Below are 72,089 nucleotides of genomic sequence, written 5' to 3' on the forward strand. Positions count from 1 at the left end.
CGGAGGGGCAAATGCCCACCCTGGCCCCTCCGTAGACACGCCTATGTTACTATTACCAAGTCATAGGTCAATTACGTGTAACACAACGAAAAATTTGCTATTTTGTAATTCACACTACAAATTGGACTAATATTCAAGAAATAAAATATGAAGAAGAGTTTTTGATTAATAAAATGGTAGAAAAACTTAAACTGTAACTATTATTTCTATTATTATTAAATCCATATTTGTAAAAGTATATCTCAAAAAACATTTTACTTATATTTTTACAGATTTTATTTAGAGTTTATGTTACAGGAAATTGTTAATCCACTTTTCAAATTAAGACTTCTCGTAACCGATATCAGAGAGCCAATACACATAATACATGCCCAAAAAAATATGAAGTCAATGGTTAAAAAAAAAGAAATAATATTGAATGAAAATATAATTATTTAAGTATAAGAAAACAACTTAAAAAATTGAAATGCGTATATTGCATACATTATAATATAAACCATGTAGCTAAAATAATAGTGATCTAATATGGATCGCACTCAAATAATATATACGAGTATAAAGTATAAACTATTGTTTTTTGTTTCAAATATAATATTTAGATTTGGTTTTATAGAAAATCATAAAACAGCTGTACTTATGCATTTTTATTTAGTAGTATAATTTACGAAAAATCATAATTTTTCGCTTATCATTATATAATCGGTATATTATAAATATACCTACATATTTAAGTAAACAGGACTTTAATAAAGAAATGGTGGTAACTTGCGTTAGAAACGATCGCGCCGCGTGTTAGTAAGTAAAAATGTATGTTATTTTATCATTCACATTTCACACTGAATCATGGACTCGCATTTGAATATAAAATATGATGAATTATTTTGGAACAATAAAATGGAAAACTAATTAAAATTGTAAGCATATAAGTGCAACAAGATTTAAAAATTACCGATGTTGAAGTGTTTATAAAATCATTTTTTATTAGGTTTTATTTAAAACGAAAAAGAAATAATTTTTTTTACTATTTTTTATAATTAAATATTAGATTATAAAATGATTAAATTATATATTCTTAAGTGTGTTTAAGTAGGATCAGGTTATTATGCTCAATATTATATTTTTCTTTGAATTACCTAAAAAATATGTAAGTGGTAGTAGGTAAGCGTATAAAAGTATAACGTAAAATGTAGGCAATATATTACCTACTAAAAAACTAATACTTAGATATTAACGTAATATTAGTTTTGGTTATTGTTATAAATTATATACTGTATTATAAATATTTTATGAAGTATCTTATAATGTAATAAATACAAATCGTATAATGTACCTGCGGATATTAAATATATTACAGTTGCATTTACATTTTACGTGTATATTTACGCGATCCTTCAGAGTTAAAGGTTCAGATAATAATAAACATCGCTCTCGTATAAACACAATCGTCGGCCGGACGCCGGCTACTAGTAGTGGGCGTGGCTTAAATGCCGCGCGCTTGCGGATCGCGAAATCACCTAAAAGCGCGTTCTATCGACCGTTGCATACGTTTTACTTTCAGTGTGGCGTCCTCTTAAAGATGCATTAAGATCAAACTTCAAGTTGGAACTGATAAATCATGTGACTTACCCAAAACTATTATAGCTATAATTATTGTAAAGTTATTGTAGATTTTACTAATTTAGGGGTGAAACTAAGCAAATTTTGAAATTGATGCAAAATAAAGCATTTTTTTGGGAGCGGGAGGAATAAAATAGTTTAATTTGGGGTTCATGGTATGGTTTGTTTCATATTTCCTGGGCCGAAAATAATTGTCAATCCGTCCCTGGTCACTGATAATATCATAGATTGTGCAAACGTCCTAAATATTACTCTTTAAAATACACTATATTTCAGTCTATTAATATACCTGTTATAAATTAAAAAACAATTTCGAGGACAAATTGTAGCTTTTTTTGAAAAAAAAACTTTATTTTTAAGAGTTACACGAGTTTAAAAATGTAAAAAATTGTATTTTTTAAAACGAATTAATGAAGATCTTGGGCGGTACTCTTTTCACCCAAAAATTACCTTATCTCTTTTGCCTAAGAATATTTTTACTCTTTTGGCTACCATTTTCATAATCAACACTTTGGGAAGAATTTATTTTAAATTTTTATAAAATGTATAGGCCAATGCGTGGTCATTCTGAGTGATTTTTATTAATTTATCTACAAAATGTTAGGAATAACCAGTAGCGGCTCGTGAGTAAATATTCTGGGGAGACTTAAATTATATAACATAAATTTCAAATAACAACGAACAAGAAAAACCTTTTTATTGAAAAAATGAATTATTTTAAATATTATTATTTCATTTAATATTTAGTTAATATTTTTAACTTAATTTAATACTAAATTTGTTTATAAACTAATTCAATTCTTCTATCTTTTTTATCTGCAAACTCATCAATAACATTGTCTACAAAAGTTGGATCCTTTGCCATATCACCCAGTAGATTTTTTTCAATCGCCAAGGATGATAAACTTGAAAGCCGATCATTGGTCATTGTGTTTCTAAGAAAAGTCTTGATACGTTTTAATGTACTCATAGACCGTTCACTAGAAGCTGTCGTAGATGGAATAGTTAATACTAACTGACAAAGTTTAGTCACCTGAGGATAAATATCTTGATGTAAATCACCTGTAAATTTCAAAGGAAAAATTAAATATAATATGAAAATTAATGATATTTAGTTTGAATGAATTTATTATTATCACTTACTTTTTATCATAAAATCTAGGAGTTCATGAGGAGGCAAATGTTTTTTATCATCCACATAAATTACAGCCAATTCATTGCGTAAACGATCTGCATCAAAAGTATTAGGGTACTGCTGTAATAACTTGATGAACTTTGCCTCAGGAAATTGAGTGTAGTAGCTTATAAACATTTTTTCATTTACAATTTCTACAAACTCTAGTTTTGGAAAGTCTTCATATCGTATGTTAATTTGGACGATTAATGAATCTAGAATATCATATGTAATTTTACGTAATTCGTTTCGTTTTTTGTCTTCGTACTCTAAATTGTTGTTTAATAGTATTGCTTCGTCACAACAGTTATTCACATTTGTATCATTTCTTAAATCGGTCAAATTTTTTTTTAAATTTTGAATTTCAGGAATGCAAGATTTTATATTCGAAAGTGATTTTAATTGGAGAAAGTTAAATACATGATCTGTGTATAAAAAAACTTTGCCAAACAAAATCAAGAAATATACGAAGTTCGCATCATTTAGCTTATCATAAAGACCAGATGCTGTACAAACGGATATAAGGTCCCAAACTGGTTCTTCAGTTACATTTAAAACAGCATTTTTGAGGTCTAAAAATGTTTTTTTATTGTAAAAGCAGTTCTTGAATGATAATTCCATCTAGTGTCAAATTGATTTGAAAGTTTAAAACCTTGTTCTCTTAACAACTCACTTCTTTTTGTAGACCGACTAAAAAACGTATGGAACATAGTTAGATTGCAAATAAAGAGTTTGACTGATTTTATTGTCTTCGCTCCGTGTAACAATACCAAGTTTAACTGATGTGCGTAACAATGAATAAATAATGTATTTGGATAAATTTGCCTTATAAGAAATTGTACACCACTTTTTTCTCCCGACATAATCGATGCACCATCATAGGTCTGACATATAATTTTATTTCCAATTTTCCATTTATTAATTTCAGATAAAATTATATCTGCTAATCCAGAGGCTGTTTTATTCTTTGAAACGTCAAAATAACCAATAAATCGTTCTACAATTTTTTGTTCTACAACATACCGAAAAATTATGCTCATTTGGGATCGGCACGATACATCAGTCGTTTCATCTGCTTGAATAGATACGTAATTAACTCTTGTATTTCATTAAAAATTTTTGAATTTAAAACGGAAGTAACGCATTCAATCAAATTATTTTGTATCATCTTAGATGTCCCTTTAAATATTGCCGATGACAATAAGTGCTCTTTAAGCAACTGCTCTTCTTGAGCCAGTAGCTCGAGTAATTCAAGATAATTCCCCTTATTTAAAGATTCATTATTTTCCCGGTGGCCACGAAAAGCAAGTTCTTGTTTGCCCAAAAAACAAACAACATGTATCATACGTGCTATTAAACGTCTATTTATACCGACCTGTTCGTTATGTTTTACAGCAGCAAGTCGTCGACCTTCTGAAATCACGTGTTCAATTCGGACTTTACCCAATAGATGAAATTTTTCTTGAATAGTTAAATGTTTTTGGGAAATGGCGTGTTTTTCTGATTTCCTTAAAAAATTTTTTATTGATGACAATCCATTAACACTCCATTCCTTTTCCCCTCCAAATATTACACAAGTAAAACAAAACGCTTTCTTTCGTTTATCACAACCAGTAAGCCATGGAAATTTATTATACCAATTCTTTTGAAATGTTCTAATATATTTACCGTCTTGACATGTTAATAATAAATGAGGAGTTGGGCGATTAAGTTTAATTTGATTTTTTTGTTCGTATGTTAAAGCATTAAAACCACTGGTTAGTAAAAATTCTATTATATTTTCTTTTTGCATTTTAAAATATGAACAAATGCTGAAATGCTTATATAAATGTAAAATTTAATAATAAATGTTAGACGGATATACGTATAATAATTATTAAATAATTAATAAACCGTGAATAAAACGTCTGAAGCTAGTAAAAATAATTAAACACGAGCTACACGGAGCAGCGGCACGGCAATTACTGTCGTGAACCCAGGTTCAAAAGCGTCTATGATACGCAGCTTATTCACCTCGGCTCCCTCCGACCAACTAGCCATGTCATTACATGTTACGTTTGCAACTGACGGGCTTCAGTTTCATTGAACTGGGACTGTCGTTATGAGCCGTAATTACCCGCAGAATGACTAAAATAGTATTTCTATCGAAATAGCTATTAATAGGTTTTCGATTTTGTGACTTTCAATTTAATATAATAATAAACAATGAAAACGATATAATAATATATTTTAAATACAAATGAAAATATTTCTATACATTATTATTTTTAATTAATTATATTATTTACAAGTAGCTAGTTTATTTTTAAGGGGAGACGCAGTCTCAAAGTCTCCCCTGACGAGCCGCCCCTGGGAATAACTTAATATAAATTAAGTCTTAAATATATACGTATCGAGTATGGAGTCAAATAAAATGTTATACCTATATGTTATTGGTCCCCAAAGATAAAGATAAATGATAAATTATTTGTCTGATTTTACAGTGCATGTGTAAATTGTAAGACCATAATTTATAGTAATAAGGATTATGTTATAGTTTATAGGTACCATTTTCAAATGCCTATTAAAATAAAATAATTAATTAATTAATTTATGAATTAATTGATACATTGATATAATTTTATATATTAATATGCCAATTAGTGAAAATTATATTGATGCTAATAAGATACCAACATGGTTATTTGATTTTCCACTAGGAGAAATTTTTAGTGTGCCTACAACTAGTTTTACTTATTCTATTTATACTGCATACCTAAGTTATACATTTTTTGAACATCATTCTCAATAAGTATACAATATTGTTAAGAACCATTGTTTATTATATTAGTTGGTATTATTATATCTAAGCTTATAAATATGAATATAATTATGTATTAAGTAGTAGATACTCGTAATAAGTAGTTATGAATATAAGTGTTTATCGTTTTGAAATAATGAGACATACTATAAATTGATACGTGTGTGATTAAAGGCCAGTGAGACTCCCAACCCATACGATTTGTCTAAGGAATCCGGTGAATAAATCCTTTTGGCCGAATGACCAGCTCGAATTTGAAGCTCACACACGTAGCAGGGTAAAGTTCCGTTATTTCTTAAAGCATTAAAATCCCAGCCATAGTTATATTTTATTGGAAACTGAACTACTTGATACGTCGAACAATTTTTGTTTTTATTAAATATTTGAATAACTAAGTTAAAATTATGTTATTTGTATTTATTTCTGTGTAATAAAAAAAAAAAGTTACAGAAACATATTTAATCCAAAAGATAATTTAAAAACAATTATTATTTGTAAATACAGTATTATTTAAATGGTTTTATAAAAACATTTTTTGTTATGGTTGCTTAAAGTATAACACTGTTTAGTCTAAATTCAGTCATTTTAGAACGCATAGAATTTTTTAACCATCTTAAAGGTCGAAAATGACTTTTCAATGGTTGCGGTAGAAACTGGAAATGTAGCAAATATTTTTAAGAATGTGTGGTGTTTTCTAAGTTTAAAGTTGGGCGTTAAAAAATTAACTTAACATATATTAAACTTTATTATATTTTAATTACTATACAAAATACATATATTCATACTCTAATTCCATTCTTCTTTCTTCATCATAGATTTATTTTTAACATTCTCGTGAAAAATATCCACTAATCCAATCTGTAATTTTGTACAGTGTCTTTTATTATATTGGTTAATACGGGTGTTAAGTAGTCAAGGAAAAATATTATTTTTCATCGGTGGAGGGTGGTGGGGAGGATGAGCCCCCATCCACTAATGAAATATTTATATTTTTTGTTACCTGTCTATGTAATAAAATATCAATTTCTTATACAACTGTGCAACAGTTTTTTAAACCAAACTATCATTATGTTAATTTCAAGCAATGGTGTAACTACGATTTAGTCTCGGTGAAAAGGGGCTTATTTTATATGTGTATGAAGCTTATAAATTATAATATCTATTAAAATTAAAAATACTAACACTATGTCCTACTCCTTGTTAATTCGGGCATATCGCATGTGACAAAAACAAACTATTTTGTATTCTGCGTTTGTTTGTGGCATAGGTGGAAATCGGGGGGGCGTGAGGGGATTAAGCCTCCCCAGAAATATAAAGTATAGGTCTTAGCCCCCCTAGCCCTAAAAATTGTTAAGTAACTTAAAATACAATAATTATTATAATTGTAAAATGCATTTTTATTAACTGAATTAAAAAAAAATATTCTGTGACAAAAATTAAATCAAATTCGTAAGATTTTATAAACTTCTTGTCATGACTTGGAACGATCGCAACTAATGTAATATTAATAATATGTAATAATACCCGTATAGATTGTTTAATTTAATTAATTAATAATTTCTGTTTCGAATACCTACTCCAAAAATGTTTAAGATAAGGCACCTAATTGTTTTTTTGTTTAAATTGTTGATTAAAAATGTCAAATTGTCAAACTTCGTAAATTGCCTATAGGGGTAATAAGCAAATAATGCTCAGCCCCCCACAAATTTCACCGAATTTCCTCTTATGGTTTGTGGTGCGTGCACACACTAAAAACGCACTAGCTAGGACAAAGCGTAAAACAAAAATAATAATAATTTATACTTATGAATGTTACGGTGAAATTATAACACCAACAAAAATTGACAATTCACGCCACAGACATATGTAGTACACGCCATACACTGAACAAATACGAATAATAACGCGAACAATTTAGGTAATAATACGCAAGACATCAATTCTATTTTAGACTTACAATATTGTAATAAATAACGACTCGGTGATTCGTAGAAGACCTATTACCTATTAAATTATAATAATACGACGTATCCGCTTGGGATAATTTTAAAAATAGTATCCTAGTTGTTTTCACTTGACTATTCAACATATCATACCATTCATGCACACCTGTCAATATGATATATTGCTATTGTCTTTATTTAGATAAATTTAGATTAATTAACAATTTTGTACATTATTTGTAAAATTATTCCTGTGAATAATAATTTTAGTATTAAACTAATGACAAAATTGAAATAACCACAAAAAATACATACAAAGTGATATGACACATAAAGATTGTAAAATAAAAAATTATTCGGGTTTCGGGTTAAAACCAATATTTTATTCGGGTTTTGGTTAATTCGGGTGTTTAAAAAAAAAAAAAATCATTTGGTTTATATGAGTTTTGGGTGTTTGATTTTTTAAGGATTTTTAGGGGTGTTATACGGGTTCTGGTTAATTCGGGTGCATTTATTTAAATATTTTAATCAGGTGAATCCTTAATATTTGTGTTTTTTTATTTTTTAATCTTATGCCGGATCCACTTAGAATCGACTTTTGTGTAGTTCTTTTTTAACACCTGTCTGTGTTTTGAAAGTTACGCTTTTTTATTAAGTATGGACCCGACAAAAAGCCCAACTCAGTACTCGCAGCCATTTGTTTTCGTTATAAAATAATGCACATTAAAAAAATTTGAAATGTGTGTCTCGCATATAATAAATTCCTTAAATACGGATTCAGGGCGATCGCCCTCCTCCTAAAATACCCCCATGATCTCCAGTCGATATTACCTTTATTGTAGTTGTAAGGCTATTTCCGAACGGGCCGGCGGGCGAAACCGTCAAAATTTCCAATTCCGACTCGACACCCCGTGATCGGACGGGTGTACGCAACGTTATCGACGGACGGAGGGGCCGGAAATTCACGCGGACGGTTTCCGCGTACTCGCCCGTTTTAAAAATACCCGTTGGACGCGTGGATTTCCCGTGCCGCGCTTGCGATCGGTGTTTCGCGTCGTCACCGGTACCGCACAATACATGTATTTCGTGTATTCTGTGCCCGTACTGCTGCGAACGTTGTGCGCGTCTCCGGTACCAAACGGTTATTCGCGTCAATCGTGTTCGCCCGCGCGTTTTCCAATCGTTTTTTATTTATTTTTCCGACGACGTTCGCCTCGTTGCGACACGCATCGAACCGCGGTTCCGCTGCACCTGGCTCGACGTGACCATCCCCGGCGAATTTTTTAACTAAAATTTTAACTTTTTCCACCGCGACGGGAACCAGCACTGGAACCGAAAAGTTAAACAGGTACCGTTATTAATTGTTTAACTCGAACGACATCTAACCGGTAGTTCGTGCAGGCTAATAACATATTTGTGTATTATATAATATATAATATAATATTTACTAGTGATGAGAACAATCGAGTGGTTAGTAATCGATTTAACAATCGAGAGATTCACTCGAAAAAAATCTCTCGGTCAGTACTTAGTTGATAGTAACTATTTACTGATTACTGAATAAAAATTTAAAATTCTAGTAGATAGTACCTAGTGTAATATTATATTATGAAATCGCTCGTTCGCTTGAATAATAATTAAACTAATAAGTACGTTGTATTACTTATAATAAATACATTAACCATAATACATTTTAATTATATACTATATATTAATGAACCATAAAATTAAACATGTATTTTTTTGGGAATATTTTAGTTTATTATTAACTTTATTTAAATAAAATAAAACTACATCATTGTTTAAAACAATAAAAATTGATACTTATTAAATTACAAATCAATATGTAGTAGGTAAATAAAAAAAAAACGTTATAAAGTTAAAAAAAAGTTAAAAAATGTTTAACACGTCCACAGCCAAGTGTCAACTATAGTTGACATAGGGTTCTCTTTAGATAAATCCATGTCAAGTATAGTTGACATAGTGTCCATTCATTTGTGTACATAATTATTTGACTCTGGCTTATTCTTATAAATATTATGATAACATGGTTTTTTTTAAACAGTTTTCTGTGTATCGATGGGTGTACTTGGTTTTAAAATCCAACAGCTGGATAGCGATATTATAGTAGTGTTTATTGTAAGCATAATATTTTTTTTTTTAAAGTAACACTGTGTGATTCTTGCATATGTTTGCAGTTTGATTTTTGACAATTTGTAATTGGATGGAGTAAATTCAAACCCTCCATAGTTCTTGACTATAATAATAATATGTCAAGTATAGACCAAGCAGACCAGAGGATAAGATAATACCAGACTCCAATGAAATGGTTACGTTGGTATATTAATGATTTTTTTTACACTATGGACACATGCTTATGGAATGCTAATTATTTGAATAACAAGTAAAAAACAAGTATGCCACATTCAGATTTTAGAAGAAATGTTACTTTAGTTGGTGTTATGTGTATTTACTTGGTATATAATTCCATATTTGTATTTAATCCATAGATTGTTTATATTTCCAAAGATAATAAATAATTCCATAGATTGTATATAACACCATAGATATAATATAATTCCATAGAATGTATAAAATTCCATATATATATAATCTATAGAATGTATATAGTTCCATAGGTTGTATATAATACCATAGATATAATATAATCAATATAATCCATAGATTGGATTATATAAAATCTATGGAATTATATAATATCTATGGAATTTTATGTTGTGATTTTTGTATACGACTTTTCAAATTATGGGGTGGCTGTGAATGTGTTAAATTACTGTTTAAAAATATTATTGTGACTAAAAATGGATAAAAAATAAAATAAAATTTAATATCACAATACCATACCATTAAAATTTGTCAATTTTAAACTATTACATTTGTAATATTTAATTTAATGAATGCAGTGATTAAGAATTTGAATTGTTGGATTCAACGATAAAATACCTAAAAAAATTTTTAAACTTTAAAATATGTTATGTATTATAATTTCAAATAATCAAAACTGGGTATTGGGAGTTAGAATACCTATATCTAATTATTATTGCTGGTATGGCAATAATAAATTAGTACCATTTTATTTGCTCATAAACGTGTTTCGAATGTTTAGAAAAGAAGCGAAGAAACAGGAAAAAATACAAATATCAAAATGTTTTACAATTTTTCATTTTTATTTTTGTCATAATTCGATTACAAATATTTTGGGTATGATGAGCGAAGAATACGAACAAAAAATAATCTACTACTGACTACCTATTAGTTAAATGTTATGTTATCTTAGACCTTATCTAACCTAACCAACACTTTTTGCTCGATTACTTCAACTGATATAGGATTTTATTACCGAGAGAATAACTCGGAACTAAACGAGTGTATGAGTAACCGAGCATTTTTCACTCAATTATTTCAAATGATTTTGATACCGAGAGAATCACTCGATGATTTCCAAAACAATCAAGAACAATTGAACAATCGAGTATTTCGAGTATTTTCTCTCGATTGTTCCCATCAATAATATTTACCTCAATAACCATTATTTATTAGTTCTGCTGGGATTTTATCCGTATCACATGCTTTATTGCTTTTGAAATTTTCTATAGTGAAATTAACTTCTGATCAAAGGATATAACCTCCTTGATTTTCACATATTTACACATAATAATAATAATTTTAATTGTATTCATTGTCTTTTACAAATATGTAAAATAAAAATAAATTAAAAACCTAAATTGCATGAAAATAGAATTTTTTCTTAGTATATACCTGCTTAGTTCTTAACAAGTATCATAATACTTCAGACTAAGCATTTATATATATATATATATATATATTGCTTATTTTTAAACTTTCTAAAAAAAAAAAAATCTTGTCTTATTTAGTATTAAATATTGCTTAAGCTTAAATAATTTTAAAGAATGATAGATGATAAATAAAATAAGTATTTTTTATTTTATGACAATATAGGATTTTAGAGAAAGAAGATAACAATTATTGATATTTTTTTTTTTGTTTCTATCAACCATAAATAAAATAAAAGCATTGGTCTACATCTACTAATTAATTTTTTATTCATGTTTATACAATGGTATACAATTTGAATTTAAGTACAATTTTACTTTTATTATTGTTAACTTATAACTGTTAATCGTGAACTATTTTTCTGAATAAACTTATAATTAAATAACGAACAAAATTTAATAGTAATAATTTATGTAGAGTTAAATGTTTTAAATAGTTGAACAGCTATGTTGAAATATTTAAATAGTTTTAGAACAATTGAAACATAATAAGACTTACCTAAATATGAACATTTTTATCATAGATAATTCAAAATGTCTACAACACATAGTAAGTTGGATGTGCAAAGATCAACTATTCAGAATTATGTGTTACCTCTTACACTCATGCAAGTATTTTCTGTTGATGAAGAACATGCCAAGTGTATTAAATGTAGTTTTCTGTGTAAACATACCACCTACAACACTCTTTTCCATTTAACGGTATGTAATGGGTCACTGGTAGATGAAAACATTCAAAATGATTTTAAATTGAATTGCTTGATGTGTAATTTTTCAACCAAAAATATTGATGTTTGGAAAAATCATTTATTCCATTTTCAACATATTTCGAAACTGAATCCTTATTTGTATACAACTAAATATTCTTATGATTGCAACTTGTGTAAGAATCATTTTTATGGCAGTGAGGATGAAATACTGAAACACCCATGTAAACCTAAAAAATTATCCATGTTATCTAAGTTCATGGCCTATGTTTATCACAATTTTGATGTTCAAAACAAACGCATGCTGTATTATTGTGCAGATTGTATGCATTACTCTTATACTCTAGCTGATTTGCATACAAAGAAATGCTGTAAAACCATCAATAATCAAGATAATTTTGTGTGCAATTCATGTCTAATAACCTATTACGGTTGTTGCAAAGATACATTTGCCAACCATAAAGTCTCATTTCAGCACTTAGCGCTGTGGTTTTTAAATGGCAACAGGAGTGAGCTGAAAACACTTGCCTCTATGCATTGGAAACTGCCATCATATATGTCTAATTTTTTTATTGTGAGCACAGCACTGCAAAAAGTTAGCTGTACTGTATGCGATAAAGTGATTTCACTAAACTATGATTGTATTTACAATCATTTTATTGAATGTATTTCTTCCAAAGATGTTTCTGAAAATGACAGTAATACACCGTTGCATATACTGATTTGTAATCTGTGTGCATACCAATATGCATCATATGAAGAAGACTTGTACAAGGTTTGGGTACAGCATGTAATAAGTTTGAACCATTTAAAAAAAACAAAACTAAAGAGTAACCGAAATAATCTATTAACGTATTATTGTTACGTTAGTGAAACTGTGTACTGTGGAACAGATAGTTTTATCATCCAACAAATATTAAAAAATAATGAAGATATTGGACGTTTATTATTTGTGTCTGAGGTAATGGCTCTTGTGTATGAACTTTCTGATACCTACTCATATAAAACTTTATACGTTTGTGGATTTTGTGAAAATTCTCCAAATTATCAATTTTATTATTGTGAACATGCAAACATCGAATCCAATAAAATATTTAATTGTTCTAGTTGTTCAGTAGTATTCAATATTAAGTCTGATTATGTTGAACATCTTATCAGCAGTGAGCATATTATTCTACAATATTTTAAACCCAATCAACTAAGCAAATTCGAAATACTTGAATATTCTATGAACACATTCAAAATGAATAAAAGTAATCTGATTGTTAGTGACAATGATTTGAGTTTGTCATTCTCCGATAAAAATAGTCTTGATTCCATGGAACTTGACTGCCAAGACCAATCTAATACAACTATTAAAAAAAATATAAAAATGGATATTTCAAATTTCATTGAAAAACTTGATGTGCAATCAAAATATTCTGCTTTTAACAATCATTTAAGGATGAATTTTGGAGGATTAAATCAAATGGCTTTGTCGTTAAATGTTTTTGTTGAATTAAAATCATTTTTCTGCTCATTTTGTGACATTATTTATAGTGATTTGCTTAGTTGGACCCAACATATCATTGAGTTTCATAGACAGTTTGATGTTTCAGTATTTTACTGTGCTATTTGTCAAATTTACCAAGTCGGCACTTCCTTTAGAAATAGCAAACACTTCAAAACTGTAGAACACAGTGTGATGTCAGAGTTTCAAGAATATATAAAAAAGAATAAACATTTAATAATCAATAATGGCACTCTAGACAACAATTCAATTGGTGCTAATAATGATGCAATAGACATTAAAGAATGCAAATATAATGATAGCAATAATATTTCCTTTGATAACAGCAAACTAATAAAAAATTTTAAACACGGCATGGTGTCCAGATCTCAAGAGTACCCTAAATATTTTAAAAAGAAATCTTTGATAAACACTAATATCAGTCATGGTGTTTCAACTGCTGATGGTGATAATCCAATAAATACTGAAGTAGACAAAGGTCAAATGAACAATACCATTTATATTGAATTCAAAGGTAAAAATAATAATTTCTATTTAAATTATATAAATTTAAATAATCTATTTTGTGTGGATAATTATTCTATATTGACATTGAAACTGGTCTACCATTCACATGACTGTGAGAGATTGATAGTCATGGTGTTATTCTTGCGTAGCATATACTGTAGCAATGGTCAGTAACCGGCAGCTCCCATATGGCCCACACGTCTCTTTTATGTGGCCCTCTTTAAATTCCAAATCTAGGAAATTTCATTGAGTATCATATCAATTTTTTGCATTTTTTTGGCCCATGTAAACCTTTTTAGAGTCTAAAAAATATTACTGACCACTGTACTATAAAATTCTTTTTTAGAAAATATATTTATGTCTGTAAGAGAAATTATTCGTACTTCTGAAGTAAGAATTATTAAGTGTTATTTTGGTGTATAAACTAAATTTTCACATTCATATTTTTCATTTATTAACATTTCTTATTTCAACTGAGTTGCAAAAATATAAAAACAAATAATATATTAAAATATATAATAAATTCATTATACAAGTAAAAAATATAATGAAATATAAATTCAAGTGTATGAATCTATGCATTCAAATATTTTCTCCGGCTGTAATTAAAATTAAAACACTAAAAATTTTGAATTTTGAATGTCGTCAGAGAGTTTGAAAATTGCTTGGTCGACATCAATAGTTTATTTTAATTTTATATTAAGAGTAGTTTTGTTTTTTTGATATGAGATCTTTGAATTTGTTCCAGTTTGTAATACCCGGAGTAATGGTTGATCTATTTTTCTTCAAAGAGGGATGAGCTCCGATTTGTAACAAGACAGGTGTATGATCAGAAGCTGGGTCATTTAGATTTATAATTTCAGTGGTAAAGCGATTTGGAAGATTGTTGATAAAGAATTCAAGAGTGTCAGGATGACGGTTTCTATGTGATGGCCAATAGGTTGGAGAAAGGGACGCTATTACCTTAACATGATTGAGCGAGATGAAATTTTGTAGGTAAATTTTGTATTTAATTTCTGGTGTTTGTTGACCGGCTTCAAGTTGGATATTTAGCATTGAAGACAGCGCCAATAATATAGGTGAAGCTTAGAGATTGAGAAAGATTACAAAATTCTGCCGAAGGAAAAGGTCTTCCTGGCGGAAAATAGCATGGAGAGATGGAAATAATTACAGAGTTTATTGTTATTGAAGTGCTTGCTGCTTGAATTTTTGTTGAAAGATATGGTAGAAGAGGTGCATAATCAATTTTATTGGAGATAAGGAGAACAGCGCCTCCGTATGCAGTACCATCTGGATGGTCAGCTTTGATAATATCAAATCTAAATATCTTGAATGTAGAGTTTTTAGTTAGGTGAGTTTCAGAAAAAAGAGCTATTAAAACTTATTTTTCATTAAAAACTACTTGAAGTTCATTTATAAATGTTGTAGGATGTCGTTAGCATTCCATTAAAATGTGGAGAATGGTTAGTTATTTGCTGACATTATTTATAAGTTTGTCAATGACTGTGGTGAGAAGTGATATTATAAGTGGGTTTATTAAAGCTTTAAATTCATTAATAAATGAGGAGAGATGTGCAGTGATATTTTGGTTTTGGCTTAAATTGGTGTCTTGAGTGTGAGAAGATGAGTCTAGATTTAATTGTGGGAAATGTATGTAAGCTTGATGCAGGGGTTCGTAGGCACTCACTCCAAGGGTTGACGAGGAGGAGAACTTTTATTTAAGATATTCTTTGAAGGGTTCGGTAGTAATCTTTTTTAAGATCCAGGTGGGATTTACAATCCCGAAAGTTAGCCGGGTGATTTCCACAACTTGGAGCGCATTTAGCCGGGGAGTTGCGATCCTTGTTCATGTTGTTAACTCATGGTGCTCACCACAGCTAACACATCGAGGAGAGTGATTGCAATAGCTACGAGTGTGGCCATAAGTCTGATAGCGCGATGGCATTGTGGAATTACTTTTTTAGGGTGTGGAATTTCATCTTTAATTTTTGTATAGAACAATGAGTTAGGTTTGAAAATATCAGAATTTGTAGGACTTGGTTCAATATCAATAGAGTAGATCGGTTGGGGAGTATTGATTAACTTATGAGTTACAGGCATTATGTTTCTAGCGACAAATCCTTTATTTAAGAGTTCCTGCTTAATAAAAGAGGTATCTGTGGAATGACACATGTTTCTAATTACAACGCAATAAGGTCTTTCCTCTTTTGATTGGTATGAGTGAAATGAGACGTTATTATTCTTGAGGTATTTGATAACTGATCGGTATGAGTCAGGGCTGTATGTTTGCAGTTAAAACCTTTGGTAGAGCTCTTGCAATCAAATCCAGAGGTATCAGTTAATTCATTAATTTTTTGGCAGAAGTCGTAATTTATTTGTTCTTGAATAAAAATAGGAGGTGGTGGTTTTGAAGTTTTATTTTCATTGTTTACAGATTGAGTCTTAACTGTATCCATCCGTGGAACTTCGTTGTAGGAGCAATGAAACGGTTTGCAGAAATAAAAATATTTGTGTCCTGTTTTTTTTTTTTTTTTTTTATTGTGGTAGGTGAAGTGTAGTTTGGAGAACTATTTCGTTTAATAGAATTTAATGGAACTGTTTTCCAATCGGATTCGTTGCCCGATAAGTCAGAAGGACTGTTTTCACCCGTTTTAATCAATTAATGTGTTGGAGATAATAAGCGGTGGTGGGAAAGTTTTAATAGTTGAATTCTTAGATCATATGGTACCTATAATGATCTAAGGTTGAATTTTTATTTATTGGTGATTTGGGAATTTTGGTGGGCGATTAGGCTTCATAATTATATAGATAATTTATAGGTTGGTCTTTTGTGGAATGTTTAAATAGTTTATACATTACCGACCGTACGAGTACCGCGACGAGCGCTGGACACGAAGAACAATACACACGCTATCGAAAGCTGATAAAAGCGGAGCACTTAACAATTAACGTGTGTACTGTACGATGTTTAAACACGAACTGGTCTATCATTATAAGACGTTTCTAAATGTCAAATAACTATAAAATTTCAAAGATATAACAAAACAGAAAAAAACAAATAATTTTACAATCGCATTAAGTGTTTTAGACTTTGAGATTTAATTTTTTATATCAAAACTTGTAAATCTTAAGTGCTCTATATGAATAAGGTGACAAGTAAAATTATCTAGAATTATATTTTTGTAAAAATGTATTAAACTGAAGTTTACTTAGTGACACGTCCTACTAATTTTACTATTTTATACTTCTAGGTATAAGCAAAAAATTGAGAGAAAAAAATTTTTGTCTATTAAGAAAATTGCTTAGGGATAAGTATGGCAAATTCAAAAGGATTCCAACCACAAAAAAATCGTTCATTATACTATTCAATAGAATGTAAGCTGTACTCTTTTTAATTATAACTAAATGTTATGTTGTTATTGCTCATTTTAGAAAGGATGTTAACCGTTTTATCAAGGACCAAAAAGATTTAACAAATGAACATGGGTTTGAAGTCATAAGCCACATTAATGGTATGATTGACATTATTGTATTATTTTAAAATAAAAATGAATAATAATTTTATCTAATTAATGATTGTTTTTTTAATAGATAAGTTCAAAAAAATTAATTTTATGACCGATTGGTGTATATGTATTCAAAATTCGGATCAATTGGATAAAATAAATGAACACAAATCGCAAACTAAGATCAACAAATTGTACAAATCTATACATAACTTAAATATTGACTTTGATTTATTCAATATTTACGTGTTTAATTCTGAATATTTTGGATTAATAACTGATAAAAGTGATGTGTGTCTATATTTGGAAAAAGGTAAAAGACAATTGAATCCCTCAATTACTATTCAATAGTTTTTTTAAGTACTAATGAATATCAATGTTTTTGCAAATTTATTTTCTCTATAATTAAAAACTAAAATTGATTTGAATACATATATAATACTTTGATTAAGTGTATTTAAGTATGAACTGATTAACTAGTTTGATAAGTGTGCAAAAGAAATTTCGGTTTTGATATACTGTCTATCCATTAAAAATCACCATAGAAATAAATTTACCTATTTCTAATAGAAAATCTGCAGTGGCGGCTCGTGTATATGTGCACAAGTGTACGTGCACTACCTACACAAACTCAAAAAAATTGAAAACGTAAACCATAATAATACAACTAAATACCTGTAGTGTTATTAAGATTATTTTTCAAAATATAAAAATATAAATTCAGAATATTATGTAAATAATATAATATTTAGATGGGGTTTCCGAAGGCCAATCGGGCAGGTGGTTGTCCGCGACGGAACGGTATCGGTGAATTTGTTATAGTGGTGCAGTAGTGCACACTATTAGTGTGCACATTTGTACAATGTAAAAATTAAAACAAGTCGAAACACGCAACATGCGTTAATGGATTGATGTGCACATTCGTTTCTGTGCACATAACTAATTAAATTGTTTTCAGTGAATTATTTTCTGTCGGCACGCCGTTGCGCGTTGGTTGGCATCGGCATTATGATTTATTTTTACTCGCATTTGTTTATTATATTCCGATTATTAGCTGATAATGTTAGTCATTATCTTAAATTCAAAACAAGAATCATGTTTCTGTTTACTATCGACCGACCACCGACGTTAACGTATATTATTCGTGTAACTAACGAACAGCAATTCATTTGTATATATATATATATATATATAGATAATTATGTTACATGTACCTATACCTATGTTAAAATTAATATTTTTTTTACCAACCTACGTATCTTACAAATTATTTGTGTACCACTTTATGTGAACCTCATGAGCCGCCACTGAAAATCTGTAAATAATTTATGGTTATTATTCGCAGATGATAAATATGACTGGGACATTCATAGAGTAGTTAGTCTGATGAGAGAGTTTGCTCAGCAGTTGGAATTAAAACCGGAAGAATTTAAAGACATAATGAAAATCCGTAACGTGCATGAATCTATTATAAAATGCTATCACATCCCAACTAGCTTCAGCTGTAACATTTATTTTAATAGCAGTTTAACTTGGTACAACATTAAATTGATCGAGTATGTGCTACTACTGTGCATTTTTTTTAACAAATTTTTTAAATAATTCTTGTCTGACTGCCCTCATTGTATTAGGTCTTATTTGTCAATGGACCCTACTGTGAAGTGGCTAGTATATGTAATTGTTCAGAATTGGGCGGTGAAAAATAATTTAATCAACACAAATATGTTTTCCAGCTATCAAATAATATGGCTTGTATTATTTTACTTGATGGACAAAAAAGTAGTTCCGTCATTATTTAGACTTATTAAGAACACTCCAATCAAAGATTATAAAATAGTCGAAGGTATTTCGATAATAATACATAATACATTTGAAGTTTTTTTTAATTTATTGTATACTGTATTTTTACTTTACCAATTTCCATTGTAGGATGGAATTGTACTTTTGTAGAATGGTCTGGCACGATCAAATATCAATATCGTCCAAAATTGTTGTTGGGCTTCTTCTATTATTATACCAATAGAGTAAAATTAAGGCACTATGTTCTGAGCATATTTACGGGGAAATGTTTGAAAAAGGAAAATTTTTTCGGAACATTTAGTCAGTTGCCCGAGCTCAACAAAACCCAGTCTACTATGTTCAGATCTCATCGTTCAAGTATTTTATCCAACTTGCAAAATATACATTGTTTGACTGTACAAGATCCATTCAAATTGTCTAACAACTTAACTGAAAACATTTCTTATGATACTTTAACCAACTTCAGTGATATATGTGATAAAACGATAGTGCTCTTAAGAAATACTAAGTGTTTCAAAACATGTTAAAAAAAAAAGGGAACAAATTATATTATTTTAGTTTTATTAATATATTTATTATGATTTTATTTTCCTGTTTATTGAATATTTAAAGTATTTGACTTTAGTGGTATGTATACACTTTATTTTATTATAATTCTTGTTTTTTTTTATACATATATTAAACAATATACAATTTTAAAAGTAGTTTATTATAACTTTATACGCAGAAATTTAAATAAATTAAAAATGTTAATTTATTAATAAGGTACATTTTTTTTTTTTTATATATATATATAAATATTAGTGCGAATTCTACTATATTAAATACTTATATTTTGATATTTTTGAATGATTATAATTTTATATCTTAATATAAACAATAACAACAAATGAACGGTGATAGGTTAAGTTGTAACTAATATACATTTTATAAAAACCAGATTCATTTATTCATAACTCCTTTGATAAGTTAGTCAGCAGGATTTGCTCTTTTGTATGTTAACAATTACCCCTCTATTTTGAGCTCAATAACAAACAATTTTTGTTGGTAAAATATTATTTATTTACATTAATACAAGCAAGTGCAATGGACAAAAGTATTTGAAATGCATATATATAAGTTAAACTATTGAAAATCTCCAGGAAAACAACTTCTAACTTCTTCTAAACAATGAAAATGGTAGGTACTACTGTACAAATGGACATAACAAATCAATAATATAAAATTCAGTGCATTAATTATGTTATTTAATTGTAAAAAAAATCCAAAATATTGTATCAATTAATTAATTGACTCTTTAAGGGGCGGTGGTTAGCTAACTAACCACATACTTCATAACACTTAAGGGACAGTAGTAGTAACCACTTATATAAATATTTTTATTATTTTTTTTGATGGTGGTTAGCAGCTATGACCACATAAATACATGTTGTATAAATAAAATACTAGATAGCGCTGTTTGATTTATTTTTTATTTTTGAACAGTTATTATTCTGAATGTAGTGATAAGCGTTTTTATTTTTACACTTTTATAAATTATTGTAAATATGGTTTTTCTATTATTATTTTTTTGTTTCTATTCACATTAATTATTATATATTATACTTGTTATCATAATCGATTTTAGTTTTAATTCATAATTGAATAAATATTATTGTTTTGTAAGTGGTCCATAGCAGTAACCACCACGCACCTTAAAACAATTTTATTTTGTACCTATCAAGTATTTATTGATTATTCCTATAATATGGTCTCTTATACTCATAACTTGTAAGTGTCTAACTTATTATATAAGTAAAAGTTCCCTATTTGTTATGTATGTTCCTATAAAATTTGTTATATAAACCAGAAAGTTTAAATATTTTATTTTAAAATAAGAAAATGTAAGTAAAAAATTGTATTACTATTTATATACGAGACTTAAAAGACTTTATTAGTTTTAAAATATAATATGATGTTTGTATTAAAAATTTGTTTTTAAAACATATTGTATTATCAAGTAAGCAAATGTAGGTAAAATTTTTAATTCTTAACTATTTTATGATAAAAAAAATGTTTTGTTTTACTTGATTAATATTATGATACATAAATCTGTGATTTAAAATATGTTATTAATAATATTTAAAATTACCTAATATGAAAGAATTTATTAGTTTCTAGAGTATAATATTATGATGTATGTTATACAAATTCGTTGAACATTTTTAGCGGTAGTTAGTACGGGTAACCACCTTGTTCCAGACTTCTGGAAAATTCTTATTTTTAAAATATTTTTTTAGTAGTTTTGACTTAAGGTAGTTAATAAGAAACAGTTTTTACAAAAAAAAAAAAAAAAAATGTTATTATATCATATACTGCGTTTAAGGGTTTTATTTCATAGATAGTGTCTGCTCCACAAAAAGTCTCAATTAAATATTATATGGTACCTTTACTTACTAATTTCCTTTATAAAACTATGATTATTACAAAGGCATTAATATTCAAAAGTATAAACTCAAAAGTAAACAGATAAATACAATAATAATGATTATGAACAATGAATAAGTTTTAAGAAATAAAGTAAATAAGAACAATTCATTGTTGGAAATTGATCTTCAATCCTTGTCTAAATGACAAGTCTAAGTAACTCGATCTCCATCTGGAGGACTGCTATAACTAATAGATCAATAAAACTCAATCGGTTAAAAGTAGAAATACTCTCCGCGAGATAAAACAATTTAAAACATTAAGTTTGCATAATTATCAAATAGATAATTGACCTAATAATTGTGTTACTCTGTTGCCCTGAACCCTTGACAGGTGTACTTCACAAGTGACTCTGAATGCAAATTATATTGTATACACATGAATTAAAGAATGACACTACTCCCGGTAATCAAAGACGACAATACTAGAGGGACAACACATAAAGTAGTATCATTATTCATCCTCATATAGTTGTTAAGATTACAAGAATTATAATATGCATTGGACTTTTGGACTTACAAATAGATAAAATTAAATTCCTTTTCACGAAAAACCTCATCTTATTACTTGTTAAACACTCCTATCAATCATCATACAACAAAGGAATATCAATTGATACGCAATTTAGTACTTTAAATTCTTTTTAAATCAATGTCAACTGTAGGATGAGACTATATTTAAAGAATGATGCAACAGTCAAAGATCAGAATCATCCAAAATAGTTATTCAAACTTTTTTCAGTACTATACTAATAATGTAATATGCACATTCACAGAATAATGTATAAAAAAGAATAGTTCTTGGCACAAAATTCAGGAAATTGTTCAAAATCAATGGAACCTATTGTGTTATATTTGGACCTTATCAATGGATTATAAGTTGCATTTCCATTGTTATATTTTATTTCGAAATTATCATGGATTGACTTTGCAATATCTTGTATCTTAAAATATTTATGGCAATAATTTTAAAAATTGTTGTTTTTATGATAAAAAACTATAATGCTTTAAAGAAATATTTTGCTTTATAAAGGGTTATTAAAGGGAACTGTATTTAATATTAGTTTATTTTGCTGAATAATAAGAATAAACATGTATTATAATTTATTTGAAAAGTAATTATACCCCATACCCATCAATGTTAACATTTATTTTTTGAATTCAGGCAATGGCACCTAAGAATTAGGATACAAAAATCTCTAAATTAGATCAGAATTTAAAAAATGAATGATAATTCATGGTCAAGCACAAATCTCTTCTAAAAATAAAATTGCTTATTTCCAGGAATATAATACATTAATATAACAAAAAAAAAAATAAAAATAATTGTTAAGTCTAAAATATTTTTGTATTTTTTTTTTTTAAATTAAAAAAAACTATAAAAATAAAATGAATAAATATATATTAAGATTAATGTTTGAAGCATATTTAAATATAATCTTGCTATTAAAAAATGTAATTTTAAACATTATTAAAACTCAATTGAGGAACTATGGTTCATTGTTAGAGAACATTTTAATTAGTTAAAATAAAAGTTAAATTTGCTTGAACAATTATAATCATTAAAATAATACAATTACAAATAAAAGCTTGATTGAAATTAATATTTTATATTAATGGCATTAAATAGGATAATGGAATATTATTGATATACACCAGCTGTTTCCAAACTGTTAGGTCTCCTTTAAAAGTTTATATCGGAAAAGACATGGAGTGAAAATATCACTTTACTTTCATACTAATTTGATGTACAAGTCAAATTATTTGGTATATTTAAACAGTTAAGAGTCAAATAATTATTGTAATCTGTATCTTATTTAATTTATTCATGGGAGACTCAAATTTTAATTTTGGGGAATCTTGAATGAAAAGTTTGGAAACTGGTGGTATACACAATTAGTTTTTGATTCACCATAAAGAATTGTGATGAAATTTAAGATCTCGTTTCACAGAATTTCCATCCCTGTCAGTTTGAAATGCACCAAGATTTTCAGGATGTGGGTTTTCCTCTTTGAATTGATTATTAACGCTAAAATATTATAAATAAAATCATTCAGTTAAGTTAAATATTTTTAAATATTAATACTTACAATTCAGTGTCAGGATTGTACTTATGCTTTACAAATGCAGCATCACCTTCACCTTGAACAATCTATGGAGATTAAAATTAAGGAATTATTATTTATATAACAATTAAGATTTTAAAATTAACACTTACTTCGCCCATAGAATCATGATGTTTGTGGGCTCCGTGCCTTCCAAACTTAGGCTGTCGCTGATAAGCTGATGCTCTATAAAAAAAAAAAAAAAATGTTGTATAATACCTACAGAATGTTCATAAATTCACAATTAAAATGTTTTTACCTATGCCCTGAATTATCATGATTCTTTTCATCCACTACAATTTAACATAGTTCATTAACAATTTTATAAGCTTAAGTATATTAAGTCAAGATCTTACAAGATTCATCGAAAAATTCTTCAAAAATCACAAAATTGTTTCCTTGGTTTACTAATTTAGATAGTTGGAAATGCTTCCACATGAACTGCATTAGCTTTTTAGTAGGCTTGTCAATGGCTAAATGTTTGGCTTCTAAATCAATATCCTTTAAATATTTAAATAATATTATTACTTAATATTTTTATTAAGAAACAAAACTGTTTTTACAGTACCTGTAACATATATTCGATCAAACGTTTTCCATAGCCTTTACGCTGTTTGGACTCGTGAATGTAAAAATCCAATAAACAGTACACCAAGGCTTCGGATCGGGAACCTGCTTTATCGTAGAGAAACAACTTTTTCCATCCCATCTTCAAAATTCCGACAACAGTAAAATGCCTAGATAAAAATATTAACAGAACGGTTATTAATAGTGATAACTTAAAGAACATTTTACATTTATGACATATTTGGAACACATACCCTGGCTTATCATGTTCAGTCATCAAGTAGACTATGTGATCTGAGTTGACAAGCTTGTCAGCACTGGTAACAGGCGTTTTTAACTCTTGCGCCACTGCTGATGCTTTGCCCATCTCATCAATGATCTTGGCCATACAATTTTTTAAACTGTAAAATTAGCACAGATATATTACATTATTTAGACCAATAATAGTAGTCCAGATGGAGATTTTGGCTGTTATATTTTTTAATGGTAAAGCAGAGTGATGGTTTAATTTTTTTTTATTCCATCCAAGCAAAGTACGTAACTAAGCAGTGACAATTAGTACAAATATCACACGAATCTTAATAGTATCAATGCAATTGCAGGTACTTGATAAAAAAAACTAGAAGAGGCACTCCCTTCAACTTATCGTAAGTACAGTCAAAACTCCGGAAAATTACAACGTGCATGCACTCACTCTGAGTTTTCTTCGTGTCCAACTGCCATCAACGTGTTGTCGACTTTAAGCATCTCCTCAGTGGCTACATTCTTGATATTGAACTGGAACTCCATGACGTATAAGGTTAGTTGAATTCAAGCCGTCGATACTGGATATACGTATCGTTTAGGATTACCTTGATGAAAAGGAAAACGAAAAACGTTAAAATAAAATAGTTCGATTAAGTAGGTGGTGAATGACGTTGCTGTTACAATAACGAGTTCAGATTGCAGATGGTCGATAGAAATTTTACCGTGTGTAATGGTGGTCGGTGTGCGAGTACCAATATAATATTCTTAACACGACGGGAAAAGTGAAAAGGGAAAAAAACGACTTTTGCCCGCTGGACTATTTTCCATGAAATGAACGGACACACCTGAATCGAAGACCGCTCACGCACCGAAGCGTAAACAACGCGTGTACGCAAAACGACATAACAACGTAACGACCGGAATTGTTTGTTAATGTTTCGTCGTTAACCTAACCGTCGACAGTTCCCCGCAAGATGTCGACGTTCCGTCCGAGATTAGCGTTAAATCGAAGGCCGATAGGTCTTTAACTTTTAAGTCGTAAACAAGTAGCTGGTCTTTCGAAATCAAATAAAATAAAATTCCCCAGTTGATTTTATACCGCAGGTTATCTTGTAAATTAGTAAATTAAAATAATTGTCTTTCTATTCGCTCGAATGATAAAAACATACATTAAAATACGTCTACACTAGTAGCGTGGCTGGGATTCGGGAAAACCTTAATAATTGTATATTATATAGTTCCACAACATAGCCGCTTAGATATGCGGTAAAAAAGTTTAAATCAGATTCGCAGAGAAATGGACGGATTAATAGTTAAGAGATACAAATGACAAATCACCGTGTTTGATTTTATGTCTTGGGTTATGATACCTAACAGTATTAAAATTTAAAAGCAATTATAAATTATTAAAATATTTTATAAATCTGGCGATTGTGGCCCACATTGGCGCACATAAAGGGGTGCTTAGCACCCCCAAGTCCAAAATTTGTACCTCTAGTTTATTTTAATTAAAGAATATTATTTAATGAGGAATATATAAGAATTTTATAATTTGGACGTTGTATGTGCGTTGAAGAGAAAATGCGTCGACCAAATTTGACGTGGGTATCAATGTGCGTTATTATTCAATGCGTGTGTGCTCCTGTAACTTATAATGTATCTACTTTTACGACGGACTTTATAAGGACACGCGTATTGATGCACTTTGAACGCTCGCGTAGCCACGGACTATGAGATTTATAATGATTTCATAGAAATAGGAGTTTCTTGTATTAGGTATTACAACTTAGGTTTATCCAATTACCTATTTATACCGCATGTGATAAAGATCTTTGGTTGTTAGGGTGTTTCAAAACAAAATTTATTTTTAGCACTTAAGGCGCGTTCTCATGAGTCAAGTTTAGTTGACCGATTAAGGTCGATTCACACTATACGGAATGTCAACGTCACGTCAAAATATGTTACTATGTGTTTATATCGCAATGTTCACATACACCGTCATCAATACGTAACGTCACCGTCACGAAGCGGCAACGTTTATCGAAAACTATATTTTGACGTGACGCAACCGGTCCGTTCTTGTCCGTTCGGATAGTATGAATGTGACAACTGAACGTTTCCGTCAAATTTAATAGAAAAAATTCGTTTATATGATGAACTTTACAATATGACACATAAAAAGTACAGTGATAATCATCATAAAGATGTAATATGGACGAAAATAGGGAAAGAATTGAATCTCAGGGGATAAATTTATGCTTCTAAAATAAGTTCTAAATTTTTGTACCAAATTTCCAAAAGCATTTTCACGACGAGCTCGAGACAATCTATAATTGAATACTTGTTTTTCGATGTCCCCGTTTATCGTTGAGCCTGGATATGGTCTAAGCAACCTCAGTAAACTGCAATGATTCCTACAATTTGACGCTTACGTTTGACGTTTTGATGTGAATGTATAACATATTTAACGTGACGTTGCCGGTCTGTGACGTGACGTTGACGTTCCGTATAGTGTGAATCGACCTTTATAGTTGATCAACAAGAATTGAATATAATTTGAATCAGTTTTTATTCACACACTTCAACAGAACATGTTTCAATTTTATTTTGAACTCAGTTGAAAAGTCGCGGTCGACACGTAATTGACACTGTTATGCTTATGATAAAGTTCTAAGAATTTTAGCATTACACTTTCGACCACTAGAGGCTCATTTTTAAAATTAAAAATATTTAATACGTTAAAAATTAAAAAAATAAACACAACCGACAAAATAAAACATAAAATGCACGTGTGACTGCCCACTGGTTGAAAATAAACTGAAGTTCAACTTGATCAACTGTAGTGTAGTTTTAAAATTAATTAAATTTTTTAAAATATATAGAACTTATAAAATTATGAAATATATTGACGAATAGTTTGTGCGACGACTGCAAAGCTTAATCGTCATTTTCATATCTGGTATCTAAGTTTTTATTAACATCCAGCTAATCCGATAAAAGTTCGATAGATATCAACAGATTATTGTGATCATAATATTATTATCGATCGATTACATTTGGCAACGTTGGAAAAAAAAATCGAGCGTTCTCAATCGTGTTACCAAAAATAACTTTCTCAACCGTATTTTACCTAAGAGAGCATTTCAAACAAGATTATACAAAGGATTATTAAGTTCAGAATAATTAAAACAAAGGACTTAGTTGGCTCGAAGTTAGGTTTTTTTGGGGTAGGTTTACCTGACGAAGGGGCTGGAAATATATTCGAGATACCACATGTCCTTACATGGCCCGAGACCGAAGAGTGGAGGTCAACACGTGACGTTCGTACGGTTTGCGGTGAGATTTCAAACGCAGACAACCGGTATATTTTAGGCAACGGATCCGGTCATCGCTTATAAAAAACGTCGAAAACCCGTTGTCTGATGGGGCGGGGGGGATAAATAAATGTGCCCGATTAGCCCTTCCGCGGAACGGTACACATTCTCGGCGGAGACGCGAGTGTTTCAGCATTCGAACCGACACGAACGCGTTTACCGGTAACACCTACATGAGTGTGCGACAATGGCTGCAGCGGTTGTGCGTCTGGATCGAGGTTCGCGGTGTTCTCGCGCGCGATAAGAATTGAAGGTGTCGCGAGAGAGATAAATACGAAACGAAAGCCAGTTGAAACGATACTGCGGAAGAAACGCGTCCGACGCGGGTGTGGTAAAGTTGTGCAACGTACACCGGCCCCGCGACCACTGCGCACGCGCGCCACGCGGTTCTCTCCAACCCCCGCGGACTAGGTTCGAACCTTCGTGGCGGCTGGTGGGCCGGCGCGGGGGTAACGCTCGGCCGCGTATGCACTCGGCGGCTGGACTTCCGGTGAAATTGTAATTCCGATGACGAGTCCCTCTCGCCGAACACGAAAATGTCAGGGCTGGTACCGAATTGGTTCCCGTCTGAAAAAGGTATTTTATTAGGTATAGCCGAATTGGTTCCCGTTTAATTACGCACATTTCTCTTCTCAATTTTACAGGCTGTCAACTTTAAAGTATAGCTCGGTTAACAAAGTGCGTTAAGTTAATGTGTGTTAAAAAAAAAAATTATAAAATATACACAATTTTAAATCGTTGATTTGGAAGTCAACTAGTCATCACTTAGGTGTATGAAATACAAGTAATAAAATATAATAAATACAATTAAAAACCACCTATTTGCAAATTTGAAGCTAGGTAACTTTAAATATTCAATTCTCGTAGTTTTCTAATTAATGTACTCAGTTATACAATTTTCCAAGTATTCTATAATCAATACTAGTAGTATAAAACATAAAGCACTATCGATTTCGGACAAACTTAACATTTTAAAGAAGTACAATGAAGGACTGGTTGAGAAAAAAAACAAAAGGATATTGCTAATGAACTGGGGATACCTCCTTCTACTTTAATTTTTACATAGAAACAAGGATTTTTTTTTGTCTCACTTAAACTTTATTTCTTTGAGGGCAAGGGGGGAGGTAAACATTATTTACTCCAGGACGGCATCGGCCCTTAATCCGGCACTGGATTTGTACTGAATCAGGACTTTTGCATAGTAATGTCTCGGAAATTAAAATCGTCAATATAATTTTATTCTTTTACTTGGTTATCGATTTTATTTTGAACAAATCCTAATGACTTACGAGTAGTCGTAAATTATTTTGATAACAAACGTCGAAATGTACGAACATCACAGTTATAATCGCTTTCTAAATTTAGCCAACCTACTGCCTTTAACCATATTCATTTTCAATCGGAAAAAACTTTGTTATGGTTCTAAATTTTGAATACTGTGATTATAAAAAATAATATGTAAATTTATAAGGCAAAACCGGGACAAAACAAACAAATTATTGAGTAGTATACTTTTTATATAACTTTTAATATATTGAGAGAACCAGTGACGTATGCAAGGGGGGATGTGGGGGTCTGATTGCCCCTAGGCCTATTTTTAAAGATGATAAAGTAATGCTTTTAGTACGAGGGCGTTAGAAACGTAAAAAAAATAATGATAAAATAAAAATAATGATTTATTTGCAAATGATCCCCCTCTCCGATACAAATGTTATGTATAGGCCACTGAAGAGGACCATTAATGGCCGGCAATACAATATTTAAAAATATATTGTATGTATAAATTACAAATTATGTGTTTATTATATATTGTTAATCAATTACGATTAAAAATGTAATTTGAGATAAAATGGTCGAAATTAAAAATTTCCTAAATTTCCTCTAAACGTCTAAGCTGGGACGTATGGACGTTCCGAAAAATGTTTTTGGGACACTGGGACACGAAGTCCAAAACCGGTTTTCCGAGACGTATGGCAACTCTAATTTAACGGTATGTATAGTTTATAGTTTATATAGTTATACATCAGTTAAGAGTAATTTGCTGACGATACAAGTCGTATGCTAGTGTGAAATACTTTATAGTGTCATAATTTTAAATAGTTCATTATTTTACATAGTGACTATGCCGCCTAAAATACTTTGTCATTTTAATGAAAAGTTCCAAAATTATTTCTCATTTTTTTAAAAACTTAAATCTACTGACGATTTCAATTTACAGAGTACAACTTGCCATGGAACATTTTCACTAAGTTATGGTGGACGAATAGACATAAACGATCACCTTAAAACGCAAAAACATAAGTTGTTAATATAACATAAATTATCAATTCAATCTGATAAAGTTTCCAACTATTATTCTGCTTTGACTCCTAATGAAAACGATTTTTTATTTGCCGCCCGCGAAGCTACTTTTGTGTATCATACAGTCATGCACAATGAAATTATCTTTGGTTCTATATCTTGTACATAGGAATTGATTCGTCAATGTTTAAATGACAAAAAAATTCACTTATGCAAAAACAAAAACTAGGGAAATAGTTGTCAACATTATTTGCCCGTACATAGTTGATAATACTTTAAAAGTACTGTCTTTTGCGAATTATGTATCTTTTTTAATTGACGGTTCCAACCACAAAACAATTAAACTGGTACCTGTTGTTATTCGTTATTTTTTGCCTAATTTTGGTGTAAAAAACAAAATACTAGAGTTCCCAAATTTGACCGGTGAAACGTCCAATTTAATTAATTTTAAAATTATTGACGTTCTCACTAAATTCAGATTAAAACAAAAAAATGTTGTACTATCGGCTGATAATACAAACACTAATTTTGGTGGATAGAAAAATAAAAAATAACGTGCTCTCAAAACTTCAGACAAAATTAAAAAAAATATAATTGGGTTAGATTGCAACGCTCGTATCTTACACAATGCTATACAAATAGCGTCAGATAGTTTACCTATTGACGCAGAAGCTATTACAGTAAAACTTTTTGCATATTTTCACATTTATACGGTGAGGGTAGAAAAATTAAAATAATTTTGTGATTTTTGTGAATAATTTTCCAATTCCGTGAATTTTATCACATGCTAAAACAAGATGGCTCTCGCTGTTACCTGAAATTGATAGAATTATTTTGATGTTGATGGCTTAAAGTCGTATTTTCTTTCACAAGATTCGAGTCCTAAAATATTGATTGTCTTTTTTTCAAAACGTCACTGCTCTATTATATATGAAGTTTATACAAAGTATGGTTACACTGTTCAATAATTATATTCAAAAAATTGAAAGGGAAACATTTTGGCATTTGAATTAACTGCTAAACTAAAAAGTTTATTAAATAACTTAAAAAATAGAAAGAATGAACATTTTATTAATACTGAAATAGAAATATTGATTGATGTTATTGAAGGAGATTATTTAGTTAAAAAAAAATTTTGATATAAATTGTCAAAAGTTTCACGATTTATGTATAACATATATTCAAAAGTATATACGGCATAAAACATTAGAAACTAACCAGGACTTAAAAAATACAATAAAGATATTATCAAAATATGTTAAGGTAAAACTTCGATGAATTTATGGCTTTTATAAAAATTTACAAAAATACGGGGCAGAATTACTTATTATATATCTATATAACCAAAGAGAATACAAAATGTTTATAATATTTTATTTTCATTTTTATTCTTTACGTTATACTCGTAAATGGGCCGGTCACTTAATTATCGAATGCTAAGAATATTTAAAATAAATATAATTAATTTATATACATTTTATATATAATTAATGATGTGAATTCGTATCATTCAAAATTGTTGCTTTTTCGGTACGTGAAAAAAAATGAAATATCAAATAATTAGATCCAAATCTAACGGACCACCGTTGTTATTTAAGGTCAACCTTCAAGAAGGACCACTTTTTGTGTTTAAGAATATAATTTTTTACGCCAAGAGAAATAATTTTTTACCTGGGTTCAATATTAATTTTATTAATTTTTTCAACAAAACCATAAGAATTAATAAACATAACCAAAACTATTTTTTTTTTAATGAAAGAGTCTAAATATTTAGCAATGTTATAAGATGAAGCAATTTTAAAGTTAATTGATAGATGAATTGGATTTTATTGTTTGTACAATTTTGTGAATGGATGTAAGTATGGAATCACTATTTTGTAATCATATTTTAATAAAATTATCTTTTAGATTTAAGGTTAGGTTTCTTTTGAATTTGTTAATACTTTTTTGATTTGGTTCGTTTAAATTATAGTTGGGTCAGATTTTAAGTTTTGAATATTTTTATTATTTATAACATTTTTAAGTTTTTATATGTCATATAAGATATATAAATCTCTTATGAATTTGGAGAATACAGAAAACGTATGCTTTTTCTATGATCATCTTGTCTACACAGCGTGCTTCCAATATATATTTAATATATTACCATATGATATTTAAATTTTAAAAGTCGAAGTCTGCGTACAGTTATATTTTCATTTTTTGTAATACGACAATCCAATACTACGCAACTGAAATATAGTTTTAAATAATGCTAAACTATTCAAACTTATTATTATATTTCGTTTTGTTATTTTTTTATATTTATATATATATTTTAATATTAAAAAATTAAAAATTCTATTTTACCATACTTTTATAGTATTATAGTTTAACTCATATAAACAGAACCATTATTACCTTATCGTCGTTGACCGTTTACTTTTCATATGGTGCCTCGTCCCTGTAGCATAATGAAAACGTAAATAACTCTTTTCTTTCATTTTCATATTATTGATAATATACCTTTTAATATATTTCATAAATAAACTTAACATTGAAATAGTAAATTAATTTGTTTCAATTTAATTAAAATTTTATGTCGTTGAATAATTTACAAAAATCACCATATGCTTAATTATTTGTTGGTTAATAAATACTAAAAAACAAAAATTGATTGAAAAAGTAATTTATGATTGATCATATTATTTACATTATTGCAGTTTTGTTATATTACGAAAATAATAAACCATTTAAATTGTTTGATCACATTTTGATATTCGAAAGAATAAAGAACTGATACATAAATACTTTAAAGATACATCAGTATTTTCTTTTCAAAGTCCTGTAAATAAAAAAAAAAAAATATTAAAACTTAAACTAGTACGTAGTTCATAGTAGAGAGACGATCAGATGAACAAATTATATGGTAAAGGAAGTATAGAACAATTTTTTAAAAGTGCAAGACTGGAATGAGCCGGTCGTGTCTGGAGAGCCAGCAATAGTATTGTTAAGACAATACTTGTGAATAATTTGAATAGGAAAAGACCGCGCGATAGACCGAAGCAACAGTGGTTAGATATAGTCAAAAGATACCTGCAGGAGTTGAGACCAGACTGGCATGGGGACTTAAATCATGCGTATAATAAGAAAGGAGTGGAAGTATTCGGTGGATAAGGGCTAAATGGTCAATAATGCTAAAAAAAAATGTAATAAAAAAATAGATTTAAATATATACTACCTACATCAGTAGCTTGTCTATACAGCCTACAACACTTTTGTGCTGATGATGTACTAAAATTTGAGAAATTATTATAAGTCATGGATAACATTCTGTCGTGAGCCCAAAATCGAAAAAAAATAAATACCGATTTCTGAAACCGAAATAGAAAAAAAATGAATATCGATATTCGAAATCAAAAATGAAATTGCAAAAAATAATTATCAATATTTGAAACCAAAATCGAAATTAAAAAAAAAAACTAATGTCAATAATCAAAATTGAAATTAAAATCAAAATTTTTTATTTCAATTTCAAGCACTGATCAGTTGTATCGGTCGTGTTTCTAGTATTTCTAGTAATTTTTGAATTTTAAAATTCTTATTGGCATCGTATTGCGATTATCGAATTTGTCGTATTTACGTAGGACACGGCGTTAAAGTCTTATCCGGTTTTTGTTCGGTGAACTGGGATGTTGGCGTTTTGGGATTCTGTGACGTGGGAATGAATTTATATACCACACAAATAAAAACCCTATAACAATAAACATTCAATATCTAATAGTCTGAGTTATCGGAACTAAAAAATAATTCCAATTAGTTTTAATAACTACATTTTTTTAAGTATAATATGAATTTCATATTATGAAACAAAAAAAATCAAAAAAATAAATAAATATAAAAACCCCTAAACTTTAATTTTAAATGTATCCAAATATCAAATATTTTAAAAATGGTGTTACCTTGTTGTTATTAAAAACAGTAAGTCTTTCAACGGGCACTCCGTTCCTGTCAACTATGAATTTGGTGAAATTCCATTTAATACAACTGAAAAAGTGCAAAACATTTATCAATAAAATACTAGGTTCATATAAGCCTAAACTGATATTCACTATAGATAAATTAAGCACGTATAAATCTTTACAGAACTCCTCAACAAATATATATATATATATATATATATATGTTTGAATATTCAATGTCAGCACTTGTAAAAAAATAAAATAAAAAAGTATGCATACTCAAAAATAAATCCTTTTTTAACTCTCTTAAGGAATTTCCATAATTCCGATGCATTCCTTCCGTTGACATCAACGTTGGCAAAAACATCAAAGTTTAGACGTCGTCCTTTAACATAATTTTTTATGGTCGTATTATCATAAGGTTCCTATTAAACAGAAAATATTATAAACATTAATAGAAACTTTATATAAAGTATATAAAGTATACAACAAAAAGTAAAATCTATATAAACTAATAAAGCATCATTCTTCATGTATTATTGAAATGAATGCATTACTTGTTTGTTTGACTGTTAATGTGATCTATGAGGAAATTTGAAAAATTTAGTTTATTTAACTCCATATTTTAATATTGAAGACCACAAAAATAAAATAATAGTACAAAACTTCAAAAGGAGCAGGTATTAGTAGCCAAGCAAAGATAAGTAATGCGTCGATTTAAATAATGCATGGAAAATGATTTTATATTTTGAACAATTTATTAGATAGTTATTGGAAATTATTTTACCTAAATAAATAATAGAAATGATTAAAATTGTAAAAATTGTGTTAATTAGTTTAATTTTTTTTTTAGTAAATCGATAAACATTTATATCAAAGGCTTAATTGAAGTAAATTTATTCTTCAGAATTATATTTAAATGATTTAATAATGTCTGCAAACCTACGAATACAAAAAAAAAATAAAAATAAACACTCGAAATTGTATGATTATTCATACAATTCTACCATGATTATTGAAAAATTCAATAGTTTTAATCGTAATTTTAACTTGTCATTCAGCCAATTTTGGTTTAGAGCTATAGTAGAAAAGACGAAATCGATTTAAAAAATTTGGTCTATCCAAATCTGTTTTTGAAGGTAGGTGTTAGTATTTAAAGAAATGCTAGTTGTATTACAATAAAAGAGTTAAAAATTGTAATTAAAATGTGAATTTCAATAGTCCCTAACGATTTAAAAACACCCTAATTCAATCCAATGTCACTGGATAGAATTATTTAGTGTTACCTTTGAAACGAATTACACTGTAAATAAAAAAATAATTTACCTTTACTTTTTTGTTAAGTAACTAATTTTAAAAGTGATGTCTTAAATATAATAAAATTATTTTAATCTAAAAGATTACGGGTGACGAAATAATTATATTTTTTTTTATAAATGCAAAATAAAAGAGCAGGCCATTAATTACAAAGTAAATTTTACCTTACGTGTTTACAACTATACTACAATATGTTTATAAAGTTATTATTTTTAATCAATCAGATATTGACTGATTTTTTTATTTATTAAATAAATCTTTAATTGCACATATATGACATACTCAACGCATAATAATGATTTTACTAATACGTAAAGAAAGATATACGATAAGAATTTCAAAATAAATATTCACCTCGAACAAAAATTGAGAGCATGGAAAACCCAAAATTCTTAATCCTTTCGAATAATACTTATTCTGTAGATATTTAAACTCTGAGAAAGCTGAAGATGATAATGAACAATGTGTTGCTATATTAGTAATTACCAGCACCAAACCGCTATAACCGAAAACAAAAAAGTTACATTTTTCCCTTTTTCGTGCGATAAGATTATATATTATATAATAATACTTGTATTTTTCTAAAGGCACATCATTTCCATTGAGGTCCTTAACTGTAAATTCGTAAACAGTTGTAGCCTGAGACCATAACTCCGGATAGTCATTTTGATCTAGTTCACCCAATGGTACATAACAACTAACATTTTTCTGAAACATACGCATTGTCACTAGCTATAGAATAAAGTGTCAATTAAATTTATTATCAAACACAATTCACAATCCGTGTTATAGTTCCGTTTTTATGTAAGCTACTTGTATCTAAAGCTTACATAAAAACGAAATGGCCGACGGACAGGCCTGACAGGTAATACTCACCCGAGAAAAGATTATGATCACTATTAATACGCTAAGAACGATTCTTTTCGTCATATTAATCAGACCGTGTGCTTTCGCGTGCCGACAAGCTACTTGTTCCTAGTTACCATGAAACATCTTTATAGTCATGAGCGCATACACTGGTTGTATGTTTGGAGTGTGCTAAAACAATATTGTGTCATTTACAGATAAAAATAATTTACTCAGCACTAATACAATATTAATGTACCATGAGATTGATTTTTAATATACATTTTTAAATTAAGCGTTTATGGAAAACAATATGATTATTTTTATAAGTAGCTACTCTTTGTAAATGCTCATTATTACTAATACTATTGTTTGTATTTCATTAACCACTAAATGCTTATTATACCATACAATTAACATAACATACAATCGGAAAAAATTATTATCAATTATATATCAACAAGGCTAAAATTGTCCAATTTTAACCCAGATACTGACTGTCTTGTTGGGGTGAGCAATGTCAACAAGTTCAATAAATTGTTTAACTTATGAATAATTAAATTCAATAAAATTTTTTCTTAATAAAAATTGTTTTTTTATTATTTTTGTAATAAATTACTAATTACGAATATAGGTATATATAGGTTATGTGTACATATAAATGGCTATTAGTAAGCCTCAAAGACTTTTTTTTATGAAATTGATGTTCTGCACAACTAAAAAAGTGAGAACTACTGATCTTGTCCATTAGAAATCGTAAATCGTAATATTTAATGTACCTTATAATTAATTTTCGATTAATTTACTATTTTTTTTTAATAAGATGAAATAATTATTAATGTGGCTAAACGGCAAAACGATCCCACGGCGAATCGGTCACGGCGAAATATCCTAGACCCCCAACAGTAGGTGCTCATAAGTGTAATTTTTTAAAACTATTTACACCACTAATTTGCTATGTATACTTGGACACTTTCACATGTCGACCATGTTATCTATTACGAGCGTTTGACCGGTAATCGTATATATGTATATTTAGTTATTTATGTCGTATATTTAGTTTCATATATAATATTTACCTGCAATGAGCACTGCATTATCTGAAGCGGTTACTTGAGAGTGGGCGCGAGCTTTGTCGTTGAATCGCTTACATTATCATTAGTCTAAAGAAAAAGAATTGTGTAATAATCAATACGGCAATAGAATAATTAGTTTGATATACATTTAATGAAAACGTCGACAACAGGCAATTTTTCTAGTTATCTCGGAGTGATTATTATTGTTTTACAATTAAATAAATTACTGTGTTTTTAATGACGTCTTCAATCGTCATGCGTAACTCAGGTTCACAAAATTTTCGTTTGGTTAGTAAGGTTAGGTTAGGTTCCGATCATGGGTTCGAGCAACGTATTTTTTCCAATTTAATCTTGTCCTGCTCTTGCACGAGCAGACCGAACAAAATTTCGTTAGAAACGTGTAACTAAAAATTACGCCAACAAAAGTATCTGTGTTTTCAATTTGGAACGGAAATGCAGCATGCAATAAATTTCTTCGATATATCTTCGTGTCGTTCGATATTGATGAGATTTTTATAGGGGCTCACCCCTTCCATCCATTTTTTTGCATGTCAACTGTTATGTTTTGTACGTCGTATTATTTTCACGGATCTATGTTTTTTTTTTTTTGGATTAGAGGGAATCATTGAATTGACAACAATAGAAGAATATACGTTAGTCAAAAAATACAGATCTAAAATTAGAACTAATATAGTTAAGCTAGTCGGGTTTGATCGTGTTTTTTCAGATTATAGTCAAATTTATGGACTTTTTACTATATTTTATATTCCAATGAAATTAAACTATTTAAATTAAGGAATAAAAAATTAAAACTCTATAATTTATAATAAAACCATAAACAAATTGTATTCCTTCTTTATTTGATATATGCAATTATGGGAGGGGGGAAACACATTTAAAATAGCTCTCTTGATTTTTTATCATAACCGTCACTGATTGTAATAATGTATTATTACAAATATTTACTACAGTTATTAGTTTACAACAGTTCAATTTAATAGTTGATAACATGCCAATGTTGTCTGTCAATAGAAATAATTGTTTTTATTTTATAAAATAAAATTAATTACTTTAATGGCTATGGTTGATTACGTATTCTTCAGTTATAAGTAGATTATACAGCCACGCAAATTAACAATAGAGAGCAGCGAGATAAATGTATAAGTATGATTCTAATGTATGCATTACAGACATATTTAACATCCACATTAGGTGCCCATACACGAGCGGATTTTATAACGGATTTGGTCTCTGACGGATTAAATCCTCTAAAAAGTCCTATCGTGTGTGGTGTTCTAAGGATTCAATCCGGCAGATTTAAAATCCAACGGATTTAGTCCAACGGTTCAAGTCTCTCGCTTTGCCACAGACTAAAAGAACAGGTCCGGCGGACCACGGACCTTGATAAGAAATTTTTGTTTTATTGATAACTGTTGTAGTCCGTCGCATAAATCCGCAGATCTTTCAGAACGTCTTGAAAGACCAAAGGACTAGGTCCTCAGCATAAAAAATCAACGGATTTCCTCCACTAACCAGCGGACATGGTCCGCTGGTGGATTCGCTCCGCGAAAAATAGCGGACTTTTATTTTCACGTTAGTGGACACGTTAAAGGACCTAGTCCGTCAGAGACCAAATCCGTTATAAAATCCGCTCGTGTATGGGCACCTATTGAGTAATTAATATAATAAGTATTCGTCATTCCATGATAATTAACCAATTAATAACAACCATATCAAAAACGTGTAATATATTATTTTAGTTTATTATGTTTGAATAATTCATTTGAACATCAAATACAACGGACTGTTCAAGTTATGAGTTGCCTTTAAGCTTTTAAGTTTTAGTCATAGTTTACTACACCTACTTAATTGTTTAAACAGAGTAAAACTAATAAAATCTATATTTATTACTAATACATTTTATAATACATACAGTAGAGTCTCGATAATCTGAACACAGGCTAATCCGAAATACGCGGAAATCCGAACGAGTTTGAGAAATATCACATCGTTATATTAATACATATGTATGTGTATCATAATAATAGTAAATATATATTTTAAATAATAAGATTCATATTATGTAATAAATATTATCTGCACATACACACATATATAATTATAATAATTTTTTGTATACATTGTCTTTATAAATTACAAGTTTTTACATGATTAATACAGATAAAAATAATTTTCATAATTTAAATTACAATAAAATTGATGATTTTATTAAGACATATATAATCCGAACAAATCGGTAATCCGAACGACCCCTTTCCCCGATTTCATTCGGATTATCGAGATCCTACTATATTTAGTATGACGAATGTAAAAGTTGCAATACGTTTTGTCATTTCAATTACATTTAAATAAAACCAATTACTCAATTCATATAATTCAAGATGAACTCATAAATATATGTGCAGACGTCGTGAAAGAAATAACTGTGAAAGATATTGAAGACGTTGAGGTGTTTGGAATTATGTGTGATGAAGGTGAAATATAAATTATGTTTTATACATATACTTTTTAATTTATTTTTATTAAATTAATTTATAGGTGTTACAAACAAGAACAAATGGTATTATGTGTAAGGTATGTTAAAAATCTAGATGTTGAGAGATTTCTTGGTTTTATAGATTGTTTTAAGAATCAAGATGCTGAAAGTTTATCATTACATATTATGGTACCTGAAAAAGTGTAAACTTAGTTCTAAACCACAAATAGTTGCTCATTCATATAATGGTGCAAATGTTATGTCTGGGAAATTTAACGGACTACAAAATAAAATAAAAAATCAATATCCTTACGCTATTTATACCCACTGTATGGCTCATAAAATGAACCTCCTGAAAATTAAAATACCTAGTAATTGATATGTGTAAATATGTAAAGGTAATGAATATCTTCATGATTTTATTTCTTACTTATATTAATATTAGGAAACAAGTACGTACATTTTTCTCATCCGTCAAAAAATCAAAAACTAACTGAGTTTCAAACTAAACTAGGAATAAAACATACGACAATAATTAGACTTAGCGACACTAAAGAATTGCCGTTATCGAAATATAGAGTCTGTTAAAAACAGTTATAAAGCAATTATTCAAGCTTTAGAAGAAGAAATTGAAAATGAAGATGATAGAGGAGTAAATGAAGCAATTGGTATAATATAATGAGTAACAATTAATGATTCAAAGTGTTTAAATTCTCATATCTTTGTTTTAGGTATATTAACAAATTCAAAAAGTGGACGATTTATAGTTTATTTATTTATCATAGATAATGTATTAATTAATATTAATATTGTTTCTAACAAATTTTAAAAAAAAATGCAACCCTTGGAGAATTTAAAAATATTATTGAAGGTGTGATGATGACTTTTAAAAATTCTAGAGTAACAGAGTATTTTTCTAAGCTTTGGTATGAAATAGAAATCTTTGCTAAAGACAATGAAATATCAATACAAATGCCATTTAAAGGTAAGACTTAATAAACATATTATATTTATTTATAATTATAATAATTTTAAGTTAATATTTACTTAACTAGGATGCAAAAGAAAAAGACAAGAGCCACACAACCTTAAACATTTTGATACTACTGCAACCACAAGTGCTGAACAAAATGTTAATGACACCATTGAAACATTGAAGATTATTTTAAAAAAAATGCTTTCTTTTTTGTATTTGATACTATCTTGATAAATCTGGAAAAAAAATGTTCTACTGAGAGTCCCCAAATGGCTAGAGCTGTTGATCAATTTTTTCAATTACACTTTGAGGAAAATCTTTTCTTTGTAAATCATTATAAAGTAAGTATCATATCGGTTTCTGAAAATTAATTTTTACTTACCTATGCTCTAGTTTTCTAGTTTTATTAAAAGTGAACCTGTATTTTGTATATTTTTCAGGATTTGATGAATGTATCTAAAAATGTATTACAGTCAGAAATAGAAGTGGCAAAGAATTGTATATTGCAATCTACTGATAAAAATGATATAAATTTAAATTATGTGAAAAAGATTTTAACAAAACAGACTTTCCTTAATTTATAAAAACTATTTCAAGTTGCTTTAACGATTCCTATAAGTTCTTTCACTTGTGAGAGGAGTTTTTCGGCCATGCGTAAATAAAAACTTGGCTTCGAACTTATATGCTGCAGGAAAGGTTCAACAACACCTTAATATTATATATTGAAAAAAAAATTTCTAAATCAATTAATACTGAAACAATTGTAAATATAGTTCCACATAAAAACAGATATATACAATTAAAATAAAAATAATTTAGATGCTATTCAATATTTTATTTTTTTATGTTTCTATCACCTATATATATATTTGGTGCTTCAGCTAGAATCAAGAGTAGCCACTACAGTTAGTAGGTGGAAGCATCGGAAGCGATTACAAATATTTGTTTCCGCTAATGAATAAGACAAAAATGTTAAGCCCCCCCACAGATTTTTTTTTTTTTTTTAAACCATTTATTATAGAAATTAACACATTTTAAAAATTTAACAATAACAAAATATGGTTTACCATCCTCCTGTAAGCACATATGGCTTGTGTTGGAGGATGAGATTTAGTAGTTATAATATATGTGGAAAAGTTTAGATTATATAATATAATACAATTTAAACACTAGTTAAATGAAACAATTATAAATACATAAAACATTTTGAGAATAAATACAAAAATAGAAAGGTACATCATCACATAAAAGAAATAAGATAGAATAGTAGGTATCTGAAGTGAACAAGAATAATAAAAAAAACACACAAATAAAATATAAAATATACATATAAAATAAAAACAAATAAGTACACATAGCTCATTACTCACATAATAGTATTTTATTAAGATATATATTTACATTTTTTGTAGAATTAAGTCTTAGATATTTTTTGTCGCTAAGATTTAATGAATTGAACGCTTTAGGTCCTAGATAATCCATAAATCTCTAGCCTATACTTTTTTTAGCATATTTTATTTTAATATCATAGGCAATAGTTTCTCGTTTATAGGTAATATTTTTCAATGGTGAAAGTTTTTTAAAGCTAAAGGAAATTGTAAATTTCTTGTATAGTTGGCTTACTTGTAGAACACTAAGTTCTAGGTAATTTTTGTTTGTAGATCCGATTTTATTACATTTATTTAGACTGATACGAATGACTTTATTTTGCTGTGTGATTAAAGGTTTTAGTATATTCTCAGTAGCTCCCCCCCATACTATTATTCCATATTGGCAAATCGATTGATATAGAGACATGTATACTATTCTCATGATATCATAGTACCGAAGTTATAGTTGAACTTGTAACTTCGATGCTATTTGTTTTATTATATCTACACAATTTTCGTGTTTAGCTTCTGGGACGCCAACATTTTCTATGTTGTTTTTAAGCGTTTTCTGTTCTAAAATATTTAATCTTTTGTTTAGAAGCTGTACATCCTCTGTTAGTTTAATATTTTGTTGCTTGATAATTTTACTTTCGGTCTGCAAATTACTCAAAGCTGATAAAAAATCTTTCATTTGAACTTTGAAACTGTCGAACTGCTTACTCATAAAATCTACAGATTCTACTAGATTTTCTATAGTAGTATCAAAAAATGAGCTGGTTTTCTCTTTATTTTTGATAATATTTTTACTGTTTTTACATATAGAACATGACCAATTTTCTTTTGCCACATTTGTCAATTTTCGAAAGACAGGTTCTCTAAAACTTGCACATTCAAAGTGCAAAAATTCATTGCATTTGTAGCACTTAATCTCATCTTCTTTGTGTATTTCTTCGCTGCAGATTACGCATAGCATTTTAAAAACACACTTTTACGTTATTTTATAATTATGAGTTATTATCAGTTTCAACAGAAATAAACACTATATATAATAACAATTAACAGAGAAGACTGATAAATGGCAATTAAGACACAACCGTTCTCGACGAACGCTAACTGCTAACAGATGAAACCAAATATCCAACTATGATCTCCATTAAATTTAATACCAAAGAAAAATATATACAGAGTGATTTTTTATCGTGAACCAGTTAATATCTCGGGAAGTATTAGGAATTTTAAAATAATTTTTTTTTAAACTTTTAAGGTTTTACTATTTTACACTGCGTTACATTTTTGATAGTTTTAACTTCCTCCCTTATTTGATAAAACACTATCAACTTTCGATTTTCAAATGGCAATACCTATTTTCAATAACGAAAATTTATAAACATACTGAGAAAAATAATTTTAACGTTTACAGAATTTAATTTCAGTAATCCGTTTGTGACTTATTACCGTTTAAATATTCGTTCAATTTACTGATACTGGGCAATTTATCAAACCCAACAGTAAAACCAGAAGTCAAAAAGGAATGATATTTCAATTTAACAATACCCATAACGGTCATAATCGATAATAACTCGTAAGTACCTAATAAGATAGAAAACAATACCGATAGAAAAAAAAAAATGTTCTAGCAACACTCCCATCAGAACACCATGTGTCAGTGAGCGACTAGCTTACAGCAGAGCGGCTGAATCAGCTATAAAGTATACACATAACATATTACAATTTACCATCATGGTTACATAAAATATCACTGGTTACTGATTTCTGGTATGTGGTATTATCATGTATTATCTTAATAGATAAACGATAATAAATGCTGGTTAATTGTTTCTAAAAACATGTGGTTATTGGTTAATCGTTAATGTTAGTTTTCCATTATCCGACATCGAATACAAATTATTAATTAATCATTCTTTGAACATATATATGAATATAATATGCATATTATATTTTTCGATACTGTTTTAATGTTGTATTTTGGTTAAAAAATTTGAATTTAATTAAAAATATACTTTTATCCAATCAGCAATGTGTATTATTATGTGTATGGCAATTAGATTTCATATTTTGTCAACAACTCTTTTTTACATAATTTATTGGTAAATTCATTCTAAAATGATTAAATAAGATTTTTTTTTTTTATTAAATGATTTATGTTAATATTATTGGCAAATTATAACCAGGGTTAAATTATTTTAATTTTATTTCAGTGGCAATTGGTAGAATTTATATAATTAATCAAAGAATACAGTGAATTATATTACTATACAGCTTAATTTGACCAGCAATTAATGCATATTCACATTGCTTGCTACTAGTATCTTTTAAATAAACTAAACAATCTATTATGCAAGTATGAATTTTTTTATCAAATAAATAATTTGATGTTTATCATATTTTTTGTTTATTTTTTAGGAAATTTTGTTTTCTTTCAAATTTAAATTGCATTTAGCAGTATTAACTATTAATTTAAATATTTATAACATTATTGAATGAACTAATACAAATTGTTAACTTGGTTGGTCTCAGCATAGTACATCTCACCTGATAACTTAATAAGTATGGATACATTTTTTTTTTGTATAAAATACATCAATTCTATAAATAATTTTATGTTTTTTTTTTAGTTGCATTCTGATAAAAAAAAAAAACGTACAGCATCAAGACCAACTAACTTCTACATTTGTAAAAATTGTTGATGATCACATTAATAGTTAATCATAATTGTATGTTTAATAATTAGGTTAAGTTATTAGTATATACCATAAGTAGGGCTATGGAGTTTTTATTAACCTGAATTGGCAAATTAAATTTTTTTTTTAATATGAGTATCATTTTCATACATTAAAAGATTTCTATGTCATAAAATATTAATTAAAAACTAACATAATTTCAAATATATGTGTAAAAATGAATAATTTTTTAAAACATCCATAGCCCTAAAAATATGTTGTACTCCAGAGTAGATAATGCAAAATATGTTCAATATTCATTTAATTTTTATTAATTTAACTAGGGTAGTGTACATGTTAAATGTTAATATTTTTTTATTAAGTGTGACCTTACCCAAATCCTGTAAAAATTTGCACTAGAGAAATTTGTTCATGTTCTAGTAAAATTATTGATTAATAATGAATTTATTGTCTTTGATAATTTAGTATTAAATTAATGTCCATTATTTGGTCTATTCACGCACAAGATATTTTTAATATAAAATGCAAATTATACATTATACAAATAATATATCCCAGAATACCTTATAATTATGAATGGAAAGTTGGATAGACATGATGTACAACGGGCTCTAGGCCTATAACTCTGCATCAGAATAAAAATACAGGACTCACTTCCTCGATGCATAAAACATTGTAATACCAGTCTGATGTAGGTTATTTGTCATGTCACTTAATTTGTGTAATCAAAATAACTTACCTATTCTATTATTTTTTTTAGTATACATATATTGATTTGTAATTATTTATTTTTAATGTTTTAACCTTAAATGGGAAGGGCATTGTAAAAATGTATAGTTAAAAAAAAGAAAAAGAAATGTGTGAATAGATTACTTTAGTCATAGGTCTATACCCCGAATCCAAGTAAATTCTATGTCATATACATTTATATCTACATATTTATGAATTATTTTTCCAAATACATAGGAATTATTGGTTTACTTTGTTTTAAAATGAAAAAATGTTATGTTTATTATAATCATTATCTATAGTAATTAAGATATACCATATTGTTTTAAAAAATATTTATTTTGTAATTTACTAGTTATAACTCATCAATCTAATATAGAAATATACATTATATTAAATAAATTAACAAATTATACAACATATCTTCTTGAATATAAAACAAAAAACATAATATGTATATGGGATGGTAACACTGGGGTTGGTCAGGCCAATCCAAGGCGGTATGATGACCTGTCTGGAGAGGGCGTCCGTGACGCCCGACGAGTCTTTGTAAAGAGTTATAGTTGTTACATACTTTGTTTGTTTTTAAGTGTTTTGTAATTTGTTGTTGCGTTGTAATATATTGAGCCTAAGGTTAACATTCGTCTAACGTTATTCCTACTAATCTCACATTTTGGGGGCCTGTCCGGGATCGTAGTCGAAAATCTGTTATTCTGAATTGTCTAGCCTGTGCGAAGAGACCCGTACCGATTGTCTTGTTCGCGAGTGCCGTTTGTTTATGTAATAGTGCGTGGTTCGAAATTCGCCGCTTACTCGTGTCTTAAATTGTCGTTCGACATACACGGTAGGCCTTTGTTGTGTCATGCATGGAAAAAACGTGGTGCGTTTGAGGTTGTTGTACATCGCCATTTGCATTACCTCAAATTGTCGTTTATCGGCAACGAAGTTTATCGTATCAGTACTGTGGTTATTAGCTAACCTACCGTGGTATTTGCATCAAGTGATGTGATTGCGCGAGTTGTGAGCTGTTATCATTGATAAAGCACGAACCGCGATTACGGCTAATTGTTGTTAGTGTGCTGTGTGATCGTGAGAATTCCGTTCATATAATGCCTACTCGTAAACAGAAGTCAGTGGCCAGGAAGCAAACTTAGAGCATTAATATTTTTCACGTCGAGACTGAAGCTACAAGTAGCAATACGATCAAATTCGGCGATGTCCAAGATGCGTTGTTACCTTACACGGGTGAGGGTTATTGTTCGGTGGTGAAGTGGCTCAGTGACTTCGATGAAATGGCGTTGTTGTGCGCTTGATCAGACCTACACAAGTTTGTTTACTGTAAACACTTGCTCTCAGGAATGGCACAGGCTTTTGTTAGGTCAGAAGATGGTTTGAGCTCATGGTCAGTGTTACGCACTTGGTTGCTTAGTGAGTTCTGTAGTCGGCTAACAGCAGATGTTCACCAATTGCTCTCCACCGATTTTAAGCAGCAAAATGAAACGTTGCAGTACCTGTGTCGCATGCGTGAATTGGCAATGCAAGGAGGTGTCTCTGATGACGCGCTGATTGACTACATTATTTGTGGAATTTTAGATGTGGTTGTCAGCAATAGTATACTATATGGTGCATCGTCAGTAGTGCGTATTTGTATGTTCTGAGTCCATTTTTTACAGGGGGGAGATTCAAAGTTTTTGACCGACAGTCCAACTGTAAACTTCTTTTAGTTACCGTGTAAAAATGTACACTAAATATTTTTTACACATTTTTTTATTTGACTAAAATAATTTTCACATTTATTTTTACACATTTTGATTTAACATTTGAATAGACTGTAAAATAATCCACGAATATCACAACCACTGAATAATCTGATTCAGATTCAACTATAGAGGCATAAAAGAGTCGTTATAATGGCATACGTCGGACAGCTAATATTAGGCTGATATACTCACAACATCAAATTCTAAAGAGACACTGAAACTTTGCCATCTGCACGCTAGACTCATCGTACCCATAACCGATCGTTTTTGTGGAACATGATCACAAATGAAATTTATGATTATACTACAAGTCTATTATAAAAAATTTTTTATATGACAGTGTAGCACTGTTTTATTTTCATTTTTTTTTTTTTTTAAATTTGTAACAAAAATTAATTGTTAAACTAATTCATATTTTTATATTTAGGTTGTATCATATAAAGAAAAACTTAATTTTATAATAAAATCTAAAAAATATAATAATTTACTGACAGAATTAAGTGATAGTATAGTAATAAGAGAAGCAGAAAAAAACTATACTTTAAAATGTCCGACACCAGCTGGTCAATACTATTGGGTGGTTCAGCATTTCAAGGCTGATAAAATTGCTAATGTTCCGCCTCAGGAAAGATGATATTAAATATGAAATCTTAAATAATTGTGTATTAACCATTTTCAATTTTTAGCTGGAAACATGCTGAATGTTTAATTAAAATGACATCAGATCAAAAGAGCAACTACATAAATATAAACAACACTCTACAATCAACAATCGAGCTAATTTTAGATCGTTTTATGGCTGACCCGAAAAAAAAAATGATGACCAATAAAAATTTGAATTGAATTTGAATTGAAAATTATATATTGAAAAAATGAAAATATAATTTTTTACTTGAATATTACGTTTAAATTTGTTTAAAAAAAAATGTGATATTTTTTAGTATTATACTAAAAAAAAAATCTCCATTGAGAACTTTAAAAAATGATAAATAAATGCTATAAAAGTAAATAATTTATCATTCAATAATAAATAAATATATAACTATCTTTTTTTGATGTTGACTACTTTATTAGATTTTAAATTATAATAATATACAATTATGGAGTGATAACATACAGTAAATTATACAATACATATATATAATATAAATAAGTAGTGTTTATATTATATATATTTTATAATTTAAATAAAATGTCATACATTGAATACTTACTTCAATATTTTAATTATTGTTCTATTGATATAAATTTTGCAGTATTAGATTTGACAACGGTACGTACTGAAACTGTTGAATTTCGCTCATTAAACACATATATTCTAAATCTGAGTCATAATCATAATTTTGTATAAATTAATATGTAAAAGCATTTGATTGATAGCTAGCTGGAAGATTTGATATGGATTCTTTTAATGTTGAATAGAACAAATTATAACAATTTTGATAGTAATTCATTTTTTTCTGTTTTTCTATATTTGATTCTATACAAATTTGAATTTGTTTTAGACAAAGATCAATTATACTTAATGCTAAAGTATTGTTATTCAATCTTAATGTGATTGAAGAGTATTTTGCATTTATTGAATAACGAATGTGAATAAAAAATGTGTAAAAAATATTTAGTGTACATTTTTACTTGGTAACTAAAAAAAGTTTATCGTTGGACTGTCGGTCAACTACTTTGGATTTCCCCCTGTAAAAAAATGGACTCGGAACATACATATAGGTTTTTGAAAAATCGCGAGAACAGTAACTAAAAAAAGTTTACCGTGTGACTGTCAATCAAATATTATGAATCACCCCTTGTAAAAAACGGACTCGGAACATACAAATACATACTACTAACTTCTATCCCTGAATTCAAAGTTAAGTTGGAGTTGTGTGACAGGATATGTGAAAGAGGAAACGCTGAGTCCAGGAATGTTTCTCCTGCACCTGCACATAACAGACCGGTAGAAGTAAGGTGCTACAATTGTGGTGATCGAGGACACCAGTCGCGGGAGTGTCCCGATGCGGGCAAAGGGCCCAAATGCTTTGCTTGTCGAGATTATGGACATAAATCGTTTGCTTGTCCAACTAAGTCCGAAAACTATCATGCAGGTGCTATTGGCCGTTCGAATGGGCCCACCAATGTCTACCAGGTTAACACTCATAATACTGATGATAGGATTATAGAACCTGTATATATCCTGGGCCAAGAGGCGTTGGCCCTTGTTGACACTGGATTTGATATACATTTGTGTCGTGAATCATTTTTAAAAAAGTTGAGTGGCATGCACAGCATCCCAATCCGTACAAAGTTGAATCAATCAGCCGATACGTGTTTTCAAACAGATTGTCGTTTCAAATGTAAGCTGACCGTGGATGGGGAAAGCTACCATGTTGACGTGCATTCTGTGTCAAATGGTGCCTATAGGGTACGATGTTATTTTAAGTCGATCATTATTCCAGACTAACGCTGTGCTAAGGGTAAGCCGCGAGAGAAGATGGCAGTAGATAAGCAGATCTAGGAATGGTTGTCCGAAGGTGTCATTCAGCCCAGTTGCTCAGATGCCAGCCCTGTCGTGTTGGTGAAGAAAAAAGATGACACGCTTCGACTTTTCGAGCTTTTTCGAAAATTTCATTTTCCGTGACTTCATTCGGCTTAGCTACCTATTAGCCTACATGAACGACCTGATTGTGGTAGCGGTAAATGTTGAGGAAGGCTTGGTGTGATTAATGACTGTATTACAGGTTGCAGCTAAAAATGGATTGGACATTAAGTGGTCCAAATGCCAATTTTTAAAGGACTCAATAGATTCCTTGGGCTACCGTATCCGACACACTGAGGTGAGTCCATCAGAAGCAAAGACAATCGCTGTACAGAAGTTTCCACTACCAAGAAGTGCCAAAGCCGTCATACAGAGCTTTTTAGGTCTTACTGGATACTTCCGTAGGTTTATACGTGGATATTCACAAATTACACTACTACTGAGCAATTTGTTGAAGCAAGGAGTGCTGTTTCGTATGGAATAACCTCAGGAGGCAGCGGAGAACAGTTTAAAGCAATGTCTTTCAGCAGCGCCAGTACTCAAGATTTATAACTCCGATGTTGTCCGCACCAAGTCACATACAGATGCCATCCAGTTCGGTTTTGGAGCTGTGTTGCTGCTGGCCGACAATAATGATGATAAACGATTGCATCCGATCTGTTATATGAGTAAGAAAACATCCGAAACCCAACAGAAATTTCATAGCTACGAACTTGAGGTCCTACCGACAGTAGATGCGTTAAAAAAGTTTTGTGTCTACCTACTGGGTCTAAGGTTCAAAATAGTGACGGACTGTGTTACATTTATCAAGACTCTAGAAAAAAAGTAACTGGCCACCAGAATAGCCAGATGGGTGTTAATGATTATCGAATACGATTACGTCATTGAATATACGTGTGTGAACTTAGCCCCCAACTATAAAAATGCTTTCCAAAATAATTGTAACCTTATTTTCTTAATTCGTAACTATTTGTAATCAAGTTTTTAGAATTTGTAACCTCATCAATTTTGAATCCCGATGGATTTCCCTAAGTAGATATCTTTATAAAAAAGTTAAGATTGTAATTTGTAATATCATCCAATTAAATTAATTCGCCTAGAACATATCGTAAGTTGATGAAAAGAAATCTAAATTTAATAAAAAAAAAAATCTAGATTGAATATGTCTTAATTAACTAGAATTTTACTTTTATTTTTATTCGATTAGGCTAAAATCTTAAATAAAATATGTTTTATAAAATATTCAATTTATGAACATGTGTAATAAATTATTAGCACTCATAACTTATTATAAGATAACTAACCCTCATTGAGAAATTTACGATTACTCGGAAGGGCCGAGGCTACAAATTCTAAAAAGTTGGTTACAAATAGTTACAAATTGAGTTTTATAAGTTACAACTTGTATAGGACGATTTCATTGAATTGGGAGTGTCAGCCCCCCATAGGGAAATCGATGACTACTCAAAATTGAAGAGGTTACAAATTTCAAAAAGTTGGTTACAAATGATTAAAAATTAGATTTTATAAGTTACAACTTGTTTTGGACGATTTTGTTGAAGTGGGGGGGGGGCTGCGTAAAGTTAGCCCCTCATTGAGAAAGTACCTGTAGCTTGAAAAGTATGAGGTTACAAATTCTAAAAACTTGGTTATAAATAGTTACAAACTAAGAAAATAAGGTTACAATTATTTTGGAAAGTATTTTTTATAGTTGGGGGGCTAACTCCACACACGTATTGAATATAAGGCTGGCTCACGGATGCCTCACGTTGATTCTCTGAGCCGGTATCTTATGTGTATGGTAATCCACAGTAAATTCACGACTTAGAGTTGCTCAACAGGAAGATCTCTGCATACAACAGATGAATATCGACGATCAAATTTTCACTACAGTTGGAGGACTAATATATGAGATTCGTAATGGCTAAAATTTACTAGTGGTTCCATGTAAGATGCAAAATGAAGTAATAAGGAATGCACACCACATTGGTCATTTTGGAATAATGAAGACTGAAGCCCTGATCCAACGTCAATATTCCATCACTGACCTAAGGAATAAAATTGGAAAGGTGATAAATAATTGTGTCACTTGTATACTTGCTAATCGGAAGCAAGGCAGAAAAGAGGGCTTCCTATACAGCATTGATAAAGGAGACACCATTTTGTCCATTTTGTCCATGTGGCATATAGATTTCCTTGGTCCGCTGACACCAACACCGAAGGGATACCGACACATTCTGTCTGTAATCGATGGGTTCACCGAGTTCTGCTGGTATTTCCTACTAGAAGTGTCTCAGCTAAAGAGGTCATCGACAAGTTGACAGTGATGGAGACTACTTTTGGTAATCCGGAAAAACTAGTATCGGATATAGGGACTGCATCACTTCAAAAGACTTTAGTAATTATTGAACAAAACGAGAGATCCGTCACATTCTTAAACCACAGGTGTACCAAGGGATAATGGTCAAGTGGAAAGATTGAATACCATTATTATAAATGTATTATCGAAATTAAATATGACTGAGCCTGGTCAGTGGTATTGTCAGGTACAAAAAGTCTAGATAGCGTTTAATGGGTCATATCAGCGTTCCATAGGGATGACTCCATTCAAATTAGTTTTCGGAGTAGAGATGAACCACCCAGAGTATCAGTCAATCAAAGAAGTAGTGCAGATTGAATATGTCCAGGTGTCATGAGGAAGGTCAGGAAGAAAATAGACAGTTCGCAAAGAAACAGATCCAGAAGGCGCAGATCCAACAACAACGCGCGTTTAACAAGTTCAGAAAGGAGGCCGTCAGTTACCGACTAGGGGATCTAGTTGCTATCAAGAGAACACAGTTCTTACCAAGTTCGAAGCTATGCAGAAAGTTTTTAGGACATTATCAAGTAATAGGAAGCAAAAGTAATGAACGTTATAAGGTGCTAAGAGTCGGCACACATGAGGGACCCGAGCAAAGCTACTTCTGCGCTGATTATATGAAGCTATGGCGTTCCGTTGACCAAGATCAAGCTGAAGAGTCAGATGATGAAGACACTGCTTCTGAGGCGGATGCTGTTTAAGGTAGGAGAATGTGGGATGGTAATACTGAGGTTAGTCAGGCCAACCCAAGGCGGTGTGATGACTTTTCTAGAGAGGGCAGTGATGTTGTTACGCCCGACGAGTTATTGTGAAGAGTGTTATATCTAGTTGTTACATACTTTATTTGTTTTTAAGTGTTTTATAATTTGTTGTTACGTTGTAATATATTGAGCCTATGGTTAAAATTTGTCTAACGTTATTCCTATTGATCCTACATGTATAAACTATAAAGTATTAGTTTTTCCAAATTGACAATTTTTGGTTTCTCTGTATTTTTATTATCTTACCATAACACAGAATTGATTGAGTGATAAATATGATATATTTCACATAAAATAGATAAATAAATCTATTTCCTAAAGTTACAGTGTTATTGGGTTTTCATATTGTGTCGGTTCTCAGTTGAATTATAAGTGATAAGACCGTATACCAGGAATCAGTAACCAGTGATATATTATGTAACCATGATGGTAAATTGTAATATGTTATTTTTATACTTTATAGCTGATTCGGCCGCGCTGCTGTTTCACCAAATAAGGGAGGAAGTTAAAATTATCAAAATTGAACACAGTGTAAAATAGTAAAACCTAGAAAGTCAAAAAAATTAATTATTTTAAAATTCCTAAAGCTTCCCGAGATATTAACTGGTTCACGTTAAAAAAATACTCTGTATAATAAAAGAGTTTAATTATAATTGATATTTGGAGTATTAGTATATTGTACAATATATTTCGTGTGCTATTCTTGTAATACTGTAAAATTGTTTACTGTACGATTATCAAATTCTACAAACTCCTAGCCAAACATTTTTCTTTCAATTTTAAATAATTGCAAGAGTCTTACAGTAAGACCAAGACTATAATAGATCTACAGCACCAGTACCAAGATCAAGACTGTCATAGTCTTGGTCTTGGTTTTGTTCATTGTTACTATTGATAGATTAACATAGCTATTACCCATTACATTAGCCTTTGAAATAAATATACATAAAACACAGTGACAAACACTTAACGTTAATGGAATTGACCTAAGAGTCCAATGTTTTTTCCACGGTCATCTGTCCGTTGCTCTGTCACGAGTAACATTCAAATTTAATTTGTACATTTTTCTCCCTCATCTGGAAAAAGTCGACGACGTAATCTACAAAAATTTTTTTAAATCTTTAAATTATCAAAATACCTGCACAGGTAATTTATATATTTTATACTGTTTATAGTTCCTATATTTAGAAAATTTCGATATTTTTATTCAATATATATAATTGTGGCAGAGTGGTACAGTAGTCACACAATGTGGCCACGACGTGCGAAGTCACCAGTTCGAACCCGGCTCAGTGCAAAAAATATTCTGCAAAATTGTCTGTAGTCTCCCTCCCCTGCCGTCATTCTGGTTGCCTACTCTGTCTCCCACCGGACCTCCCACTCTACTGAGAGTGAAGTCCACACACGTCTAAATTCTCTTTTTAGAGAAGGGGTATAAGTGCCTCTACCCCTCCCAAGCGAATAAGACATCGATAAAGTCCCAGATGATCGTTTCGTTTCAAAATTGAAAAAAAAAAATACATACAATTATGTTTAGCAAAAAAATGTAAATTTAAAGGGTGTGTGATGTCCAATTTTTCCACGGTCGACGCCGTGCGGATATTGGTAGTAGTAGTTTTATAAATAAATTGAGTATTCCTTATATTCTAAAGCCGGATTCACACGACGGACACTTTTATAACGAAATAACTGTATGACAGTAAAATTTCAACGTATGAACTGTCGTACACTTATCTATAATTCCCATGACACAAGTCTCGTGACAATTCTTGTATCTATCTGAACATGTCCGAAATAAGCGCCGACGGTATGATGAATATACTGTCGTTTTGATGAATAAAAACAGATGATAGTTGACAATTACAGTTTGATGTTTGGTTTCTGATATTTTTAAAACTATTTTATTTTTGTAAGTTTTAAAATTATAACGTCGATTATGACATCAAGTTAAAAAAAAAAAATAGTGGATGTTTGGGACACCCTCAAATTTATTGAAGGTTTTGAAAATAATCCTCGTCTTTAGAATCCAAAAGTCTCCAAAATATAAGGATATAAGAAATTGGTGAAGGGTGAGAAACTTTGATGTAAGATGTGTACCGTACAATTCTTTACTTTGAAGCCTTTTGCGTTCCCACACTTTTCTCGCCCTTTTTTTCTTTTTTTGCTCAAATTTTCCATAAAAATAATGGCAGTCGCAATTCTTTCACGCTTCCATGGTTTATAACAATGAATACAAAATACAAAATATAAAACACGGATATTTTAACAAATACAAAAAAAAATTGGTAATTAAATACAACTGCGCACTGTAAAATCTAGTTTTTATGTGGCTGTTGCTCGTATTCAGAAATAATTTATCGTGGGAACAATCGAGATATTTCCGTCAAGATGGATCCATAAGTTTCAGTATAATTCTAAATATATGTTTGTATCATGTCACAACATTTATATCACTAGTGTGAACGTTTGTGATATGTGTATGTCATTAGGTCGCTCTACACTATGGATGTTTCGCGTTTCGTGTTTCGTTTAATTTCGTGAATAGTGTGTATCAGGAGCGTATTTTAGCGGAGGTGAAGAGGGCGTTCGCGATTATAACGATACTTAGTGTCCATACTTAATGAAAAATCAAATAAAACACAAGCATAACTTTCAAAACACAGACAGGTGTTAAAAAAGATTAGATTAAAAAAAAAAAAAACCAAACATATTAAGGATTCACCAATTACCAAAAATTTTACTTGTAAATGTTGAGCTTGAATTAAAAAAAAAATTGAGTTGCCCCCTCCCCTCTAGAAGTAAGTCTAAATACGCCCCTGGTGTGTATAGCTTTTTCGTGAAAACCGTTTCGCAGTGTTTCTCAAACAAGGCATTAAATTGACAAAATCAAATTACGCGAAAAAATCGTTTCATACTGTTTCGTGGCGTTCTGACACTATGTTTCTCATAGTTTTGTGTTATTTCGCATTGAATATGTTTTCATGTCTAAGTTCATATCACTGGTTTATAAATTAAATAAGATTTTAAATGTATTGTATATAATATATATTTGTATTTATATGTTATATTATATAGTTGAAAATTCATAATAGTTAATCAACTTGCGTATTATAGGAGAACCAATTTTTTTTATTTAATAATATAATATTTTTTATCAGGGGCGAGCAGGATATGCACTTGCACACCCTGATTTTTTTTCATTTTCAATTATTGGCCTAGGTGTCACTGATACATGGCCTTGCCACTTTGGTCTTCAGTTTTCCAATCTTTAATGTTGTGCATGCACCTTGGCTGATCAGTAATCACTGCTAATCATAAATGTTGGCCTGGTGGTGGGAAAAAATTGGCCTCTTTAATTGCTTGCACCCCCTTAAAAAACACTGAAATGGTGCCCCTGTTTTTTATTACGGAAAAAAATTGTTGTTCCTATATAATAAACAACAGTTAAATTTCCATGGCATATTTTTATACCAATATACTGTACAGTGACAACAATTGGAATACAAAATACTGTTTCTTACCTTTGCGACACAGAACAGATATATTATTTCAGAAAGAAATGAGGAATATAAACAACAAAATAAATGTTCCTTCTGATTTATATTTAATGTTAAACATTTTTTTTTAACATATCACCATTTGCACCATTTATAATAAAATGTTCAACACTCAAAAAATACCGTTGTACCAAGATTTAGCAATAATGATACATCATAGTATTAGTTTTGCACTTCAGTTGTGTTGTCAATACGATTTACTGTTTTGATTACCTATATAATTATATAAAAGAATAAAAACAGGCATTGGTAAATAATTTTTATACGCATACGTTTTAATCCCTTAAATGTCTTAACACAGCGTTTTCCATATCCTGTAAACAAAAAAAAACATTTAAAAATTAAACGTATATTGTATAACTATAGATAGTTAAGATTAATAGCCTTTATTTAGCTATACTATACCATGATTAAAATAAGATATAATAAATAAATAGATCTAAGATCTTAACTTTAATTGTGTATAAAACATAGACACTATGCACACATCGTATGCGCACATTTCTAAGCTTTACAAGTTTTCCATGGTCTATTTTAGTGATGGTCCACATACGGTTGATCGAAAATATTCCAACACAAATTCGAGAGTATTCTCACGACGTTAAGCGGAAATATTATTAAAAGAGAAAACATTTTTCAATGATTTGAATCAAAAACAAATTATGAGTGAAAAAAATTATTTTAATTAAGAAATCAGAATATTTCCAAAGGAATATAATTACCATACACCATGCTAAAAATTATGATATTACCTGTAGAGAGGCAAAAATAGAGAATCTGTCAGTGGGCAGCCCGTATCTGTCAATTACAAATTTGGTATAATTGTATTTAATAGCACTGAAATAATACGAGTAATAAATAATATTAGTACTAAAAATAGTCAGAAGTATGATCATATATGAGTATGTATATTTGCATTTACAGGATCTCTAAAAAGAGTATGATTATTTATGTTTTAACCCCACGTTCCTATAAAAGTCACGCCAGATATAACACTTATCGTCGTCAGGTATCCACGCTTCTACATAGGCACATGGATCAGTCTCAAGCACAACGTAAACAAGTAAAATGTATCGTTTCCCTAACAAAAATTTGGTTGTCATGATACGAATAAATGTGCACTAAAATTATAAAAAAAAATCATAGTGTCAACCAACTCGATTTTTATTATCATTATTATTATCTATTTTTTATTATTTACTTGATAAATATGACAATGATTTTTAAATATAACAACCAAATTGTTGTTACGGAAACGGTGCACGTTACTCGTTTGTACTTTTCACTAGACGAGTATAGAACAAAATTTTAGTACAACGTCCATCAATAAGACTGAACCATGTTAAAAAAAAAAAAAAAAAAAACACTGACACTTACTTAATTAAAAATCCTTCTTGTGATCTCTGAAGCCAGAGCCATAAGGGATGAGCACTGTGTCTTAGACCATTATTGATGTTTAAACTTCCGAAAATTTCGAATTTTAGATGATACTTATTTCGAAATTCTGTTGCATTAACAGGATAGGGAGGTACCTATAAGTACATGTAATATTATGAACATTTTAATTAAATCGAAGTAAAAACGCAATAAACGTTTTTACAGAATTGAATCCATTCTCATACTACGGATTATTTTATTATTTTATCACAAAAAAAAAAAAAAATAATTATAGGTAGCAAACAGTTCAAAATTAATTTTTTTTTATAATTATTTATAAAATATATAACACAAAAAATTAAAATTCAATTTAGTATTACGTACAAGTGTTTATTAACATTAATATATGTTAAAGAAATAAATATATTAATGTTAGTCAACAGTGTACATAATACTAAATTTAATTTTAATTTTTTGCGTTATATATTTTATGTATGTAGTAAGATCAAAAATTTCCTGGAATTATATTTTATTTTTTATATATACAATTTAATCTTGATTTAACTTATTCTCATTCAAAATAATATCCTTGGGAACAGACACACTTACTATTAAAGAATTTGTAACTGCTCAAAATATCTTTGATGTCCCTCTATTGATATAACCCTGAGATTAGCCGTTGCATTAGCTTTAATGACTTCAATCGTCGCAAAATGTTCACCTTTGAGTCCAAGTCTTAGGTTAGGAAATAGCTAGAAGTCACATGGTGCAATATTTGGTGAAAACGGGGATTGAGGTATTGTGAACATTTTTTTATCAGCTAAAAATTGATGAACTGCAAAAAATGTTGACACAATACATTTTTGTGATGCACGTCGTGGTGCTTTTTCGCATTTCTCTGGTCTCTTTCGACGGATCGAAATTTTTAAACGTTTTAAAACTTCAATATAAAAACTAAAGTTAACTGTTTGTCTATTTAGAATAATTCTCAGTGAATTAACCTTTCGGAAGCAGTTTTTCTAAGTTTAAAACAAAATTTAATATTGTCCCGTTGTTTAAATTGCGCCAGTTTAACAAAATGCGTAAACTGTCTTTCGTAAAGACTCGATAACGGTTAACGTGAAACTAATGTAGTTTAATTATAATTGTTATACCTACATATATTAAATTACGTGTACTTTTAATTCCAAAAATTATATTTGTGATAAGTAAAATAATTTTTTTCTATTGATAAATTCCGGGAACTTTTTGATCTTACTACATATTTTATAAATAATTATATTATTTTAAGTGTTTAATTAAAAAAAAATAGAATAAAATTAATTTTATTAAAAATTAATTAAAATCCATTCTTGGTGTCGTTGAATTTAATTAATTATTGATTAATAAAGAAGTCATGAACTACCTATAGAAGAATATTTTCCAATTAATTATTATTAATATAAAAATAATAACACTAGCATGAATAATAATATTATAATTATAATATAAAATTATTATATTAATATTTTATAAGTATTTTAAAACAAATGTTCACCACAGCGTATAACTGATCAGTTGGGAAACAAAGAACTCTTAATCCTTCATCGTAATACTTTTCCTGTAGAATATTTAACTGTTTTATATATATGAATTCGACTGGGGGTCTGATCGCTACATCCGATAACACTAACACGTAACCTCTTAGAACCGAAAATAAAAAATTTACATTTTCACTCTTTTCAGTAAGGTGTGATAAAAATACATTTTTATATTTATAAATATATACCTGTATTTTGATAATGACACATTATTTCCTTGGTCATCTTTAACTGAAAACTCGTAGATAGATTTAGGTTCTGGGTGATATGAGAAATCATACACCTCCTCGCAATTACAAATTTTCTGAAATTAAAAACGTAATTTAGTACAGAAGAAATAATACCAATTCATCCTATAATCAATCATAGATATATCGTACGTATTATACTTTGTGTACAAATAAACAATAGAAAGAGTATTTAACAGTGTAACTAATTTTTATAATTAAGAATAATGTACTCACCAGTGTCAAAAGAATCGCCAATTTCAATAGAAAAATATTGATTGCCTTCATTTCAATTGGTGCAATTCATGCGTGTACAAAAGCAGTGCTTCTAGATTTTGTCATACACAGTGGCGGCTCGTTGCTTGGACGACGGGACGATCCACTACCCCTTACTAAAACTAATGAAAAGAAGAAAATTAATTGCATATTTATAAATTCTTAAAAATAACTTTTATTAAACTGCATATAATATATAATATAATAATATTTATTACATACATAATGTCGTGTGCGAACAATTTGTTTCCTCAGATGCAATTAACCAGGATTGTATGAGTAGAGTGTACGCATGCAAACACGAGCACTGAGCAGTATTGGGACGACCGACAGCTTCGTTATAATTATTCTGAACGCGTATATTATAACTTATGTGTGACAGCGTAGTAATCGTATGCGTGCAAGTCAGGGGCGAACGTAGAAAAAAATTTCGGGAGAGGTTTTGAAAAAATAAGAATAATTACCATCAGGCTCGTATTTAAAAATTTGGCACCCCCAGGCATATTATTTATATGCCCCCCTACCAAAAAAAAAAAAAAAATTATAATAATATAACACTTATTATTTCGTCCATAATCGAGATTCTCTAATATTAAAATATAACTTATAAATGAAAATTGTTTAATACTTTTTTTTAATTAACAAATTAAACAAATTATAACATAATAAAACTTACTATTTTCTTTTTTTTATTGTTTTATTTTTTTTTATTAGGTATATCATTTTTAAAATTAATTTTGCTAAAATATTTTGCCACCCCGTGCCCCCTCTAAATATGAGCCTGATTACCGTTATTTTAAAATAATTGATTATTGACAATAGAATGCCGATTTCGTTTGTCATCACATGACATCATACAACACAAATTTTAGGTAAACCGTCAATCATAATTTACCATTGTAAATAAGATTATATCGATTACGTATATTTACTTTTTTTTACTATACACGCATTATTTTTACGAAGTATTGCCATCATGGAATTTCAAAAATTTGAGTTTTAAGTACCAATACCTTTTAGAATGTTTGGAAAATTACAAATTATTACAAATTCACTTTTCTGAAAAAAACATTTTTTTTTTCTAGCATATTTTAATCGTATTTTGAACAATTCATTTTTTTAAGGTACATAAGGTAGGATAACTACATTTGAAATTAATTATTCATTCATTTGGGGGGGGGAGGGGTTTGAACCCTAAAATTCCTCACTGAGTCTGCCACTGGTGCAAGTACGTAAGAATGCAGTTTAAATGTACAGGTTAACGCATGCACACGATGATGAGACTTTGTTTTTTATATATTATAATTGGGGCTCGGATTTGAAAGACAAGATGAGAGAAAATAGACTGAGATGGTTTGGGTATGTAATGAGGTGAGAGGAATCAAAACTAGTATGAGTGATTATGAAAATGAACGTTTAAAGGAAACGAGAAAGAGGAATACTAAAAAGGAGATATGGTCAGATATGAGGGCTCAGTGGCGTATTTAGGGGGGCCCATAGTGCCCCCCCTTGTTCCGTGTAGTACATATCATAGTATAACACAATACTACTCAATACTTGTATTATACTATATAATGTATAATTAAATAATGATTTGATATGAAAACCAAAATAAAAATAGTAAATTGTAAATACAAATTGTTTAGCGATACCGAGTAAAATATAAATAGCAAAAGGGAAAATCGATAAAGTATTATCGTATCTAGACTGGACCGTTTCTTTAGAACTGTTCGGACAATACGTAAATACCACATACGTTGCTCAGTTGCTGTTTAATCAGTTAATTGCCGATAGGGGATGCATTGCATAGTGTGATCCTAGTCTAGTCGTGTAGTTGTCAATAACGCATTCTTTTACTTGTCAATATATTATTTATAACTTAATTATCTACTTGTGTATATATTAATATTTGTATAAATTGACAACCGAATTTATAAATATGCAACAAAATAAAAAAACATCAAAGATAACTAATTTTTTTAGCACAAAAAAAAAATTAAAATGGAAACTAACGACGTCGTGGATGACGGACAGCATTTGTCACAGTCCGACTCGCAGAGTCTTATTTCAACGGACATCGAAAAGGTAGTGGCGTAGACGGAGTATGGGTGCTTAAATCCCCCCATTGTCTTTCCAAATATAATAAATGTATTATTTATATTATTGTGTATTTATTTTAATAATAATGAAAAAAATATATTTATAAATATATTTTTAATAATTAATGATAATATTATTACGGGTTTTCAACAACTTACTACACTGTCGTTATGATTGTGAATTATGACCACGATTAAGGATGATTAGTGATTTAGTAATCACTAGGATTGGGATTTTATAGAATTTGCATATTTATTATGAGATGCTTAAAAAATAGCAGAGTAAGCTACAAATGTGTTTCATGATACAGAGAACTCAAATAAAAAAATTTATTTTGCTTTTGTTTTGCATATTTTGCGTTTTTTATTTTATAGTGCTTTTTTTGGATTTTTTGAGACTTTTTAACCTTTTACTTGTGTCTTAATCAAAATCGAGCATACTTAATGAAATTGTATTTTGGTAAACATGTTTTTTGTTGATCGAATTTTAAAGATACAAAATTTTAATTTTAATTTTAAATTAAATTATAAATGTATAAATTAAGTAAATAGACCGATTACGCTGATGCAACTCTGTACAATTACAGCTATAATATATAGGTAGGTATAATATAATATAATAATTTTGTTTTAGTTATTTAGTTCTAATTTTTTTTTATATGCTGATTTTGTTGTTTTAATTATGTTTTTTTGTCGATTTCTACTAAATCTACTAATAGCCATATTTATCAACGAACGAGTGTAGAATTCGATTTATACAGTCCACATTCGTCTCGCGGGCTCATATAAAATTATTAAATAATAAATTTCCTTTTTTTTTTTGTTGTTTTTATTGCATACTTTTAGAGCTTATTTAGCGATTTTTAAGGTAATAATATAGCGCATATTTATGCAATTTTAAGTGCTATAAAATCCCAACTCTGGTGATTACTATGTATAATCGTGGTATAATCAGTAATCACGATTTTTGATAAAACTGTTAACTTAAAATTTATATCACGATATACAAAAATAAGACTGTTGTTATCTGTTATTTTTGTTGTGTGATACTGTGATGAATTAAAATATGTAATTTTATTATTACGAATTTACCAAGATTTACAATAGAATTTGAATTTGTCAATTCATATAAGTATATTACATTTGGTACCCCCCTCTTGTGAGATTTCTGGCTACGCCACTGTGAGGACTGTTGGTGTGTATTCGCTGGACTGGTCCACTGTGCTACTGTGCTACAGCACAGTAGACTGCGTTCATGAAAAAAATCATTACTGAGATTACAGAACAGTGAAGGGATTATCTGTTAATAGCACCTTGGTACCTAATTATATTTTTTAAATGATCTCAAGGCACGATTATAGATCTAACCTATGTACATTATAAATTATATTATACTGAAATCTAGTCTGAATCAGTGTTTGGCAGTAAATGTAATATTTAATAAAGCTGTGCTTAATGTATATGATATATTATGTATATTGTATATATTTATACACATGTGTTATAATAATTAATGTTATCACAGATGTCAGAATAAACAAATTGACAACTAAGCCCGTGACGGACCGTATGATTGTTTTATTATATTCTGTGGTATTATAAGCTCAAAAGTAGAATTATTAAATTTTTGAAATGAAAAAACCTGTCAAAAATATGCACTGATATCAACATTATCCAAGCTTTTAATTTACGGAGTACTTTAACTTTTATATTTTCTCCTTAGTTATGAACATTCTTTTTGTACCTGTTTGGTTTCATTATCACTATCCAATACTTGGCGTCTGATTGTACATGTAATTATCTAAAATATACATATACGGAGACATCAATATAAAAATCAGCCGTCAAGTATTGGATAGACTTATATTGGTACTAACTTAAAGGTACTATGTTCAAGATATTTTGACACATATTAATCTCAAAAGTAATAATATGTGTATAGTGTATTATTTTATATATATATTTTTTTCAATTATGAAACTTATGATTAAGGGTATTATATTTAAAGTCACACCTCCACCACTATAACTCACGACCAACCACTGGTCATACATATAGTTTCAACCATAAGCGCACACGGTGGTTGAATATTATACAATAGTGAAGGTAAAATAATAATATGTTTGATCAACTGAGGGAATGGATTCTTAACAATAAGACATATAATGTAAATGGTAAAAATATATTTTTAATTTAAAATTGTAAATAAGATAAATAAACGTAAAGAATATTTAAATCAAAGGCATATTATACTTTATATTTGAAAAAATAATATAATAATATATTGAACACATATTTCTTTATCTAATAATTTTTTGGGTGCCTATAAAATGTAATTAATAATTTTTTTTTACAAATATGGTATTTATTGAACTTCGAATGTAATTACAAACTTGGACGTTTTTAGCTAACTATTATTTCTGAGGCTTTTTTTTACCAAAGGTAATATGTTATATAAATAATTACCTGTAAAGTATCCAATATTCTTAACTTCACTCTGTGAAATTCACACCGATGCGGGAGTTGCTACTGATCTCGTCGTAGAAACTATTATATTAGTATATGGGAACAATGTTAGTGAGGTAATTAATAAGTCGATTTATAATAAATAAATGCATTCATCGAAGAAAAAACATGATTAATAGCGAGAGTTTTATTATCTCGGAAATTATTTTATTTTATAATTAATAAAATTGCTTTGCTTATAATAGCTACGTTGCATACAAAATCGTATCACGAAATCGTCGTAATTAACTTTATTTTATTTTTATAAATCTTTTATTAAGTGGATTTGTTACATTAGAGTAGTGTCTTTCAACCTAGAGAGGGCCTTTTAAACGTTGCTAAAGAGGAGTGATTAGCAGTGATTATGGAATATTTTTATTTTTTTTAATTATGTAATTATTTACATTAACGGAACAAAAGAACGAACAATTATTTATAAAAAAAAAAAAAAATCGATGAAATGTACGGCAAGAAACTTAATAACTTTATTTTTACCTATTATTCAATCCGAAAAGAAAAAAATTAAGCGGTTGAGAAACACTGATTTTAGGAGAATAGAGATTTTAAAATATTTTTCAGTTTCTATATTTTAAGGATGAAGTGAATATGACGAAAAAACAAAATTAACGTGTTTGTAGTCGTAGCCGTTAGAATCATCTATCATCCTGTATATAACCATAGGCGGTTTGACATTTTTCAGTTAGTGGTTCAAGCATAGTTAATACCACCCACCCACCTACCAAAAAGTCATATAAGGTAACAAAACTTACCTAATTTTTATCAAAGTACCAATTTTATATCACCTACCGCTGCCAGATGCCAAGACCAAGTATCCACTTATGACATCCACCCCAAAATTGTTAGTGTTTCAGTGAACCACAAAATTCATGATCCAGCCTTTGTGTAAAATGTTGAGTGGTGAGGTCGATACGATTACACAATATTAAGTTTGAAGATACGAACATAGAAATTAATAGAGTTTCAAGAATACTTGCTAATGTATTACTGGTGTTCATTAAATTAAACCGAAACAACAAAGACAAGGTAAAAATGATAGTGAGAAATATAATCGGAGTGTCCACACTAAATGGCTGGATACGTTTGAATTCGATGTCGATGCCGATCACTTTACGTTGATAGATGATATCTCCTAATGTGCTCCTGTTCTATTACACGTCTTTATTGCAAGTGCATGTTTTTATTTTTATTTCTATAAAATTGTGTACATTATGTTTTTCTTGGTACTTTATATATTTAAAAATAAAGAAGATATATGGTTATTTTCGTATGATATATCAATTCCATATTTTAATAATCCACAGCATATTATAAGATAATACTTTAATAATTACATTGCGTTTTCTCAGTAATTTAAGTATATAAGAAAACAAGTTACAAGGTTTGGTTTTTATGCAATATAACAAATTTTATAATTTAGTAGTTTAGTTATATTTGATATATTACATCGGGGTCATTATGATAAATGCACAATGATGAGTTAAATGTTTATTCATTGTATGTAATTTATTTCATAGTGAATGATTATGTTAATTAAAATAGTTTGATAATAATACTAAGATAAATAACTCGTCAACAACCAATATTAATTTAATGAACTATGCTAATGTTTCATATACTGTTATTAATACCAACAGTAAATTATATTGATAAATATTATTTCAATTCTTCGAATATTGTATGATATAAAGATTATGAATTTTATCATATGATACATTCAAAATTGTCACAAAATCGACAAATCCACTTTAAAGTATGAAGATAAATATTGAAATATTATTTATAAAATTAATTGGATTTTTTTTTGTTAACTCCACATAGGCGTTATTAGGACAGAGCCCCTCCTCCAATTTCATTTTCTATTACTGTACAAATGCTAGGGTTGAAGCACCCTCTAACTTTAAAGTCTAATTACACCAATGTATCTCAGTGGAATGTGTTATAATTTTTTTTAATAACCTACGTATTATGTTGGTATAATTCTTAGATTAGAGGTTATCAACACTTTGAAGAAGAGCTCCATTTCGCTAACATGAACTTTTGCGATTTTTTTTATTTTTGCAATATATGTTATTTTGCGGGCGTATTTTTGATTTTTGCGGACTACTAGTTTTTTAGCAATTTCTAAAATACGGTTGACATGCTGGTGAAATGTATCAAAAATTAAAAAAAATCACTATTTATGCAATTCAAAATAAAATAATTTATAAAAATAATTAGGTACCTGTTCATTTTTATTTTTTTAACATATTATTATCAATATTATGATGACATCTAACTTGCATAATAATTTTTTCAGTTTGTTTAAATATTTACATTAAAATTATTAATTAAATGGTATATATATATATAGAGGGGGGGGGGTAAAGCTACCTATGAGAAAAATAGAAATTATCTATCCTTTTAAAAAAATTGATTGCATATAATTAGTACTTCCATATTCTTTATTCCATAAGAAAGAAATATATAATAAATAATCGTACTCAATATGAATATACGATTATTATTATTTTTTATTGTGATTGTATCTTTTAATCATGAAATAAATAAATTGCTTTTTTAATATTTTATTATTTTAATCTTCAATTTAAATCATATGTAATATATTGTATATGAATAGTCTTTTCACCTTTAAAATTTAAATTAAACATTTTTAAAAATGGCACATATTCGAATGTTAACATTTGAGATTCTTAATTTTCTTTAGTGTATAAAAAAATTTGTACACCGCATTTTGTTTGTTCTGGTATATGTACGGGTTTGTGTTTAAAATCATCATACTCTTCCCATGTCTGTCATTTCTTAGTGAAACTGCTATATAATGACCAATAGCTGTCCTTGCAGCAGTTCTGGTTTCAATAAATATAGCAGCTCCAAGCTCATTCATAATTTTTATTCTTTTTGGTATGTTTTCCTAAATGATAACTACATCATCAAATAATGCTTCTGCTATTTTCTTTATTAGTTCTCATCACCATTTTTACCACCTTGATAGAATAATTTATTTAAAATAAAGTACATAAATATTCAGCAATAATTTAAATTATAATATTACTCCAGTTTTTATTATGAAATAATATTTTATTCATATTTTAACATTTAAGAACACTATTAATCATGAAATCAATATATTAATTATTTTAAAATTGAATTTTTTTAATAACTATTTACAATTTTCTTATGGAAACAGTTTTCACTAAACAAACAAATTTGTGCAATTCAGTTGATTTGTAAAAAAATATTTAGAATTTTGAAAATTGTAACAATTTGTGTTTACTTTCAGGTATGATTGAAATTTCAATTAAAATGTGGTTTATTATAATTGTTTGAACAGTCCATATTCCTTCACAATTCTTGAAACTGCATAATGATGATGATCAGGGCTCGGGACTTTATTGCTTAAAATCTTAAAAATATGTGCATACATATGCACCATAAAATATCAAAATATGCGCTTTAATATGTATTTATTTTTAATTAAAATATACATATTTATTAAAATTTAGCAATCCTTTACATAAGTCCATATTGAAAGTAAACTTTTTAGTTGTATTAGTGTGTGTTATCATTTGTTGGGTTCTTGTATTGAACATTTCCCTCCGTTTAATCATTTTCACATGTTTAACTTTTTGTATATGTTGTATTAAACTAGATCGCCGTTCATATTCTATTTTAATTTCACATAATTTACAAAATAAAACTCTTCCGTCTGCGGAAAATACATTATACCCAAATTCCAAAATGAAACTTTTCAACCGATTAATTTATGTTTTTTTTTTCTTTTTCTTTTGGTATATTATACCACAAATATGAGTATTACGTAATATACGTATTATACGTATGTTGGATGGAGACAGAGATCACCTCTCACGACCACACCCGCAAGATATTTCTCCGTCTTGCAAACGTATAACATAGCAAATCGTGTTCAGTTATTCAAATGTAGTGACGATAGCTTTAATGCTGGAGTAAACCGTTGTGTAATAATACTTTAAAGGAAGAACATTTTCTACGTTTTGTTAGTAGGTTGTTCCAATATTTTAATTTTTAAGCGAGTTATGAGTGTGCAAATTATCAAAATTAAAAAAAAAAAAACTCATAACCCGCTTAAAATTTAAAATATCAGAAAGATCGACCAACAAAAACACATACATCGGTCGTTCTTCAAAATATTATTATACGTTAGTCTACTGTAATATTAAAGCTAACATCACTACGTTTGAACGACTGAATGCAAATTCGCTGTGTTGTACGTGTGCCGGACGGATGTACTCGTAGTATATTTTATGACGGTGACATTATAAATAGCTGCGGGTACAGATTCGTGTGTGTTACGAAGTACGTACAGGTGGCGTAGGAATATCGTCGCGTATATTATTTTCGTTTCATTCGTTTAGCGTGATATCACAGGAAAACAAATAAAATCGGAAAAAAAATGGACGAAGACGTTTCGTTCACCTGTACGTACTACGAACTGTGAGGTGACCGTTGGCTCTTAATTTCTCGGACGGGGACGAGAAAAGTACCAGGGGGACGTAGGTCGTGAGGATCTGACTTCATATCCTCAACGATCATCTGAACGGCGGTCGACCCGCGTACGTCTTGGGTGCGACACAGGACTCACGCGGACGAGCCGAACCGGTGATCAGTGCTCGGGGAATGGTCGAGCGGATCTCTGCAGGCCGAAGTCTAGGCGTCAGTATCCCGGTGGCCATCATCAACCCGTACCGGCCACCGTTGCCGACGGCCACCGTACTGGCCACCGCCTTGGCCGCCACCGCGACCCGGGCCATTTTCGCCGCGTTGTTGTAGCGGATGGCCACGTCTGTGGCTCGAGGAGCTCTCCTGGCCTTGAACAGCGCCTGCTGCACAGCCACATCCGCCAGGGCCGTCGTCTTGGCCTCCACCGCCATCTTGGCTAGCGTTGCCGCCTTGTTGTACCGGACGGTCGATGATTTCTTAACCTAAAACGATATGTTTTTAGTACGCGTTCGTCTCCGCGAGCGAATCTGTTAAACTTGCCTGTGGGAAAATCTTCATGCCTGTAGCCGATTCCATTTTTTTTTTCTAATTTTCCGGCACTAAATTTTTTTCACACGATTGCAGTTAGTGGTTGACTTCGGGAAATGTTCACAAATTACCTACTAAATGGACGGGCTGTGTGATTCACCGTGACAACATGTCGAGCTTTTGACAATTCGTTGTCACATGGTAACGACACGGATTATAATTAATAAATACGCGATTGATATTGTCCAGTATGTCTTTCGTATATTATATATATATATTCAAGAACAAATCAATGCTTCGTATGACTGATGACTGACGAGTGATAGAATAATCTAAATACGCGTCAGAATAGCGATGATTGTCGGAACGAGCTTATGATGGTTTTTTTTTTTTTCATTAGTCAGTTTTTTCATTGTGGTAATAGCAAAGTGACCCACAGAAACTCGATGGTATTTTTTGAGTTAACCGTAATGTTGACTATTCGTAAGATGTTACATTTGTTGGACTTGCTGACAGTTGAGAAGTTGAGCAAGGAGTGACATGGTTATAGTAAAAATTTTGTTTGTGTGGATGGATTCAGCGTGTAGATAATTGCTTTTTTAATACAATCAATGATTTCTACATATCACGAATACAATGTATATACACGCACTACGGTTCGTGTGTACTGTGTAGTAAAGATGTATGCGTCAATAGTTCTAGCTATTATTAAATTAATGTATAATAATTATTTTATACCTACATAAGTAGAGTTTGTACGAATGCAATTTGAAAGGAAGAAAGTCATAGAACATTTTTTCGACTACACTTATATAATAAATATAAATAAATTATTAATATAAATAAAGTCCGGAAATGTTAGTTTAATAATAACCTAACCGTCAATGTTAGTCGTAATAATAAAAATAATAACATCATTAGTTGTGATTTGGTCGAAATGACCGCAATTAATGATATACATCATTTATCTTAATTTATTCTATATATACGAAATTTAATATACTTGGAATATTATAATATAATTTTTATTAACATTATAGAAAGGCATAATGAGTATCAATGTTTAAAATATAAAATATAAATGTTTTATTAAACATGTAAAAAAAGTGCGGTCATTTTGACCATAGCGCGACTAACGCCGGGTTAACTATGCTGTTTTTATAATCCAATAGCTATTAATTTACTGTGATGTAAAAGTAAACTGTAAATTGGTAAAAAAAAATGTATAAAATAATATCTATTTATAGCAGTTATTTATCTTATTTATCTGTGCAACGAAAAAAAAAAAAAGATAACGATTATTTTTGTTAAGCCCCCCCTCCAGAGCAAGATTGAATGTACGCCACTGCTCTTACGGCAAAACAACAAATAATTATTTAGGTTATTACGAGTGTTGTTTCATTTTAATTATTTTCATAGAAAATCACTGTTATTACGGCATTAAATAATAAGTTATCATTCGTTTATTTGGTATCATTTTACCCATTGAAGCTAATCGATTGGCAACAAACGTGGGATCCCACGGCGCGTGACTGGGCTACCGGCTCAGAGCTTGATATAGCTCGGTACAGAAAACGTATCGTCTGATGGGTGTGACATGTCGCAGCTCGCGTCTTCACGAGTGGTCAGTCTTTAGTAGCCGAGTCAAAGACGACGAGCTCGTTGCTCAGCTCGTCAAACCGATCCAACGTGTACCCACCAACGTACGTGGTTCGTGTAATTTATGCGTTAAAATAATTCGTATAAAAATATGGAGCGGTCGAACGAACTTATTCTGGAGTTACTTGAACACGAACCTTATATCTGAAATTCTAAAAGATTCATAACACAAAGTTCAGAATGCTGTACATGATTCGCGGGATAACATTTGAAAAAAACACCTTTCAACGTATAAAAAAAAAAAATCACTATACAATATAGTATGACGCAGTGTTCGCGATTCCTCTTGATTATTAATTTTACAACATTTGAATTAAAAAATAATAATGGCATAGGACCGATCCCGACAAGAAGCAGACTCGGCGTGGTTCGGCAATGAATGCCGAGTCTAGAGACGCGCTGTGATATCACCACGACTCGCGTAGAGCCCTTTACAGAGGTAGTGCCTGTAGACTCGGCTTGTCTAGGTTTGGTTAGGTT

At 29.6% G+C, this 72,089-nt stretch overlaps 6 protein-coding genes and 1 pseudogene across 14 annotated transcripts; 2 read left to right on the forward strand and 5 right to left on the reverse strand.

Annotated features, from left to right (window-relative positions):
• Positions 1–2,389: 2,389 nt before the first annotated feature.
• LOC112683956 lies at positions 2,390–3,412 on the reverse strand. Its single transcript, XM_025555221.1, has 2 exons — positions 2,761–3,412; positions 2,390–2,679 (listed from the first exon to the last, which is right to left on the reverse strand). Exons 1-2 carry the CDS (start codon positions 3,410–3,412, stop codon positions 2,390–2,392), a joined length of 942 nt encoding a protein of 313 aa, XP_025411006.1.
• A 5,150-nt stretch (positions 3,413–8,562) lies between these two features.
• Positions 8,563–19,934, forward strand: LOC112683949. Of its 5 annotated transcripts, XM_025555208.1 has the most exons (10): positions 8,563–8,882; positions 9,600–9,673; positions 9,733–9,949; positions 11,874–14,080; positions 17,325–17,448; positions 17,506–17,585; positions 17,665–17,892; positions 18,925–19,135; positions 19,211–19,422; positions 19,509–19,934. In XM_025555208.1, the coding sequence occupies exons 4-10, from the start codon at positions 11,884–11,886 to the stop codon at positions 19,904–19,906; spliced, it is 3,450 nt and encodes a 1,149-aa protein (XP_025410993.1). In that variant the 5' UTR covers positions 8,563–8,882; positions 9,600–9,673; positions 9,733–9,949; positions 11,874–11,883; the 3' UTR covers positions 19,907–19,934. The 5 variants fall into 5 exon arrangements, with proteins under 5 accessions (XP_025410993.1, XP_025410992.1, XP_025410991.1 ...); XM_025555207.1 differs by lacking the exon at positions 9,600–9,673 and having other exon boundaries at positions 9,733–10,011; XM_025555206.1 differs by lacking the exon at positions 9,600–9,673.
• Positions 19,935–23,291: 3,357 nt separating this feature from the next.
• On the reverse strand, positions 23,292–28,670 carry LOC112683925 (alpha-tubulin N-acetyltransferase 1-like). The gene is made up of 9 exons (XM_025555145.1): positions 28,310–28,670; positions 25,211–25,367; positions 24,771–24,917; positions 24,518–24,686; positions 24,306–24,450; positions 24,209–24,242; positions 24,063–24,135; positions 23,935–23,996; positions 23,292–23,873 (listed from the first exon to the last, which is right to left on the reverse strand). Exons 2-9 carry the CDS (start codon positions 25,303–25,305, stop codon positions 23,753–23,755), a joined length of 846 nt encoding a protein of 281 aa, XP_025410930.1. The 5' UTR covers positions 25,306–25,367; positions 28,310–28,670; the 3' UTR covers positions 23,292–23,752.
• Positions 28,671–33,168: 4,498 nt separating this feature from the next.
• Positions 33,169–37,723, reverse strand: LOC112683926 (probable glutathione peroxidase 2). Its single transcript, XM_025555146.1, has 7 exons — positions 37,621–37,723; positions 36,572–36,733; positions 36,267–36,403; positions 36,050–36,194; positions 34,658–34,803; positions 34,379–34,463; positions 33,169–33,261 (listed from the first exon to the last, which is right to left on the reverse strand). The coding sequence occupies exons 2-7, from the start codon at positions 36,623–36,625 to the stop codon at positions 33,229–33,231; spliced, it is 600 nt and encodes a 199-aa protein (XP_025410931.1). The 5' UTR covers positions 36,626–36,733; positions 37,621–37,723; the 3' UTR covers positions 33,169–33,228.
• An 8,650-nt stretch (positions 37,724–46,373) lies between these two features.
• LOC112683921 lies at positions 46,374–48,505 on the forward strand. 2 transcript variants are annotated; one of them, XM_025555132.1, is made up of 2 exons: positions 46,374–47,528; positions 48,079–48,505. In XM_025555132.1, the coding sequence occupies exons 1-2, from the start codon at positions 47,250–47,252 to the stop codon at positions 48,283–48,285; spliced, it is 486 nt and encodes a 161-aa protein (XP_025410917.1). In that variant the 5' UTR covers positions 46,374–47,249; the 3' UTR covers positions 48,286–48,505. The 2 variants fall into 2 exon arrangements, with proteins under 2 accessions (XP_025410917.1, XP_025410919.1); XM_025555134.1 differs by having other exon boundaries at positions 46,379–47,528; positions 48,338–48,499.
• An 8,388-nt stretch (positions 48,506–56,893) lies between these two features.
• LOC112683891 (probable glutathione peroxidase 2) lies at positions 56,894–66,087 on the reverse strand. Of its 4 annotated transcripts, none has more exons than XM_025555079.1 (8): positions 64,884–65,314; positions 60,280–60,440; positions 60,004–60,119; positions 59,773–59,917; positions 58,236–58,390; positions 57,611–57,695; positions 57,131–57,172; positions 56,894–57,071 (listed from the first exon to the last, which is right to left on the reverse strand). In XM_025555079.1, the coding sequence occupies exons 2-7, from the start codon at positions 60,328–60,330 to the stop codon at positions 57,134–57,136; spliced, it is 591 nt and encodes a 196-aa protein (XP_025410864.1). In that variant the 5' UTR covers positions 60,331–60,440; positions 64,884–65,314; the 3' UTR covers positions 56,894–57,071; positions 57,131–57,133. The 4 variants fall into 4 exon arrangements, with proteins under 4 accessions (XP_025410864.1, XP_025410865.1, XP_025410866.1 ...); XM_025555080.1 differs by adding an exon at positions 60,541–60,686 and having other exon boundaries at positions 57,021–57,172; XM_025555081.1 differs by lacking the exon at positions 64,884–65,314 and adding an exon at positions 65,730–66,087 and having other exon boundaries at positions 57,021–57,172.
• A 1,546-nt stretch (positions 66,088–67,633) lies between these two features.
• Positions 67,634–69,853, reverse strand: LOC112683871 (annotated as a pseudogene).
• Between the last annotated feature and the right edge of the window lie 2,236 nt (positions 69,854–72,089).

The sequence above is a fragment of the Sipha flava genome, unplaced genomic scaffold (genome assembly GCF_003268045.1).
Source record: "Sipha flava isolate LNK unplaced genomic scaffold, YSA_version1 237_pilon_pilon, whole genome shotgun sequence".
NCBI lineage: Eukaryota > Metazoa > Arthropoda > Insecta > Hemiptera > Aphididae > Sipha > Sipha flava.

Bases quoted from the DNA above. Each gene is read 5' to 3' on its own strand.
- LOC112683949 (XM_025555208.1), top strand. From the start codon at position 11,884: ATGTCTACAACACATAGTAAGTTGGATGTGCAAAGATCAACTATTCAG. The intron at 17,586-17,664 runs GTATGATTGACA...TTTTTTTAATAG, and splicing joins AGTCATAAGCCACATTAATG to ATAAGTTCAAAAAAATTAAT. The intron at 19,136-19,210 runs GTATGTGCTACT...TCATTGTATTAG, and splicing joins TACAACATTAAATTGATCGA to GTCTTATTTGTCAATGGACC.
- LOC112683921 (XM_025555132.1), top strand. From the start codon at position 47,250: ATGGCACAGGCTTTTGTTAGGTCAGAAGATGGTTTGAGCTCATGGTCA. The intron at 47,529-48,078 runs GTGCGTATTTGT...TTTTATATTTAG, and splicing joins TATATGGTGCATCGTCAGTA to GTTGTATCATATAAAGAAAA.
- LOC112683925 (XM_025555145.1), bottom strand. From the start codon at position 25,305: ATGGAGTTCCAGTTCAATATCAAGAATGTAGCCACTGAGGAGATGCTT. The intron at 24,918-25,210 runs GTGAGTGCATGC...CTAATTTTACAG, and splicing joins GGACACGAAGAAAACTCAGA to TTTAAAAAATTGTATGGCCA. The intron at 24,243-24,305 runs GTAAGATCTTGA...GTTAAATTGTAG, and splicing joins AGAATTTTTCGATGAATCTT to TGGATGAAAAGAATCATGAT.
- LOC112683891 (XM_025555079.1), bottom strand. From the start codon at position 60,330: ATGAAGGCAATCAATATTTTTCTATTGAAATTGGCGATTCTTTTGACA. The intron at 58,391-59,772 runs GTGAACATTTGT...ATGTACTTATAG, and splicing joins CTGATCAGTTATACGCTGTG to GTACCTCCCTATCCTGTTAA. The intron at 57,173-57,610 runs GTAATATCATAA...TTTTGTTTACAG, and splicing joins CTATTTTTGCCTCTCTACAG to GATATGGAAAACGCTGTGTT.
- LOC112683956 (XM_025555221.1), bottom strand. From the start codon at position 3,412: ATGGAATTATCATTCAAGAACTGCTTTTACAATAAAAAAACATTTTTA. The intron at 2,680-2,760 runs GTAAGTGATAAT...TGAAATTTACAG, and splicing joins CCTAGATTTTATGATAAAAA to GTGATTTACATCAAGATATT.
- LOC112683926 (XM_025555146.1), bottom strand. From the start codon at position 36,625: ATGACGAAAAGAATCGTTCTTAGCGTATTAATAGTGATCATAATCTTT. The intron at 34,464-34,657 runs GTATGCATACTT...GCACTTTTTCAG, and splicing joins AAAAAAGGATTTATTTTTGA to TTGTATTAAATGGAATTTCA. The intron at 33,262-34,378 runs GTAACACCATTT...TTTTATTTACAG, and splicing joins CTGTTTTTAATAACAACAAG to GACTTTGAAAAGAAAATACT.